Source organism: Columba livia, chromosome 1 (assembly GCF_036013475.1).
Source record: "Columba livia isolate bColLiv1 breed racing homer chromosome 1, bColLiv1.pat.W.v2, whole genome shotgun sequence".
Taxonomy (NCBI): domain Eukaryota; kingdom Metazoa; phylum Chordata; class Aves; order Columbiformes; family Columbidae; genus Columba; species Columba livia.
Window position 1 is genome coordinate 94,635,179 of NC_088602.1, and position 72,089 is coordinate 94,707,267.

The 72,089-nt window shown below is 44.6% G+C and overlaps 1 long non-coding RNA gene across 2 annotated transcripts; it reads right to left on the reverse strand.

The window, feature by feature from the left end:
* Positions 1 to 12,278: 12,278 nt before the first annotated feature.
* LOC110365491 (uncharacterized) lies at positions 12,279 to 45,005 on the reverse strand. Of its 2 annotated transcripts, XR_002425005.2 has the most exons (4): positions 43,356 to 45,005; positions 42,005 to 42,122; positions 14,201 to 14,333; positions 12,279 to 13,597 (listed from the first exon to the last, which is right to left on the reverse strand). It is a non-coding gene; the product is annotated as an uncharacterized LOC110365491 (long non-coding RNA). The 2 variants fall into 2 exon arrangements; XR_002425007.2 differs by lacking the exon at positions 42,005 to 42,122 and having other exon boundaries at positions 43,356 to 43,418.
* Positions 45,006 to 72,089: the final 27,084 nt, after the last annotated feature.

Genomic DNA, 72,089 nt, shown 5'->3' on the forward strand with positions numbered 1-72,089 from the left:
TTTTATTTGGAAAAAAATAGTAAGTAAAACAAGTTTCCATATGTTTACCATAAAAATAACCTAGACACCACCTTGGGGTGTATAAAAATACAGACTACAGATTGTATATTTTGGCATCAGTTAAAAAATGCCTTTGTAAACATGCCCTATTAAAATTTAACTGCAGCTTTTATCATTTACTCAAGTAGCATATGAAAGGGCTAGAACACATTTATCACAGAAGCAGTCATTTTATCAGGACTTAGTAACAGCAGTGATGTATTGTGCAATTTGTGGTGCATGCTTGGTTTACAATACATTACTGCTGAATACTATCAGTACACATCTGTAAAGTATCCTTTAAAGTGTATCCAGAAATATTAACACCTATAAAAAATGTTATAGGAGCACAGACTTTTCAGTCCTGTAGATAGGACTTAACACATGTGGTTTGTGTCCAGACTGCTGGCCGAGAGAGGGACATGCAGGCAGTGCTACAGCAGGAGGACAAGTTTCATTTATTATTTTTTTTTTCAGTGATTACCAAGATGAAATTAGGACAAATATCCTCAAATAGCTCTAGATTGAAATTTAGCATCACTTTTTTTGGACAGTATCAAAATACAGTATCAAAATAAATGTCGTAAGAGTTCATACAACTCGTAGAGCTGTCAGATCTCAGTCCTTCCCACTCAGTTTGGATTTTAATGAGCCAGAGATGCTTGAAAGACTTCATGTCTTCCTAAGAAGTAGCTTATATGACTCACCGAATTTAGCATTACCCCAGCGATTGCCTGGCTAGGCTTATATACCACCCATGGGCCAGTGGCAAACTCTTCGCATCCCTCAGTGCTGGTGGCAACCCGAGATCAAGTGGGAGCAGCAATGAGCTCACTTGAGCCCTGCATTTCTGCAAGACATTCCTTTAACAGACCAATTCTGAGCCTTTCAAAGTAGTCACTGTTTCTGCTACAAAGAGAGCAACAAAGGAAGGAGAGTTTAAATGAAAGAGTTGTATTGAACCATCACAGCTACTAAAGTAGAGCTGAGTAATTCCACAGTTAATTTACCGAAGTAGCAAAAACCATATGTGTACCATACATCATTGCTGCATCTCGGATTTGATGAGAATACGGATATTAAGGTTTGTGTATGAGCAAGGCGTTACAATGGCAGGAGGTGTGCACAACCATGTAGCGTGGGCAAGAAGTGATACAGCCCAGTGTTACTACAAACTATCATGTATTTGCATAGGAACTAGACACCATAGGGTAGAGACACTGACTGATTTCCTCCAGCTTTTCAGAGGTTACTCTGTTGTGTTAAAGAAAGGGGAGCTCCTATTTATTTTTACAATTGAAGGCCTTCTGTATCTTAGCTGTATTGACTGAAAGCTCCACACATGAAGATGTGAAATTACATGTAAAAACAAAAAATGTCTTTCTGGCTTTTCAAGTGTGAAAGCTGTAATCATTACAAAAGAGGAGAAAGCAGGAGGAAAGTTAAGAAGATCTGCAGGTGGACAGCACAATGCCTCCTTTGAGTTGAGGGGCAAAGACAGTTGCTCAATAAACACTCTGCTGTTTATTTTTTTGGAGCGTGTGTGAGATGGGAAATTCAAAGGATGAGATTCAGCACAGTTTAGTCTTAGTAAAACACGTATTCCAAGACCTGCACACATTGCCAAATGTTACAGTCCATTTCACAAGACTTGAATATATCACTTCTGTTGTTTCTGTTGCAGGAAAAATATCCTGAATGCAGAGTAGTGTTTGGTTTTGTAGCAATGTAGATACTGACAGTATATGGATTAGCTAATTATCTCAGTTTACATAAGGAAAAGTTTGTTTTGATGTAGGATGAAAATAACTGGAAAATACAAGTCAGGTATTTCATCTTTTCTTTCCCATGTGCCAGGCACACGTGCTAACAATATCCCACAGCCATTCATCACATGTTCTGTTTGCTGTGGCTTAACCCCATGGAAGAAGGTCACTCTTTGCGCCAAGCTGAGAATACGCATTGTACAAATTTGTGCACAACACATTGTCGTGCCCCAGCATAGTGCTTTTACTCTGGAAGTTTGGAGACTGAAAAAAGTGGACATTGTAGTCATGCCAGATTATTTTTTGAGGCAATTTATGTACAAATGAAAGGGCATATCCAGCAGGAGATGCTGATGAAAAGTGTTCAAGTGACAAAGAGCTGGTAGCGTTTCTCAGCTATCTGATTACAGGAGAGTTTCTACAGTCAGTACAATGTCACTGAATCGATACCAGTTCTGCCCTGCAAGGCCACTTTGGGGAAGGTTGTACACCCATGTCCAGAAACAGTATTTGTACTTTAACATCTGCTCTGCTTTATCAGTGCATTTTACAGCCAGTGCTGTTAACTGAATTACCTTGCTGTCGTGAGGTACCCCTTAAGGCCAAGTCCCTTGTCTTGCACACACAAAAAAACAACAAGGCCAGGCAGATGGAAGAGAAGGTGTGGGGTGAACATGACAGCCTGTGGCCAGGGTGAGGGCCACCGCCTCCAAAAGAAAATCTGAAATTAGTCTACTTAGTCTAAGAAGCACCTAATATAAAGCAGCAGCCTGGTCCGGTATACAAGAAACAAACCCAAGTGAGAGCCACAGTGTTGTTCCCTCATTTTCCAGGACTTTAAAGTCAAATGCAGGTAACACAGAGACCACCAGTGAGGGTACTTTGCTTGGTCACTTTTTTTCCCCATCAGCAGTGACAAGTGACTCAGGAATCAGGGACTGCTCCGGCCCAAGAAGACCTGGCCCCCAGGTCTTCCCGTGAGATTCTCTCCTTGTGTTCACTGTTGGTTGCCCATGCCCTGGCGAGCTGTGGCCTGAGCCAGTCCCTGCTGATGGGAAGCACACTGGCCAGGGGCTGTCCCAGGATGCAGCAGAAACGAGGCGACCCTGCTTTGCAGGGGTGGAGGGAACAGAATTAAGCTGCACAAGCAAAAGTCTTGCCCTCAGCACTGGAAAACAAGCAGTGGTCCATTTTTGTTTGCTGCTGTAGAGGTAACCTCCAGCGGTACTTAGACAGCCCAAACCTTGCTGTGGGGCTGGTCTGTTCTGCCTGTGCACCTCCCAGCACTACTTGTTTCGGTACCACCCTCAGGCATTATTAACATTTCCTCTTACACTGCTGTGCCAGAACACCAGCACCCTCAACAGGAGCAAGACATTTTGCTTTGGTTTGTTTTCTTTTTTTTTTTTATTTTCTTTCTCCTTTTATTTCTTTTATTTTCTAAAAGAGGCTGGGAAGCATTTTGGCATACTCTAACATGGGAGATACTCTAAGTTCAAGGAATGAATAACAGGTTCACAGGGAAAGGTGTTTTTCAGAATGAACACCACCTTCCCTGCAGGTTCTGGTGAGGCTGCCACCCTATAGCAAGCCATTTGGTCTCCCTGTGCTTCCCATAGCATTTATTCTCTGCTCCAGGGGGGGAGCTGCAGGGTCCCAGCCTTCATCTTTCCATCTAGGTCAGCATTTTGAAGGTCAGGAGTAACACAGTTTATAAATAGGTAACAGGAGAGGAGCAAATCACTTGTACCACAGATCACAGGGATCAAGCAACAACATCAGCCTAGAGAACCGACATTTCACCTTGAATTAATTCCTGCCAGAAATCCTGGGGAGCTCCCCGGTCACTGCATGTTGTGGGGCCTGGGAAGATGCAGTAACTGCTCATGCCACCAGAAAGCCCATTGTCTGGGCAGCATTTAAATGGCTGGAATGAATAATTGTTCAATTGTGGTGAGCTGAACAAGGAAAACACCCACAATGAGCAGCAAGAGCATTAAATGTACCATCTAATGGTTGTGTGGATGACCACAATTATTCTTCCATCTTTTCTGGAAACAAATTGTCTAGCAAAGCCACACAGCTACAGACTGGTTTGTTCTGAGAGTAGCACCAAGATATCACAAAAATAATTCACAGGGGATATTCCTTTCCTCTACCTAACTGCAATTGCCTGGTGTAGCACCGTACTTCAGGGAGGAGACTGCGGCATGTCACAACTTCAGCTGGCCCAAGTCAGCTGCAGAAGGTCAACAAGCAGCTCACCCTCTCAGTGGGTGGTGGGGCTTAGCATGGCAGCTGACATTTATCAATCCCAGCCACCAAATTGCATACAGGAGCTCTCAGCATCAGCGTCCTTCTGGTCCCTGGCACCAGGCAGCCCTAAAACGCCACATTGCTGCATCCTGGTGGCACTGGTTCAACCACCCAATGTGATTTCCTGCACGCAGCTTTCAAATCACTAACCGTGGAAATATTTTATCTCCAGTCGCAGGATTATATCACTGTGAATAGCATATCCTTCCTAATTAATAATTGTGATATTGCCAAGAAAGTTAGGAAAGCTTGGGTCCCTCTAATCATGTAGTCAGCCTGACATTTTCCCAAGTTTTCATAAGTCATAATTTAGCAAATAGCACCACTTCTGTTGCACTATTCAACAGTTTCTAGAATAATTTAGCGTGAAGTTCTTTATCTTACAACTTATTTGTTCTATTTCCATTCTAGGTTGGTCCAAAGATAACCTGTCAATAAACTGTGGAGGTATAATGTCAAAATTCCATTGAGTCAATATTGAAGAGGGAGGGGAAAATGAGTGTGCTGCAAAAACTAACTATGTCCTCAGATTAATTGATGATTTAATGTAGCCCAAAACTGTTTGAAAATTAGACTTGTCAGTTTGAAGAACAAACACAGAAGGTCTATGCTATGAAAAAGAGGCTAGGATGAGATTGCTTCATGTTTAATAAACTGTATGAGCCTTGCCACGCATTTTTGATATTTTGGCACTTCTTTCACTGTCCTGGAAAGATGGAAATGAGAATGTGTTGGTTTCTTTGGTTAGGTTAATTAAAAAAAATAAAAATAAAAATAAGGCGCCTATGAAAAAGTGAACTGAAGGAAACTAATTTGGCAAAAAGAAGTAAAAAATAAATAAATAAATGAAGAAACAAGGGGCACAGGAGATCCTGGCTGGAAATCTCTGACTCTCTACCTGACTTCAGGGCTCATAGCACAGTTTTTTCAGGTTTTATTTTCTGAAGGTGAGTCATATTTATATTTTCACCCAAAAAAAGGCAAATGGAAACAAGTATTAAACCCTCACAGTTCTTCACAAAATGGAAGTCTCGCTCCCTGCCAGCTCTAGGTTGCCATGTCAGAAACTCAACTACAACAGGCATCGGCATCCTCTCCTGATGGTGATGGGGCTCTCTGTTTAAGTGACACGCCAAAGCAAGTAGGAGCAGAAATTAGGACTCACATACACTAGGTTTGGGATCAATAGGGAAAAGTGGCCAGTGATGTAACAGCCTTTTAAATTACCCTGTAGCATGTCTGTAGCATTCCAGTATTGCTGTCAAAGCCACACAGATCCACAGCTCATGTAAATCAGTGCAGCGCTAGTGGTTTTGGTGGAACCACACTGGTTTACACCAGCTGAGGACCCAATTTGAGACGTGAAATCATTGCAAAAAAATGTGGAGGGAGTGGGTTGGGGGGGCTGAAGCTGTTCACAAGTTTAGTTTCGTTTTTGAAGGGTACATGTGACTGGTCATGGCGCACTAAATTGTAGACTAACTGCTTTGCCGAGCCCTGCCGTCATCATCACAGCCATGGGAAACAGCTACAACAAAACCCCCACCAAATGACAAGGTAGGTGAATGCTGGTGAAATGGAGGTGTTATGGAAATAGCTCAGCAGTCTGTGGCTTCTCTTATGGGAAAGCTGAATAAGTATGCTGGCCCACAAAAGATTGTCTGACCCCCTCTGCTTTCTGAAGTGTTTCCATACTAACAGCTCAGAGACTACTCTGGGATATGGCACAATATACCCTGCCTATTCAGAGGTGAATATCTTACGACAGATAATTGCGTGACTACTAGTTGATAGGAGATGTGCTTTGAAAAGACAATGAAGGTCCTTAAGCTCCTTCTGAATCCTCAGCCTTCTGGGCTCTTCTCAAACACTGGCACTGAGTGACGTTTACCCGCCTTCAAAATATTGCCCATTTCTCCTGTCAACTAGAACTGAACATCTTGGTCACAGTTATCTTAAGCACGGAGAATGTAATTCAAGAGAAAATGTTGTGACAAAAAGTGAAACTAGAATTTCTGAACTAGGAAGCTGCTATTTCTCTCAGGAGAGGCTGACATTTCACTGGTGCATGCTGTGTGAAAGCACAGCGAGGAGACGGCCTTCAGTTTCACCTTTTGTAAATCTCTATTTGTACCTTGCTGGCAACTGAACATCTCCTAAGGTTTGGCATATGGTATCACCTGAGGCACAAAATAAAAATATTGCACCCATCTGCACTCCTACCTGGTTTCACTAGCCAATTTCTATACTCACAAAAGCAGATCATTTTAATATTACATTAAAAAAAAATACTTAAAACTATGTTCAAAAAGTGTTTTCAGTTTGTACTTAATCAGAAGAAACTCTTCCAGAGAGAATCACATTAACTCTTGGGCTGTTATCCAAGATGTTGGTAGGATGAATGGGCCTTAACATGGAATTAAATGCAATTAATGCCTATGGCAAAGTCCCTTTACATTCCCATGAAATAAAGGAGAATTCATCCCTCATGTAATAAGGCTATTCAAGACCATTAACTGTGCAAGTTATTAATACTTTTGGTCCTGCAGCATCTGTCAGCTCTTCTAATGGTCCGGAATCCAAGCCAATTAGAGAATAAGACTGGAATGACTAGAGATAAACTTTCTGTGAAAGTCCCAGTTTCTCTCTGCTGTCACCTTACCGTCAGAAAGTGCTTAACTAGAGCAGGCACGCAGCCAAATCCTCAGGAAATTCCCCACCTCACAAGTTATCTATTTAATTCCAATGGCACTATTTTATAATGGCCCTTCCTGTTCCTTTCTCTTTGCTTCACAACCTCGCTGTGCTGAAAAAGCACCAGCTTGTTTTGTTTGGATTTAATGTCCTAGCAATTATTTTCTTACCTAAATCACTGGACAGCCCCTTAGCCTTTGAAAACTCTGGGTTATTTCTAGATGCGTAAGTCAACAACAACTTCTGGGCAAGGCTTATCTCATCAGCTATAAACTCTTTTCCTACCTGATTCTCTTGAGAACAAGACGTATTGGCTGCTCATAATTCACGTAAATGTTCAGTGTTTCATGACAAAGAGAAACATGCCAAATTATTTTTATCTTCTCTCCCGGAATAAATCCCTGCACAGTTCATTTCCAGGCATCCATCACTTCACACCAGAGGCAGGGTTTTGGTAATGAGGGGAGATCTAAGAAGAGAGGCCTCCGGAGCATTAACCTGCTCCGAGTGGGACAGAAGCAAAGCAGGACTGCATTCCACCTCAGAAGTCAAACCTTGCCACAGTGCCTTTAAAGAGAAAATTTACTAACACATGGTCGCACCGTCCACTTAATTAAAAAGGGCAGTAAGCAACGTTGTTGTCTGCACTGGGACAGATCTGTCTGGAAGTGCTAGATACCAAGGGCAGATAGGAAACATAGCACATGTTGATGAGAGATTTGGGAATAGTCTGAAGCAACTATTTAAAATACAATAAATTTTACCCCGTCTCCTCAAGAATGGCCATGAACTGAATTGCAATTTCACTTTGGCTTGTCTAGTGTTAATCATTCCTCATTGCATCAAATGATTCTTGGTCTGTAAATTATGTAAATTCATGTAAATAACGGAAACTCAGTCTGTGTTAACCAGCCCTTAGCAGTAAGTGATATATTGCTGTTCCAGCCCTCTGACATGAGTGTAATCCCTTAAATGCTTTAAGAAAGTGTCCCTATAAAGCCAAAAAGGTTTTCTCATTGCTGCAGAACCAATTTTCAGTATTTGGCATCAGTGTAGCGGACACTCCTTTTTATCTGGCTCATCTTTGTGTGGGGCATTTGCATGAATCAGGGAAATATAGTCAAAAAATATCACGTATTACATCTAAGATACCAGAGCAAGGACCAAGACTTGAAGCAGGTTAGCCTTATCATTGCTAAACCTTGAACCATCAGACAAGTGGAAAGGATTCATAACAAAATATTATTCAAATCACACCTTTTCATAGATACAGGTTGTGCCAAGAGTGTGCTTTTTGCCTATCAACCTTCTTATTAATATCCCTCAAAGAACTGGAGGCAAACTTGAATAACCTAACAACATGAAAGACAGCCTGAAAAAACAAGTTAATAAGCCAATCAAAGGGGAAATGTGTCTTTAGCTTGAACAAGTTGAATTTGAGTGGATAAAAGCTTGCAATAGTGTTAGATTACAGAGGGTAACACAATTCTGCCAAAATGCCATGAGATTTTAGCTCAGAGTTTTTGTAAAAAGGCATTTGCTCTTGATTGTTCCAAGTCCCCATGGAGAGAGACTGATCGACACAAGCGGTTAGGACGTCAAAATGCTTTTTTGAAGCTGAAATAAATGCACTGATTAGGAGGGGGGGGGACCTCCCCTCCTCTCTCAAGAAGTTATAATTAAAATAAAAGCAAGGCAAGAGACAAAAATGAGACTGAAATTTACCATAGGCTTTGCTGAGCTTTATTTGTACAATGTCATGAGCTGAACTGTGCTGATTTTGATAAAAAATTGTTCCTGCAACCTGCCACGTGATTAAAAACAGAGCTGCCTTGGGTACAACAGGCAACAGGCAACAAAAAATCAAGGCCTTGAGGACCCAAGGAGTGTCACTGGTTGTAGCTCAGATGTGAGACACTGATGAGTCCCCACAGGATCTTTCCCCTTGCAGAAATGCAACCCGGGGAGTGTGGGGTGGCCAAGGCTGGAGACGGTGATCCCACAGCCAGATGTGTGACTTGTCCAGCTCCTTTAAACCTGGGCAGTCCTGCAGGGACCAGGACCCAGACTTCCATGCACAGGGGCAACCAGAGACACCACAACCCCCCCACTTTCTGCCATCACACACCAAACTCCCAACCCTAGAGAGATCCAGGTCTATTTAGGGCTTGATTTTTTTTCTCCTACAGAGCCCAGAAATCCTTACTTTCAAGATAAATCTGGGGCATCAAGAGCTCCCAGGCTCCCTGCTGCATCGTGCTGAGCTGAAGCCAGCATCCGCTCCAACAGCCCATCGCCCTGCAAGTGCTGGCGACGGGTTTGCTCCAGAGCTACAGCTCCCCATCATCCTGGCAGCTACTTGTGAAATTGGCACTGTCCTTGGCCTCCCAGCTGCTGTTATTTATTTCAGTAGTAAACATTCTGTTTCAGTACTTTTTAAAAGTAAACTTCCAGTTTCTGGGAAGTAGGAATAAAATTAAATTAAATCAAAACTTTCACAAGATTGCCCATGTATCAGAAATCATGTTTGTTTACTATTTTTCATCAGTATCTCTGGAAAAAAAAACCAAAACATACAAGTCTTCTGTGCTGAGCTTGGAGAAATGGAAGTGGAGCTTGTAAAGTCGGTTGTTACACTTGAAAATTACAGCTCAAGTTTGAATTCCACTCTGAGTCACTCCACCTTCTTAAATATCTTAGATAACATTTATAAGAATGAAAATTCAAGCTTCACAGGCCTTTTAGATGTTTAGTGCATATTTTTAAAGCAGCACACATATATAAACATGGAATCTGTGTGAATTCATCCTACCATCTGTCAGAACTATTTTATCAAGCGTCCATAAGGAACTTTGAAGGTTCAGCACAAAGAAGAGTGAAGTTTATTTCCTGGGTGCATTCCCTGCTCCACAAATACAGAATTTGCCAAACCCATGGAAATTTGAAAGAAAGGGAGATGGCAAAAAGATTAAATGAGCATTTAACTGGGTTTTAAGACAACGAGAAGTTGTCCAGGGTACCAGAATGATGAGGTTCCAGCCCTGCAAGCATGGTTTGCCCTGGTGGACACAAGGCAGCGAGAGCAAAAAGACAACAGGGACCAGACTGGTGAGTGTTAAGGGGCATTGAGCCAGCTGGTTGTCCTGCTTTCAGTGGTCACATATGAAAATTGAGATTGGTAGGGATGCTTATTGTAGAAACAAAGTGCATGATCAAAAGAAAGGGATGGGCTGATGAAATTCACAAGGTGGGCAAGCTCATACTTGTGCTCAGCGTCCCCACTCAGAGGGCAGTCAGGGTCTTCCAGTCTGCCTTGTTAATCAGGAAAATTGGGAGAGTAATACTGACCTGGGCTTTTACTCACACACAGATTTACACACCCTTTGGCATAGGTGTCCCCACACTGGTAGGGACAGAGAAAGAGTGAAGATGCTCGTTCAAAGCAAGTGTAGTTCCCACACTGCCAGTGTGTGCCAGAGCAAACCTAAATTAGCTGTGGCCCTGACATACAGCAGTGCCATGGCTGGGATGGCTTGTGCACAAACAGCACTGTAAGCACATGGCAGATAGGGTCACCTACCAAGTCAGTGGTCCCCAAGCTGCATCACTTTTGCCTTGTTCTGCAGTAACTGTGGCACAGCTCAGATGAGCTGACAGCTGTTTTGCAGCTGGAATCATGCTTTAAAACTGCACCAGCCACTCTGCCAGTTGTAGGAATCCTCTACCCAGCCTTCCCCAGAAATGGAGAGAGACACAGACCTCAGTGAACTAGCATCTGTGCATGAGCTCCTCTGCTTACCCAGCTCTCTGCATCCACACAGGTTTTCATAAAGATATCACAGTTTATACCCCTCTGTCTCATGGAGTCAAGTTCAGACCTAATTTAAGCTCTGACAACTTGCAACACTGTAGTGTGATGACATCAGCTTTGGCCTTTTATCTTGCACATGAGACAGTCATATGGAGTCTCTAGTATCACCAGTTGAAAATACTGTCCTATGATCACTGCAATGTTGTCCTTTCTTTAAGAGGCGTGAATGGTCATACTTTCCCTCTCAAATGAGGAGTTGCAGCCTCATTTCTAAAACATTCTTCTAAAGAGAAGAGAACTGAACACTGTCACTGTGTGCTGGTCAGCCAGTGGGACTGCCCTTGCTAATTCTTCCTTCCACATTAATGTATCTAAACAGCATTTTATAGTCTGTGGACATTCAGTCGTATCAGTCCGTCAGTCCATTAGCCACACCAGGCAACCCATCAGTACAGGAAAAGCAACTCCCTAGCCCCAGTTCAACACATTAATTTCTCTCATATCTAATTTTTCTTTTTTTGTTATTCAACCCATAGAGTCAAAAAGGCCATGACACCTGGCAGAAAAAGCATGGGCCAGAAAAATGATAGCACAGCATTTTGACTCTCTCCAATAGTCAGGAATATGTTTTCGGAAGCATAAAAAGAGAAAAGGAAAATCAAATAAAGAAAATAAACAACTAGAGACTTAGAAGTGCAGGAAACAAGACAAGGAAGGGAACAACAACATCAGCATAGGGTTCAAACTGGAACACAAGAGGTTCCACTTAAATGTGAGAAGAAACTTCTTCTCAGTGAGGGTGACAGAGCACTGGAACAGGCTGCCCAGGGAGGTTGTGGAGTCTCCTACTCCGGAGACATTCAAATCCCACCTGGACGCCTTCCTGTGTAACCACATCTAGGTGTTCCTGCTCCGGTGGGGTTATTGAACTAGATGATCTCTTGAGGTCCCCTCCAATTCCTAACATTCTGTGATTCTGTGATAGGAGGACAATGAAGCCAAGCGAGTCTCAACCAAAGCCATGGGGGAGCAAGTCCCCAGCCAGCGGCGAGCCTGGAGGCAAACACCTCGAGGAAAGAAGCAGAGGGACGAGCAAAAGTCCCCAGCTCAGGGAATACCAGTGGGTGGGGAACCCACAAGAGATTTTTAAACACTGATTGTATTTTGTATTGAAGCATAAAAGCACAGTGAGTTAATGAGAATAGCTGGCTGGGACTCTCTCACAAATCAATTGTCCCCGGGGGAAAGAAAAAAGAACAAGACACCCCTCCACAAAGAAATGCAACAACAAGAGATCAAGATTTTTCCCACACTTAATGATGTTTTACACAACTACAATAAAGGGAGTGTGGTTGCTTTGTAACACCAAGACATGTACTTGAAAAGAGAATCTAGCTGTAATTGTAATAGAGCTCTAGCTTTTGTACTCCAGAAAACAAAACAAAACAAAACAAACAAAAAAAAACAACAGCCACAAATATAGGTACAGGAAGAGCTTTTAAGGAAACAATCTTTTAAAGAAAGAATGAGGAAAATCAAACAGAAGGGAAATGTTTTTTCAAGCACCGATGCAAACCCACTGAGAAGGCTGCTACAGAATTAACTTAGTTATTTACATTATTGTTGGGTTCAAATAGCTCGTAAGTCATCAGTGTGGTTATCCATAGTGAATTTTATTTGGTGAAATACATCAAATTTTATACAGAAAAAAAATCAGCCCTATATGGCTTGGTATCCACACCCAGCCTCCATGGGCAGACACACAGTAACAAAATACCTGCCTGCAGTGGATGGAGTTGAGAAGAGACTGCAACAACTGGAAGCAGCTCCAGGCTTCAGAAGTTTGTAGTAGTCCAAGCAAAGACTTAAATTTAGGACTCGAATGTTAATCACAGCTCTGAAAGCAACTATCTTTTTGAGTAAACCAGATTTTAGTTTTATAGGTGTTTAAGATATGATTCTGATTAATATAATAGCCTGAATTTCGCTAAAAATGGAGAGGGGTTGTTCCTTTCAGTTCCTGGCTCTGACACAGACTTTTTGTGTAATTAATATGTCAGAGACTTGCTTTGCTTTGCTAAAATGTTGATGTTTCTTTTGCCTGCTTAGCTCTTAACCTTTTTGCAAGTGCTTTCTCTATGTGACCCCCTTGTTACATTAGGTAGGGTAAATACACAGGCTTACTAACAACACAGAATCCTTACGATTAATGATAACTCATTAAATGCACTCCATACAAGTTCTGTATTGTTATTTAGACATTAAAACAATAACATAAACCAAAACACATTAAAAGGCAACATTTATTTTTGCTAAAATAAGCTATTAGTAATTAGCATTGAAAATGCAACGGCAGCACATCCCACCCTCGCAGGCCAACACAGAAACAAACGGGTGACCCTTGCTCTTCCAAAAAGCCCCATTTCCACCCCAGTCCGACATTTCCCCATGCCCTATGGTGGAGCATGAAGAGGATGAAGGAGGGAGGGAGCCCTCAGAGATGGCCCCAAGCAGCCCTCATGTCCGTGGAGGAAGAAACCAAAGCTCAGGCAAAGCTGCCCCACCACCTCTCCACATGCAGACACAAGGCATGGGGAGGAACCCAACAATATTCCAGGTCAGCTGAGGTATTCGGAGACAGGTGTCAACACTCCTCACATTTCAGGCTTCGGCATAGCCAAGAAGCAAACAGACAACTGTGGCTGATCTTGGAGCTTCTGTGTCCTATTTTTTAAAGCGTGGCGTCTTGCTGTGAGTGTAAGCTGCTGGGTTTGAGCTCCACTCTGTAATTGAATTTAATGGCAGAGCATCTTGCAGAGAGGAATTGCGTCTTATTTGCATTTGTTTCTCTTCTGTGAAAGGGATTAAGGGTGACTAGTTCAGAGGAATTCTTCCTGATAAGTCTCCTGGTGTTGCTTGATGGAAACAGAGAGCACTCCTGTTCTGCATAAGAGTTAGAAGGTTGTTCACCCTGTGGGAGAAGAGAATTTTTTCAAAACCACAAACAAACAAATAAAAAAACAAAACCACAACACCCTGACTTACTTAGTGCTAGATTTTCATGCCTTGCTCTCTTATGTCTATTTCTAAGACACCAGTAACAGACTGAGTCACAGCAGGCATGGGAAACTTTGCTCTTGGTTGCACAATGTCACTACTCCCCTGCATCGTGATCTTACCAAATTCAGAAGTACCATTAAACTTAGCCAACACTGAATATCTGAAAGACCATCTTATATCATGTAAACAAACAGCTTTTTGTCCCAGAAAAAGAGATCACTGTGTAAGATTATGCATCATCGTTACATAGTTCAGACATCACTGATCTGATGTGATAGAATTCCTGAACAAGAAGCAAAGTCCTAATAATACTGTTTAATTAAAAAAAAAAAAAAAGCCTGATTTTTACAAAGACCTCCACTGGTGGTGAAGTCTGGGATCCCATAGTCTCTCTCAGAAGTGGGCCATCAGACAGGTATTCAGGCTTGGATTACTTCCCATTCTTTCAAATGCATTTGCAGCAAGTGTAGCATGGCACTGTCTGATGGATACAAATCCCCTGGGCCTTACTTACACCTCGGTGCTCTTGGGTGCTGTGAAATTTGGCCAGGTTCATCCCTAGAGGACCTGTTTTTCAGAGGGATACCTTGATTTATCCCTTAGGGCATTTCTTTTCATTCAAGTGAGCTTCTTTTCTCCAGAGTAACCTGGGGGAAAGGAGAGAGGCGATGGCACTGATTTTCACCCCTGGTAATAAGGTGGCACTACCTTCCTGGAGGCAGGGCTGTGGTGCAGCCAGAGAAGAGCTGTAGCTTCCTCAAGCTTTACACAGCCCCATTGGCTGTGCAGAAGACCTGCTAAGGAAGTGTTACCCTGTGGGCATCCCAGCAAGCTCTCTCCACCTTGGGGGCTGGATTACAGCTCTTGAGTACAGCCAAATAAAGGTTGCTCCAGGTGCCAGCAGATTCCAGGCAATGAATTCAGCATGTACAGAAGGCTGTCTTCACCCACCAGCTGGAGGGGAACACAGCAGCCATTGAAAGTTATTATAAAGTGTGTAGTATTTACCCAGAAAGCCTTTATGGCCTTTTGCTCAAACACATGCACTATTTGGGCTCACATTAGTACACAGAGAGTTACAGGTCTCTTGAGGCATGTGCATAACTTAGCTTGCTCAGTCTTTTTCTTTCTAAAATACAGAAGCCCCCTGATCCACCTTCGGGACAAGTATCTGTAGTTTCAATTGAAAAGGCGAAGTGTGTTTTAGTCTCCAGCAGCAGCATCTAGCACTGCTGCTGAGTGGGGAGGGGTCTGGCTGCTCCCACTGGGTAAGCCTCAGGTCTGGACTTCAGAGGCTGATTGGCAACTGGGGAGGAAGATAAAGGAGCTGGAAGGGATATGCAGTGGGGGAAAGTGGTTGCAGAGTTACAGAGCTCTACCAGGTGTACTTCTGACCAGAATCCATTTATTCACATGTCTCTCATGATTACCTTCCTCTCTCTGAGGGTACACAACTCTGCACATTGGCCCTCCCTTTCCTGCATTCACCCTCATTCCAGAAGCTGCATCCTCACTCCTTCATCCCTCACCCTTGCTCCATTCCTGGCCCTCCCTCTGCATCCTGTCCTCCATCTCCTTCATCTGTCAGTGTCATAACACCCCATGCCTGGCTCTACTATGCCATTTGCCCAAAAGCTGGTTACTTCGCTTTGCCCTTTCCCATCTCTTTCTCCAGATCAGAAGTTTTCCATCTGTTTCCTGGTTTCTTTATACATCATATTTCAATCATTGTCTTCACACCCAGTTGCTGTACATATGGGTTTTAACCGCTTCAAGCTTGTTATCACTGACTGCTTTTGTTTTGCTGGGACCCTCTCTAAGCTCCTTCCTCCCTTTAATTCAATGGCACAGCTAAGACTCTTTCACACATGCCTCCAAACCCTACTCTTGCTGGTTCCTCTTTCCCAACATGAAGTCTACCCTGCCCACTATCAGCCCTTGCTCACATCTGACAACTCTTTTCTATACTACTGATGCTTTTGGTAGATGCAAAGACTCTGCTGACTTCACTATCAGTCTGTCCCACCCTCCAGCTGTCCTGACAGTTTCCTACCTAGGAGAACACAGCTTCTCTAACTTCTTATCACCTCCAGCTCACAGCTACACTCTTCCATCTGTCTCCAGTTCTCTTTCTCTCTCTACAGAGAAGTACATCTGTTTCCCATGACAGAAGATGGACAAGAATCCCACACACCCTTCTGCCACTTTTGGTTCTACTTCTTCTGTGATTACACCATGAGACAGAGTGCAAGGGAGATGAGCTTTATTGATGACTTATCTGCATGTGACCCCTCCCTTAAATTATGTGCTGATTTCCTTTGAAAACAGTCATACCTCTTCCAGCGTTTTTCTTTTAACTTTATAAATGCACTTCAGTCTTTCCATTACTGCTATTTTTTTAAACCTAGGTCCCTCTCCAACTCTTGATGGGTGTCTCTTTTTATTCCATCTCCAAGTCCATTGAATCACCATTTTCAGTGGTTCACCTCTCCCAATCTTATTCTAGACCTTTGTATCATTTGGGATTTAACCAGTATGACCACAGGCCCCTGTAGCTCGCTGAGATCTCTTGCTGTGTCCATCCCATACAGACTATCATCTCTTTAAAATATGTGGCCGCCTGCCCATGCAGGCAGCTAAAAATCTGCTCTGTGGGCTTTCAATTCCCCATGTCTGTGTTCAGACAGCATCTTTTTCTTTAGCCTTTATAAATAAAAACCTCCTTTACTTTCATACATCCAAATATGGCAGGAGAGATGGTTTTCCTCACCAGCACTCTCACCTTGGCACACCCTGGTGAGCTCCCCCTACCTTCTCTGCCATATCAAACCATCGGCAGCTTGTCACCACTTCACATGTCATCCCTCATTTACTGCTGAGCTTCCAGTCTATACTGTGTTTGGCCAGCAACATCCCTTTCACCTTCAGTTTGCCACATTACAAACAAGCATTTCTGGGTTTTCTCCTAAGTTCTCATTACTCTTCGGGGAAGATTTCTAGAAACAACAAAAAAACTCCCAGGAACTTCATTGCCCTCTTCAAACTCTTCTTAAAATCTTCTTCTTTGTCAGGAAGGCTACAATAAATAAATGCAGAAATTAATACAACAATAAATGCTTCTGACTGGCTGTCTCCTCTTGTTGCTTTATTGCCTTCTTACATCACTCCTTCACCCATTGGCTGCTGTCTTGCAGTTCTACCACACATTTTTTGGGAAAGACCTTCTCTCTCCAATATGTAGTTGTACAAGGCCTAATCCAGTGGTGTCCCAGTTTCTGACTGGTGTCATAGACACAATCTAACAACAAATACCCCTACGTCATGGCAGACCATATGGGAAAGTTAACCTTGATAGCAGGTGGCTGCAAGCTTTTTGCATTTGATTTCACCTTGGCACTCCCTAGGTTAGCACGGTGATGATATCAGTTCATTTCCTAGTAAGAAAATCTGATAAAAAGACACAGAAAGTAGCTCTCAAAACAGGTTTCATGGCAAAGGAAGAACGCCCATTTTCTAAGGCGGTCCCTTTGGTTTAAAAATACAATACCTGTGGGGCAGAAGGGGCACTGTTGTTCAAGGGATAAATAGAAAACTTCAGTTTTCAAAGCCATTGGACATGGTACTGTCTAGTAGAAAGCACATAAAGAAATACAGTAATATATCATATATAACCCTTTTCTGGTTTCAGCTTGAAACAGTCTACACTGGCTAGTAACTTAAAAATTTCGGAAAGTATGAATACCTCCCCTCCTCTTCAAAGAGTTGTACTAGCCCTGCATACCTCTACCTCTAAAAGAAAAAGAGCAAACATGTTTTGGAGAAGGACATAATTAATAAGAAAAAGCCCTCTGTATCTAGCAGACAGCTCATAGTAGTAGCAGCACTGGTGATGCTCAGAAGGGAGTGCTTTGTATTCTTGTTTACATATTGATTGTTTTGAAGCCTCTTTCAGTTCCAGGAATGGTAGACTATAAAAAATGATATATATTTGTGGTTTGGCACCCAAAGAGTGCTTCAACTCATGCATCATCGCTAGTTGCCAACATCTGTAAATTATTACATGTTGGTTTTGTTTGGGGATTTTTTTAAGCCTCAAACTGCAAAACTAACGTCACTCACTGGTTGCACCTACTGCCGAATAACAGGGTGGAATTTTGGTATGGGAATTTTGCCAATGTAGGTCAATGAGTTTACTAATAAGCATGATTTTTAATAATACTTCTCTGCTGCTGTGCTATAGAATAAATTTTAGCTAAATAAAACTCAGAAGGAAATTTCAGTTTCTTTTCAAAAGTGACTAGTGAACAAAGAACATTGAAATTTATTTTTAAAACACTCTTCTTCTGAAAATGTACCAGTACCATCATATAATGACATTTGGCTTTGTCAAAGGAGGAAAATAATCTGTGCAGATGATTTTGGAAACATATGTGTGAGCAGTGGGGAACAGTCTGTCAAAGCCTAGAGTCCTCATTCTTGCTGAAATACTTGGCAAATTATCTGTACATAGAAAACCTGATGCCAGAAGAGCTCACCGCATGCTTACACAAGCCCAGCAGATCTTGTGAATGACACACAGCGGCATGGATGTGTATACAAGGAACCATCTTTAACCAACATCTGCCCCAGAGACAAGTGAGAAAGAAAGCACCATCCTAAACAATTAAGCCACAGATGTCAGGCAGCAGTTAATACTTGCTCAAAATGCATCATGTGGCATCAAGTCATCAGGGACAAACACCATCGACTTCAGTAGTTGTAGTATCCCTTTTTTTCTTGCTTATAAGGGGCAAAGAGGTAGGCAAACAGGAGCATATGACATCAACTTTTCCACCCTTCTTTCTGGTCTAATTTCAAGACCACAACAGCAAACCCCACCACTGCATGGGTGCTTAATGGAAAAATGTTCCTTCATGAGACTCAGTGTTTGCTTGCAGAGAGAATAGGCATGCACATAACCCAGATGTATAGCCAGAATTTATCTTTTATTGAAGTAGAAACGAAGATACTGATTAATAAACTCAAGTTCAGTCCCTTTATCTTAAACTGTTGAAGTTCAGGCTGCTTTTTCTTCACTGCCATTTTAGCTTTCCCTCAAATTGAATCTGTCTGCAGCATAGGCACGATGTTAGTCTGGCATGCCCATGTGGTACGCTGAAGCAAAAGCACTATTGTATTATAAATTCATGCCCTGGTTGATTTTGTAACTGTTTTCCAGTACAAATTAATCCTAAACCATCAACAGGTCCATGGCAATGAAGGTTACTGTTGCTGTACCGCCTGCATGCAACATGCCTTTGGAAAACACCCACGCCACAACAAAAGGTCCACAGAAAATATTAGAAAGGCAAGCTTGAAAAACCCATGCTTTGTAAGCCACAGTGAAACAGTTGAATCTGCTGCGGGTGAAGACAGATCTGCTAGAAAGCAATGTGCCTGCGTGGCCATGACCTAGCCAACAGGAGCCATAAAAGCTCTAAACGTCAAGATGCAGGAATATTGATTAACCCAGACCAGCACAGTGGAGCAGTGGTCTTCACCACACTTGCTCTTCAAGTCACATTTTGTCCATCTAGTTTCAGCGTGGATTTCTGTTTTGCTCCCACATGCAAAATGAATCACAGGTCAACATGAACACAGTCACATGCCTTCAAATCTCACAATTCCTAATTGCTCTTATTTAGTGCTAGCACATTGATTTTGCATCATAAACTAAGCTACTTTTCCTAGCTCCTACTTGAGGTAAGGATTTTGTCTTACTCTACCAGTGTATATGTCCAGCTTTGCTGCACAGGGCTCTGACTGGCATGCAATGGTCCCCCCAACATCCCCCTGCAGTGGGGTTAGTACCCCTGTAACAGAGCTGGCCAAGGCGAACACGTGCAGCCTCTCAGCTGCCACAGGTCAACATCCAGCTTATTATTTCATACACAAGCATGAATGGATGAGTCATAAGCCCACATGCTTTTCTCCTACGGGAACAGTAACTTTTGGTAAAGGAGCAAACAACTTCCCAGACTGCTGCAGCTAGACTGAATGGAGCCCTTCACGTTTCAAGCATACTAGTAAGGAAACACACATTTACGCTGAAGTCCCATGTGAGATGGATCGAGAGCACAGTGTAACACAAAAACCATCTTCTTCTCTCTGAAGAGAAGGGAAAATGAAATAAAAAGCTCAGACCTGTTCTGAAATGATTGCCTGCTCTCACATGCATATATTTCTCAATGCACTTGCTCATCTTCTGCAGCCTTGGGTTGTCTTTCCCTTTGTGATCTGCGATCAGCTTTAAAAGTCACAGAAACTTTTTCCCTCTTAAAATTCCCCATCATTTAAATTCTCCCTCCCTCACATGATGTCTATAAACAGATGGTAAAATAAGCTTGTATGAGGCTGTCTACCATAAAATTACTGTTTGTTGCACAGCCAAAGCTTACCAGAGTATCCCCATGAAACATCACTTATCAGCTGAAATGCAGTGCTATGGGTCCAGCCTGTGTTTGTGTGGCAGAAGGGTTAGCTGATGTCTCAGCCACACTCTATGACATGGTACTAGGACTCTCAGTGAGTGCATGTGGTGATAGGTGACAACTCAGACCAAAGGGGAATGGGGCAGGCAACAGGAGGAACCCTGCATGGCCATGGGGTGGAAGAATGGTGTCGTGCCTGCCCTGTGCAATGGTGAGAGGTGCCTGGACAAAAGCTGGCTCTGCCTGCTGGCCCATCTACCCTGCTCAGGGGCTGCTGCCTCTGTCTTTCAGGCAAGGATGGGGGGGAAGGTGTCTCTGCGCATTATTGGAAAAGCCCATCTGAGACAGACAAGGAGAGCTGGGAAAACCTGATTTCCCTGCTGAGATAAATGGACAATCTTGAAGATGCAGTAACCAGAAAGAAGCAAATTAAGAGTCGAGCAAAACCAAACCAAACCAAACCAAACCTGAAGGAAAATGGTCCTATGCACATCTGATACACTATAAATCCTGTTCTTCAGTGAGGGGTGGGTATTTTGTAAGTCTGGCCTGTCTGTGAAGAACTTTCCCCAGACAGCTCTGGAGGCCAGGCTTGCTCACACGGTGTCCATCAAGAGGAAACCGCTTGGAAACTGGGTCACCGAGGTTTGAGCCTGAAGCCTGGCCATAAGGAAGGAGCCCAAAAGCATGTCACCGAGCTTTGCAGCATGCAGGCAGCCACTGACCTGGATCATGCGGTGGCGCCCACACAGTGACCTGACTCCCTGACACCTAACTGAGGGCTAAGCTGTAATTTACTCAAAGCTAGTGATTTTCTATCAGCTCCAGCAAGGCAAAGGTGTTGAACCCATGAGCTCACACGGCTTGGCGTCATCTAACTAAGGTGACAGCACCAAATCATTAAATTCATGGCACACAGCAGCACTGTCCTTTGGAGAGGGATGAGGTCAAGGCAGAGGTCCTGAGCATCACCATACTTTAAGGGGAGCACATGTGGGCAGCTGAAGAAGCATTCCTGTCTTCTGCTTCTTTTGGTTGCAGATGAGAAAGCATCTTTCCCTCAAAGAGTGCCTGCAAGCAAACTTTTGCTCCCTACCATCTCACTGCAGAGATGGTTACATTTTAGACCATCCTGCACTAGGACCAAGGCAGATACCAAGTCACAGGAAAGACTGAGCTGCTGAAATACAGCAAAGGTGACGGAGCAGGAGAATGCAATGAGAGGAGAATGAGCAGATGGGCAGAAAATAGGCTAGATGATCCTGGAAGGAAAGAAACCAGTGACTTTAGAGCTCTTCCTCTGCTTCTTGGCCAACAAGTGTGTTCCTGGGGTCAGGTAGGATAATCCTGCTCCTGGGTTCATTTCTGCCAAATGTGCCTGATCACATTCTCAAGTTCAGTGCACCTCCTTGAAGCAAGCAAAAAATAAATTCTCACATTTCCCCCGTGCTGCTTTTACACACACACTCCATTCCATGTTTCCCCAGGGGCATTTTCCACTGGATCTGTTCTGTTGCGAAGGCAACACATGACTGCCAAAAAAAAATCCAAAACAAGCAAACAAAATAGCCCAAACAGCATGGATGAAGTTCATGTAGTTCAGCTGTAGTGCACTGCAGTTCACTAACCGCTCTATCATTGAGCGTAATTACTGGTAAATTATTCAATCTGTTATCAAGGAAAATGCTTCAAACATGCAATTATCTATTGTTTATCTTGTGTTCTAGAAGTGTGTGGTCATGTCACATATGTCCTAACCTTTTATTTTATCTGCCCAGTTGTACATAGACACCAGTGTAAACAAATACTAGATACACACACCCACAAGTAATGTAATGGATTCAATCTACTTCTCATGCTTCTCTTTCATCTTCAAGAAAGAGAAGGGGAAAAAAAAACATGCTCCACCTTCGCTGCACTCACATGGTCCCATCACCACCAGCCTGCCCTGCTCTCATTCAAGTGGGGGTTTTCCCGAGCAGTGTGGTTCTAACATGTTTTTTGGCACAGATTTACTGAGCCTACAGAGTGACCTCAGTGACCAAATAGCATTTACATGCTCCAAGGGGTGAGTTTGTGACTGAGGAGGCTCGCAAGGGAATTATTAGTACAAACACACCACTAAACCAGGAGGTAAGAGGTGTGAATATATTGGACCTGAACGTGTGTGGCAATATGGCCTCAAAACAGAGAGCATGTACAGTGAGCAAAGTCGATAATCTGGGAGTTTACCACTATTGCCACGCATGTAATAAATGCAGTGTCCTCTGCTCCCACCACTGTGTTCTCCATGCTGGAGACCGGGATACCTGGCTGGGAGTAAAACCAGGGTTTTACTGCTGCAGGAGGCCAGAGCAGGTGGCATTAGAGCCTCATTGTGTTCAAGTTGTTTTTTCCCCTCCCTGCCTGCTTTGAGCTGTAAGCACCCTGAGAGTGGTGTCCTCTGAAGTAGCAGGCGTTGCTATCACCTGGGAGCGGCTCTCAAACACTCCACCATTTGAAATCACCACCTTGCTTGCAAAGGTTAATAGGACGGGCTGATTTCCAAGTGGGAAGCTTTTTCCATAAGTGGGTTAGCAAGAGGGCGGGGAGGAGACAGGCCCTTGGAAAAAACAAAAATTCACTTACCCAGCAGTTGTAACTGGGCAAGGTCACTCACAGTATGCAAGAGGTCAAGCCCAGCATAACAGATCCTTATTTAATATGGGCAAGTGGACCAGGCCACTCATCTCCAGTGAGGATCTGCTGCCCAGGCACGGTGCTGTTGGGCATCCTGCAGCATGGGAAGTCCAAGACAAGGACAGGTATTTATACCAAAGAGCAGAAACAGAAGCACCTGCCAAACAGGAACATGCAGTGGCAAATGCCAGGGCTCAGTTTTGTTGGATTTATGTCTGGTGTGAATTAAGCAACTCCATCCCATACCTTAATGCATTTCCCTCCCTCCAAGATATCTTTCCCTCCCCCTTTTATTCTTTCTCATTCAGCTGCATCAGGTTGCATGCACCAGAACATACGGACTGGGGAAGCACCGCCATGACCTCTCTGCAGGCCACTCGCAAGGGACAAACACAATGACAAAAAAACATCACTTCTTGGAAAACAAGAGCTGAAACTTTCCTCTTCTGACAGGGACTAGCTTGGCAGCTCATGCTATATATAAAATGAAACATAAAATGTCTTTCTCTCTCTTGACAAACACTACTGCACGTCTGCTCAGATCTATTTCAGGCATCAGTGCTTATTTGAAGCAAATCACAGCTCTGTGTAGGTGTGTCAGGGATGATTCAGCAGAGAAACATGCATAGCTGAAAGTGTACCATGCCTATGGAAAACAGAAATGTTGTATGCCCCTTTCTAGACAGATTACAGAAATCTCCCTTTTCATACTTATATTAACACACAAGGTGTTTCTGCTTGTTGCTGTAATGAGCTCGTCTTTTTGCTGGTGCAGAGGGTCACTCATGCAGCCTGTATTAAGCAGAAAATACCACAATACGGCATGAAAATACTGATGTCTATGTATGTTATATTACTTCCACTGAACAGCATCAAATTTTTCCACAGCTAAGAAGGGGGACAACAGCAGTTTGGTGATATATACATGATAGCTAATGTTTCCTTAAGTATATATACATATTTACATAAAGAACATGCAATAGTAGTAGGGAAATATACTTAAGTAATGCCTTTATACTAGGAAACCAATCTATGCATTTCATCAATCTGTTGGTTTTTTACAGCTTGATTATTAAACCAAATTAACTCCTACTGTTACACAGAGTTCTTGCATGAGACATATCATACACACCCACATACATACAAATATTTATTCTCAAGAAGACCTGACCTCTCTTAATGCACAAATATTCTATATTACTCCAATTTAGATGTAAATAGTTACATTTTAAAAGAAGAGCCTTGGGAGAAGATACTGAAAATAGCCATTATGTCCATGAAAAGATCTCATTCTCCAAAATGGAGTTATGTTTAAAAGTGTCCTGTTTATTTAAAGCTCAACTTCTAAAAATAAATTCTGCATTTCTCGTTCTGTTCAGCTAAATACTCAATTACTTAACATGGGCTTTGTTTCATTTTGGTTTTTGTTGTTGGTTTGGTTTGGGTTTTGTTTGTTGTTGTCATTTTTGCTGGGTTTTTTTGTTTGAGTTTTGTTTTTGTTTATTTTTTTTTTAAGTGTTGTAATGACAACCAAAGATTTAGCAGCCATTTTAACTGCTGAAGTTGACCTCATAGGAAGTGATCTTGGAGAAAGACAGGCTTTTAGCAGGGCAATGATTTAATGCTTTGAATTTACTGCAAGATAAATAAGCAAGAGTAATACTGTTTTCAAGTCTCTCTACTTTTGCCTATGTGAGGTCCCCACAAGGAGTATCATTAAAATAGATCGAGAAGCATGCAGCTGACTTGACACAGGGCACTGTAAGAGAAACATGCTCCCCCAGTTCAGTCCTCATTAGGAGATGCAGAGCGCTGATGCTTGCAGTTTTTGGATGGAGTTGCAAGAGAAAGTTGCTTTTGCCATTAATTTCATAGGGTCCAGATGTGAGGAGATTAGAAACAGCCTCCTTGCCACACTGGAGATCTGGCAGAAGCTTCCAGCTGACAAAAAGCCTAAAAGCACACAGTAATGCTTCCAGCATTTCAGCTCTAATACATCAGGAACTCCACCAAACAGCTCCACAGGTTTTCTGGTCAAATTGGCAGGCAAGCTATTGCTGTCTTATCTGCCAGATCCTCTTCTGGAGGATCAATAGTATGACATCCCTTTCCTGGGGTTATAAAAGGGATTCTCCTCTGACTTAGATGCTGACCTGCTGTATCTATTTGCCTGTGCGTAATAAAGACATAGCACCTTTGCTCAGAGGAATCACAGAACTAAGGGTCAAATATACACGTGCCAGTCTGGACTCAAGAGTCAAGTGTCCTAGAAGCAGAGAGTTATTGAAGCCCACCATATGGGTTATGCTTAAATGTGATGACAACCTCTCTGGGCAAATATTGTGAGGGTTTTTTCAGATCCACTTAAAAACCAAGATGGGCAAAACCAACCAAAAAACCCAACAAAAACACCTACCGTCAGCCTCACATTCAGGAAGGAAAATTGCTACCTTAAGGCAACAGCAGCAGCCCTAAAAATTATCTATTATTCATTAGTGTTGTTGATAAGATCACAACTGACCCTACCAGACCTCCCTTGGGCAGGTGGCACTGAAGCAGCCGTGGAACCTGGCCTGTGGCTGCGACACACACGTGTGCAGAAGATGGTGCATCAGAAGTGCCATGATCAGCTATGTCGCCACTGACAGAAGCAGCAGCAAGTGAGCACAAACCATCTCCAGGCCGCCCTTCCCCTCACTTAAAATTCCAGATTAATGAGCACTTCACACAGAAGGGAAAAAAATTAATTCTGACTCACAGGATTATTATTTTTTGTTTATAAGACACACCTACTAATTTTACATTGGATGCAGGCATACATCATGAACCACAGGCATGTGACAAACATTGGAAACACCAGTGTCGCACATAACACAACTTGATTAATTGATCATACATTTCCTTGGTGCGCTCAGGGACAGACTCTTAGCATGCTGTTAGACTGTTACTCAAAGCTGGAGAGAGACCACACGTGAAAGTTTTCTAGCAGCTCTTTATCTGATGCAGAATCTGCTGTGAAGCTGCAAGCAGGCGCTACCCTCAGCTAGGCCCTGCGAGCACCTCCTGCATCAGTGGATGTCCCAAAGTAGGCCTGAGTGGGCCTGAGGCTTCAGCAACTGCACAAATAAATCCCAGCTGACATTTTGTACCTGGCTTTTCATCTAGCAGGATCACAGAGCACTCTGCAAGCTGACTCAAGACTAGAGGAATCCCATAACACCCAGCCCCATACAATGGGCATGGCTGCCTCCTGTATCCGTACTTTCATAGAATCACAGAATGGTTTGGGTTGGAAGGGAAATTCAAAGCCCATCCAGTCCAACCCCGCTGCAATGAGCAGGGACATCTTCAACTAGATCAGGTTGCTCAGAGCCCTGTCCAGCCTGGCCTGGAATGTCTCCAGGGATGGGGCATCTACCACCTCTCTGGGCAAACTGCCAGTGTTTTACCACCCTCATTGTAAACAATTTCTTCCTCATGTCTGGTCTGAATCTCCCCTCTTCTAGTTTAAAACCATCACCCCTTGTCCTATCACAACAGGCCCTGCTAAAAAGTCTGTCTTCATCTTTCTTTTAGGCCCCTTTTAAGCACTGAAAGGCCACAATACGGTCTCCCCGGAGCTTTCTCTTCTCCAGGCTTTGCAGAGAAGAATCTTCCTTCCAATGCTCCAGCAGAGGAAAAGGACCCTCAAGTGGGTGTGAAGGTTTGTGCTGCCAGAGTGTAAATGCGAATCAGGCCTGACAGCCTTTAAACAGCACAGCTGGCCCGCGCAGCAGTGCAGAGCCAGAAGAGAAGGCAGTCCAACTGAAATAACAGGGATTTAGGCAACCAGAAAGTTTGGAAGCAACAATATGACCATTTGGACTGAGGCAAGGACTAATGCTAGCAGTTCTGCCAGCTCTAAGACACATTAAAAAATAGGCAATAATTTAAAAAGTCATGAACCACAGCTCAAAGTTTTCTAAAACTTAATACTGTTCAGTTAATTTGGTTTATTATCTCTGCAGGCATATTCTGGTCATCAGTTTGAGCTTTCTCCCACAAATACCAGGTCTAGAAACAGGCTGTGATGTGTTGAAGAGAGCAGAGGCTCCTATGCCATCAGTCACCCACTTGAGCTCCTGGCAAACACCACCTCGCTGTATGACCATGAGCATTGGCTCCCTGGCTGTAGGACACTTGTGCAAAGCTGCTCCCAGGCCCCTTTGCAGCCCCAACTCGCCCACATTCCCATCAGCAGCTGGAGGGCAGACTGCCACCTAGTGAAGTGCTCTTCTTCCTCCTCTTCCTCCTCCTCACAGCACCCCAAGCCTCCCGGCCCTGCCCCACTGCTGAGGGACCAGCTGTACCATCTCCCCATGACTGTCACTGCTCTGGCAGCAGCTTCCAAAGTTTTCTGCCATGAGCCAACTTCCAGGCTTGCATTGCTGCAGGGAGTCACTGCTGCTTGCCTGGGACCTCTTCATGGCTCAGCAATGGTCATTTTGGCTCTGTTTGCTCGGAGCACTGCTCTGTCTCCTTTGCACAAAGCAAAGGCAGATCCCAGGATGAAGGCCAGGGAAGTACACACAGCAGAGCAATTGAACCCCTTTAAAGTAGCATCCCTGTTGATTCAATTTGCATAGCATGGTTCTGAAAGGTAGAAATAAGATCACCGAAGTGAATGAGGAAAAACTAGCAGAGATGCACCACTGGTGTGGGGCAAGCTGAAGATGTTTAATGGATAGTGCTCAACAAGAGAAGCAACCCCAGCGCAAAGCAGAGATTTTGCATGGCTGAAGACTCTGGTTCCTGCTGAGACTGCTCCTCTAGTGTGGGCAGGCCTTGGGACTGCCTCATCCTTTGCACTGGCTTCCCTGTCAAGCCCAGAAAGCCCAAAGTGAGGAGGCAACACACCGGTGCCCTCAGTCTAGGCAGTGAGCTGCAGGCTCCTAGCTCTGAGCACATGAAGGGGCATGAGCTGCCTGACAAGGCCACATGTAATGTAACCGTTACATGCTTGATATGGATTCTTGATACTAATCACACTTTCCTATACTTGGAATAGATGGTGTTGGCCTGTTCTCCCCAAATCCAGATTCCTGGTGATCCAAAGATCTCCCTATTCCTTTTTTTTTTTTTTTTTTTCCCCAAACTCAGCGTAAAGGGAAAGGATCTCACTGTATTTTATTTCTGGAAGTCAGGGAGACTACTGAAGTCATCATTCACTGGGAAGAAACAACTTCAGCCAAATTATAGGTATCTCTCCTCTCCTGAGAGGCCTGAGTACAACACAGATGCAAAAAATGCCTCATTGAATACGTCCGAAAATAACAAACATTTCCTAACTAGTTATTCACCTTTGTCCGTTGTGTGGCATCATAACAGAGCAAATAATAGCTCACCAGGGGAAGTAAAAAAACCTCTGAACACCATCTAATACCGCGATTGGGTGTTATTCTTATGAAATATGCTGGCCAAGCAGAGAAAAGTGGCAGGGTGGAAGCTGCTCGGAAACCCAAACACAGCTAAAGCAACAGGTCCAGGCTCAGCCAACATTGCTCCTGTTGTTGAAAAATAGGTGTGACAGGTTGCACACTGCTTGGGCAATTACGGCCACTTAACCCTCATCTGCATTCCACATAATGCAGCCAAAGAATAAATATAATTACCTCCTTGTCTAGAGCTGTTCCTCAGGTTAACCTCCCACCAGCCAAGCAGACACCTCCCCAGTTAAAGAGATTAATATTTAAAAGCATTAAATGCTCAGCTAAATCCAGAGTTCAGATCTCCCTAGCAATTCCCCAGCAGACCCAGTTTTCTTGTGGAGGACCAGCAAATTATCCCATACCCCAAACATCTAAACAGCACCAGCAACCAAGAAAAATGTTGTCAAACCAAGAGCAAAGCAAGGTAAAATACATGACAGATATAAAATAATGATTCTTGCGAAGAAACTAACCTATGCGTTCTGTTCATTAAGAGAAAGCAAGTTTTCCAGTTCACTTGGGATGACTCTAACTCTTCCTAGTTCTAGACAAGACTGATGCATGGTAAGAGACCAGCTGGCAGCAGCTGTGATAGAGATTGGGCAAACAGATGGGAACTTTCCATCCCAAGTTTCTTGAGCTGATGTAAGTCAGTGCAAGACAACTAAAACTGGTGGAGGCTATGTCTATTTATATCACCTGAGGATCTGGTTGATGAATCACCATATTACTGTGGTTGGAAAATGCTGCCTCACTGGGAAAAACCCACTTTCAGTGACACAAAATCTGAATGGCAAGGGAAAGAGCTCTCTTCCAGCTCCAAAGCAAACTTACTGTATTTGAAATTAGGTGGGGTGATGTCCCTGCAACAATCAGAACTCATGCTAGTTCCTCAATGGCTGTTCAGCTCAATCAAGACTGTCAAAACATTTCTTTTTAGGGCTTTCCTCATGGTGTTTCTTGTCTTCTGAGATACCCTCTGCCTCTCCTTCCTCCAGGCTCTTATCTGTTTGCACATGTTCTGCCTCACGAGAGAATAACCATAACAAACCGTGATTTATGGCCAACTTGGAAAATGCGATGACGTCCAGGGTTCCATTTGAATTCCTTCATGTTTGCAAAGTTTAGATGCTGTCCTACGAGCTGCCAAAGCATTCAGAGCAGGAAGTCAGCAGAAGAAGAAAGATAAGGGGAGTGCTGTGGCTAGAACAAATCCCCTACCCATGTGTTTTGTTTTCTTGCCTTCTTATGCTTCAAAACTGAAGAAGAAAGGATCTTCCTCAGTTTCTTTTTCCCTTCTCTCTTTGTCCCAAAAAGACACCCTCAAGCAGAACTGATTGTGTTTTCTTAATGAAAATTAGGCCAAGGAAGGGGAAGCATCTGGGAGCACAGACAGTTGGCATACAATATAAAGTATATATTTTTAAGTGATCATTAAACTCATAAATGGCCTGGGAGCCTTGGTTACATCACAACTCCAACCAGGCTGAAAACTCCCATGAGCTGGGAACCACATTGCGAGGTGCAGCAGGGACCCCATTCTGGCTGAGGTGGCTGCTCGGTGCTGCCCCAGCCCAGGGGTCACCTTTGGCACCGGTACCTCTCACCCAAAACAGCAGAACCATTTTGCACAGCACCATCTGTGCAAACTGGCCTCCATGCTGGGGAATCAGCCCTGCACACATTTCCCCCTCTCCCCACAGGGACAGCTGACACACAGGGCTCCCGCACCCCACAGTTTCCCTGACTGCTGCTTCATCAGGCCAGAGATCCTCTGCCAGGAAAAAGGGGTCAACTCTCATGTACTCCAAGAGAGGGGAAGCAAAATGTCATATTTGTCACTATTTTGCACTGAAATACCAAAAGCTTCTGCTCTCTACTCACCAGTAATGTGGTCTGGGCCATTTTGCCAGCATGGGACAGCCAAGGGACTTTCGTTTCACCTTGCGGTTGGGGTTTTTTAGGGGCTGGGGGCCTTTTCTGAGGACACGATGTGTGAACACTGGGTCTTTTCCAAGTATAAACTACATTATGACTTGTTCTGAAGTAGTTAAGATATTCAGCGCACTCATATTGAAGCACCTAAATGTCCTGTGACCACACCTGATACCATTACAGAATCACAAACCCAAAACTTTCCACATCTATGCTGGTCTTGCAGCCTGCACCAAGGCCACCCAGCCTCGTGGGTATGCAAACCCAGTGATGCTACAGCCTCTGCCCCAGACACCAGGGTCAGAGCAGGGCAGCAAACCCAAGGGCAGAGATCCCCCAGGAGACCAAGATCATGTCAGGACAGTGCATTGCTTAGGCTAAAGGCACGTCTGCAGCAACAAGAAAAAACAATGGATCCCATAGGGAAGCATCTTGGGACTGAGGCTCAAGAACTTGCCTCGGGGAGCAGCACAGAGAAACATAGAAACATATTACTGGGTTGCACCCACTGCCATTTACACCTTTCTGCCCTTGCCTGGCCACTTGCCACTTTGCTCAGTGTAAAACAGGTTACTAGAGACATACAGATAGATGTAACTTGTTTCAAGAAGTTTTCCACAACCATTTCCATTCCAAGAGTTACTAATTACAGAGTACTTTTTGGCACAAACAAAATTTTCTTTGGAAATAAGTTTGTTTGCAGAGAGATGAAAAGCATCACAAACATGCACACAATTTGTGAATATGCATTCATACACATATTTCTAGTAATGCTCATACAGCTCTCCTTACAGCTCTCTTGCAGGTCTGATGAATCACACCCTACAAATAACAATACTCAAGCAATAGTCATGCTGAATAGCACATGACTAACCCACAAGCAGAAGTTTATTCACAAAGTGTATGCAAATAGAAAACACATCTGTGAGCAGCAGCCCATACTTCAGGATAATTTCCAAACAAGAAAAGGGGTTAAGTCTGTCACGTTGATTGCTTACAGAAAGTAGATCAGTCAGCCTTAGTCATTTGCATCTCTTTCTGGATTGCAAATCCTACTGGCACAGAATACAGCGGGCCCTTTCATTTGTTTTCCTACTCCTCGTCCTCCAGATGTTCAAGTCAGACTTGTTTTCTGCAGTGTTTTGGGTTTTTTATGACTTCTCAGCCAGATAATGAAACCTACTAAGGTCAATATTTCACAGTAGAATAACTATCCAAGCTCTGAAAACTCACAAACATGCTCAATTTATTATTTCCAGCTCTCAATCATATAAATACACTGAGCTTTTCCAAAGAAGAAGTTGCCCCGTGAACACTCTGCTTCAGCAGCAATGCAAAGTAAATATTGGGATTCAGCTGCAGAGTAAAACAACAAAGCAACTGGTTTGTCTTTCAGCAACACAAGTGGAGCAGCACTGTTCAACAGGCTCATGTTCAGTGAACTCCATGAAAAAGCCTGTGCCCAGACTTAAAAGAAATAAATTATAAACCCAAGAAATTTTTAATGGGTCAGAAGAAAAACAGAGCTATCTGCCCCCCACCCCCTTCAGTGAACAAGTCTGTCAATAACTTATTTGGTGTAATACTACCCTGAGGACTCCACAACTGGACACACAAATTTCAGAAACACTAGCTATAATTTAACTTCACCAAAAGCCAAACTCCCAAGAACCCCTTTCATCTGAGACTGGAATGGTAACACCTGCAGCACCGCAATAAGAGACTAATTTAGGCATCAGTTCATCTCATTACTGCTCTGCTGAACTCCTGACAAATACCTAGAAAGTGCAGTAGGATTTTTTTTTCTCAACAGGGGAGCAGGTGAGTGAGGAGCAGACACTAAATTTGTACTAGGGTGTGGGTAAAAGTGATAGACAGAGAGCTAGCAAGCTTTGAAGACTGAATGTGTCATCACTTCTTAGTAGACTTTAGGTTGCCTCTCATGACTGCTTAGGTGCTATCTTTTGTTTTATAGCTCATGCAATGTATTAAAATTATGTCATATAATGTCTGATTGGTACGCATGCAAGTGTTACTGTTGCATTACATCTTTTATGATGTTTTCTCAATGTTCAACGTAAGCATTGACTGAAGTACAGGCTGCCTTTGTGTATGCTAACTGAATTAAGTCCTAGGAGCAGACTTGCACTTTGCTCTGATTTAAATCTGCACTCAGGAAAACTAGTAGATAAAAGATGCCTCTAAACATGGCTGTGAATCCCATTAATTACTTTGCAGGAAGTTGCCTCTTTCCCTGGATTTAGGATGTTACCAGGAATAAAAAGAGAGACACTTTTTGTAAAAACAGTTGCTGTGAATACTGTGTATCTCTCTCATTACAAGTTCCTCAGTGTACAATTGAAGCCTCACAACTTGCCCATGTCGCAAATGAATAGCTATAAATTTCCTTTGATGCTGACTTTGTTAACAATCCTAAAACAGGATGGAATAAATAGTTCCTGCTACATCTTAGTCGGAGTTGCAGGGCCCCAGGTCTCCAGCTGCAAGAGGAGTGTGGAAAATCTGTATTCCTGATCCCTCACACTGCATTTCATTTCAGAGATCTGGGAGCAGTAGGTTAATGCCTGACAGCTACAGCGGCCAGCCGGGAGTTATTCTTCCTATAGGAAGCAGTGATAAAGACTACTTGCTTTCAGGACTTTGCATTTTGGGGGCTATGTCTTTCAAGCTGCCTTTCTTAGATTGTCATCTTACTTTGGCAAATATCATTGTCACCAACATACCATCATTCAAAGCACAGCAATACGCTGCCATGGCAGACCTGAGTCCACGCATGGTACAGGCTGGGCTCCCAGGAGGTTATAACCCCCATGCCTGTGAACAAAGGTGCCTGGTCCTCCTGGGGACCCCTGCACAGTGCTGCTGGGGCTGGTGGGCTCCACCACAACATGTAGATTACTCTGGCTTTTGGATTCACTGTGGTTTCCATTAGCCGACTTGCGAGTCTAAATTTTAGCATACCCTAAAAACATTATAGCTGGTGTCAGCAAGAACTGCTGCCTCATCCCACTGAACCTTTCCTAGTTGCATCTTTAAAAGTAAGCAATGGTGCCCAAGGGAAGCCTCTTTTTCCTCAAAGAAAGACTCACTTTTAATTACCAACTACTAAATAAAGCTGTTCACAGTCCTTTCAGCTACCAGCATGTGTACTTAATTAGATAATGCACCACATACCCATAAGTAACCTGGTAATGGACACATAAGGAGAGGGAGATGCCAAGTGTAGACATAGATGTATTCCTTTGGAAAGGGTACTACATACTTACACATGAGGTAAATGCTACCTTATGTAGCCCAAAAGTGGTAATAAAAGGACTGTTTATGTACTAAATGTTCTTGTTATAACAGGTTTATAAAAAAATCCACAAATTAGAAGTAAGAGGAACAGAGTTTTATTTTTTGCCTCTCCAAAAATGTAATTGTTGATACTTCTATTTCATTGACATAAGCAGCTTTCCCTACTTTTCTTAATTCCTGACTGATTTGAGTCTTTGGAAATTATTTTGGACTTGTATCATGGTGCCAGCTAGGCCTGATTATTTTATCATATTTCCTGCCCTTTTTCTTAACTAGATGTCAAAAAGCACTCCCTCTGGGTGAAGTCCCCATTTTCACCCTGATGTGAAAGTTTAGACAAGTTATGTCCTTCTTACCTGCCACTAATCACAGAATCACAGAATCATTTCAGTTGGAAGTGACCCTCAGGATCATTGAGTTGAACCATAACCTAACTCTGGCACTAAACCATGTCCCTAAGAACCTCATCTATATGCCTTTTAAACACCTCCGGGGATGGTGACTGCACCACTTCCCTGGGCAGCCTGTTCCAATGACTGACAACGCCTTCCAAGAATAATTTTTTCCTAATATCCAATCTGAACCTCCCCTGGTGCAACTTGAGGCCATTTCCTCTTGTCTTATCTCTTGCTACCAGAGAGAAGAGACCAACACCCTCCATGCTACAACCTCCTTTCAGGTAGTTGTAGACAGTGATAAGGTCTCCCCTCAGCCTCCTTTTCTCCAGGCTAAACAACCCCAGTTCCCTCCGGCGCTTCTCGTCAGACTCATGCTCCAGACCCCTCAACAGCTTCATCACCCCCCTCTGCACACCATATAGTACTTCAATATCCTTCTTATAATGAGGAGCCCAAAACTGAACACAGGATCTGAGGTGCCTGGGCAACCAGGAGAAAGTGGTACTGGGAAAAAAAAATAAATCTATCTATCTATCTATCTATCTATCTATCTATCTATCTATATCTATATTTATATATATATATATTTCTTCAGTTCTTTTGATTTGGGATGTATTGATATCTCAGTAAACACTGATTATAGGAAAATGACATGGTGAGTGTGATTCGGCAAGAATTAATTTGGGTTTCCCACACTGTCCATGGATAGGTCTACAAGGGAAGGATGGGTGAGCAACCACTCACTGCATGGGTTACCCTGAGGTTGCCCAGGAGCTCCTCTTCCCCTTGCAGAAAGTGGCAGGCAGCACACACGCATGGACACACATGTGCATCCACATGCAGAGGACAACTCTGCACCACCCAATCCAGCTGCATTGCAGCAGGTGCACCATGGGGACCAGCCTCAGCCATGGTGTCACAGCCTGGTGTCAGGTTTGCGAGCAGGGGGTGAAGGGTGGCCGTGGTGCAAGGCACATGGGTGCAGGGAAAGCAGCATGCATGGCATGCTCAGCCTGGGTTCGCAGACCAGTGGCATGCTGTTGCCACCGAGCATCAAGAAGATGCTGACCACTTGGAAAATGGCAAACCACCTCTCCTCACTGTTTTACTGCCTGTCAGTGTGGAGCTGAAAAGGCAATGGCCTCTGCAGTTGTGCAGGGGGTACAAGCCCTTCGTCACCAGGACTTGGCTGGTGCCACCTCAAGGGGATGGCAGCGGGAGGTTTGTGTGCCCAGGGGACCCAGCAGTTGTTGGTGTTTGCTCTAGGCCACCATAGGACTTCTTGACACAACTAGAACTTGTTTGCACCAGAAAGTCTTTGTCAGTGTAGCCAGCCAAGTATGGGTCCTCAAACAAAGCAGGTTATGCCTTAGACAACTAGTTATGCTCTGTATAGTTACTATGGCTAAACTTGCACCTCAGCTGGCTTTTCATGGCTGCCACTTCATTAAGAAAGAGAGCGACTTTTCTCCTTGTTCCTGATGGCTATGCCAGTGCAACTTATACTCACCAACCATAACTTAACAGTATGGTAAATGGTAAAGACATTCACAACTTCACCAACTGGGCAGAATGGGATTGGCATGCACCTAGATAATGGGGACACTGATCATGCAGCAGAATGACCTACAGCACTGGCATTCCCATGCCAGCTGCCTGGGCATGCCCATGGGCTCTTTTCCCTGGGCACAGTTCAACACGGAGCCTGCACAGCCACCACCCAGATGACGTCCCCACCCAGAGTCAGGGCTGCAACTGCACTGTCTGACCAGGACCTCCTGCAGTCCAGGGTAGTGCAACAGAGACGGGACAGAAAGTGCCTGCACACTGGAAAATACACCCAGGAAAGGTGAAATATGTTTTTGCAGCAGCACAAAACAAATGGCAGTGAACACCAAGACGGGTGCACTGCTGCTGGAAGGAGACTGGTGCCTCTGTTGTGGTAAAAGATGTTGCAATGTAAAACATGTCACAAGGAGACTTGAAATGTGCTTGTTCGTCTCTACTTCATATTACAGACTTGGGCTGGGGGTTGGAATTGGCTTTTTTTTTTTTTTTTTAATCAAAACAATTCTGAAAGTAAATTTCCTCAGATTCTTCACTTGGTGGATTGCTTGTGATGAAAATTGATACAAAAATAAATCACCACGCTGGATGCTACCTGAAAAAGCTGCTGTTGCCCATTTTCTGTGTTTTCTAGGAAATAATTGTCAGTTACTCATCTTAATTGTCTCATCTCTGCTTGTTTTTAAAAACTAAAAAGCCAGCTCTTACCTGAAGTTTTCCTAGAAGACTCAGAGCAGTGAAGGGAAAACAGTGCGGCTTCTGGCAGTACAGGTGCCAGCACAGCACAGTTTCACACAAGCATTGCTTGAACTGTGGTTCTGAGTGTTCCAGTACCTATTTCAAGCATGCCCATCCAGCCAGGGGTGGAGATGTATGATTAAACAGGAACAACTGAAGTCCATTGTGAAGGACGGGGAAGCGGTGATGTGTGCAGCTGCAGGGTGGACCTCTGTGGGGAAGGCAGTGGTCGCACAGCTGCCCAGCCACAGCCACCACCCAGAGCAGAGGCACGTAGGTGGTGAGAAGCTGATGCTGGGCTGTTCCTCCCAGGTAAAAAATACACACGTGTCCAGCTGTGAGCCTTCTGGACTCATCTTCTTGTAACAAGTCTTCCGTGTGTGTTTTAAAGGAGGAGAACATACATCTGAAGGCATGGACTTGGATGCAGTAAGATGCCAGACAGGTTCACCACAGGGCAGATTATTCTCATCAAATCTGTTATCTGATTTTCTAGATATCAAATTTGGGATAAACCTTTCTTCCCTGGGTTCCAAAAAGGCTGCAAGCCAAGGTATGAGTTTACCTGGAGAAGGAGAAGTTTGAATGGGCAAAACCCTGGCTAAGGGGATGGGGCCTCAGGCAGTGGGGAGAAGAGTTGGAGCAACAGAGGCTCCTTCCCCAGGACTGTTTCCAAGACTGACCTTAGTCAATATTTTTTCTCATAACCTTGGCTCAGAATGTCAGCATGCGCCAATAAAATTTGCTGATGACACAAAACTGGGAAGCAACATCAGTTTAAAGGGTTGGAACATTTTACAGGAGGACCTCGTGAACCAAAGTAACAGCAAAGGGAGGAAATTCAGTAGCACAAACAACAAGGTCATACACTTGGGAACTACTTATTTTTTGCTGTGAGCAAGGAACTCAACAGCTAGTAGCAACAGAGCTTTTTCTCTTGAGCAAAGGGCGGTTATGAACAATAACATGATGCAGCTGTGAAGAGGGAACTTCAGCCTTAAAATGCTTCCAAAGAGGTATCTCTATTAGGGATACCCCAGGAAGGCTCATACTAACGCCACTGTACAAGATTTTGGTTAGCTCTCATTTGCAATAGCAGGTACAATTCTTGCTTCCAGTTCCCAACACGAATTCCCAAGGAACACAAAATAGGGATGGAGAAGAGTTATCAGGATAATCAGAGGAAAAAAGGGCTGTATGACCAGAATACTTTTCATAAAAGCTTTGGCTTGGGAAACCAGCAGAACAAAAGCTCAGAAGAAACAGGGCTGCTGTCTGTAAGTGTGCTGGGCACAAACACTTGGGAAGAAGATCTGTTTAGGCACCAGGACAGTTTCATCATAAGAGCATATGGATACAGAGTAGCCATCAATATATTCAGACTGTAAATTAGATTATATGTTTAAATCATTGGGATAACCAGGTTTTGGAAAAGGCTTCCTATGGGGTCACAAATAGTCCACCTACTCTTAATGTGGAGTTTGATGAGTTAGAAAACAGAGTGTGTATCTGGACCAGGTGACTCAATAAGTCTTTTCTAATCACTTTTCCTACCCTTCCTCAGTGCTATCTATCAAAAATATAAGTGGTAAAACATGGGAGTTTTGAAGCTCCAACTTTTTCTCAAGTTTTGAAAGGTAGTTGAAGGCATTCATGAGTCTACATTCTATACTCTATAGCTCTATCCAACATGAGGGAACTGCACATCTTTTCAGGGCACATGTCTTTCTTTCACAGGGTTCTATTTAAAACATATAATCACAAAATCCATGAATTATGGTCATTTAACAACTGACAGTTCCTGCCCTGAAAGCTCTTTGTTTATAAGTCATCACCTATCTCTCTATTAGTGAATTTTCCAGTAACCCAGTGTATGTGGGGACTACCAAGAAATATATGACTAATGCCTCTGTGCTCATCTTTTCGTACTTCCCTAGTAAAGCATGAATGAGAAGTAGCCAGAGCATCTCCATCTGACCACTGTCCACCTCCTGGGCTCCTCTTTTCTGTCACAACAGGATGACCATGAGCCAGCACTGTGCCCTTGTGGCCAGGAAGGCCAATGGCATCCTGGGGTGTATTAGAAGGGGGGTGGTTAGTAGATCGAGAGAGGTCCTCCTTCCCCTCTACTCCGCCCTGGTGAGACCACATCTGGAATATTGTGCCCAGTTCTGGGCCCCTCAGTTCCAGAAGGACAGGGAACTGCTGGAGAGGGTCCAGCGTAGGGCAACAAAGATGATTAAGGGAGTGGAGCACCTCCCTTATGAAGAAAGGCTGAGGGAGCTGGGTCTCTTTAGTTTGGAGAAGAGGAGACTAAGGGGGGCCTCATTAATGTTTATAAATATATAAAGGGTGAGTGCCATGAGGATGGAGCCAGGCTCTTCTCGGTGGCCAACAATGATAGGACAAGGGGTAATGGGATCAAGCTGGAACACAAGAGGTTCCACTTAAATTTGAGAAAAAACTTCTTCTCAGTGAGCGTGACAGAGCACTGGAACAGGCTGCCCAGGGGGGTTGTGGAGTCTCCTTCTCTGGAGACATTCAAAACCCGCCTGGACATGTTCCTGTGCGACCTCACTTAGGCGTTCCTGCTCCAGCAGGGGGATTGGACTAGATGATCTTTTGAGGTCCCTTCCAATCCCAAACATACTGTGATACTGTGATACATTTTCTGCACACAGTTCTGCTTCCCTGCATCACGGCACAACCTGCCTCTCCACCTGTGGAGCCTTGCAAAAGTTAAACAGCAAGAGGGCAGCTGGTAGGTTTTGCACTGGCCAAGGGCTGTTTCTGCATGACCAGCTCAGCCACATGACTCTTGTATCCACCTAAGTCCCATTGACAGACCTACACTAGAAATGTGCCTCCTGTTACCTACACGCTACTCCCACGCAATCTCTTTCACCTTCCAGTCATCTCTAGTCATAGGTCTCATTTTTCTTTCCCTCTCCCAAGACATCCTCTCTTTCACCCCAGGCTGAGTCCAGTTCTGACCTGTCTTCTCAGAAGACTTTCCTACACCCATATCGCAGCCTCCAGGCCTGCTCTCCTTAGGCCAGCAGCTTGCCAACCTTTTGGCACTACAAGAGCTGCAACTTTTGAATGGGTACGTCAATGACTTCTTGAAATACATTATTATTCATGTTCTTCACTCAGCTTCCTTGGAAGCAAGCCCTTCCTTATCTCCACAGATCTTATTGCTCGAGATCATAACTGGGAACAATAAACAATTAACCAGCTCCCGGGGAATACCTTAGGTGCATTTTCACATCACACCTTACATCACATCCCAGCATGCCCGCACATGTTCATGGTTCCAAGTTCCAAGCTCAACCCCACACTTTCCCAAGAGATTTAGTTCAGATCCACTTTTTTGCTGTGACACAACAACACCACATGCAACCACCACTTTGCCGATTCTGTTGATTTTACACAAAAACCATTTCTATGTTATGCTGAAAGCCAGGGGTTATGTGAAAAAGTAGACAGAAGGATCCATCACTTTTCAGATATTAAACCAGTTTTTTTACTCGTTCCACTGCTCCACAGAGCAGTAACCACATCCTCACTGTTTTTCTCCCTCTGAAACAAGCCTCTGTCTTTCTGCCACTGAAGTGACGAGAAATTTGCCCCAGGTGAGACTAGCTAGGAAAGCAAGAGTGCACTGCAGTGACAGTGCCAACAGGAACAATGCCAGATGTGTGAAGTTGTCTCATCCTTTGTGATCCTCTGCACAGATGGCTTTTGTGCCAGGGAAACAACACTGTGCCTTTCCCTGAAATACCAGGCTGTGGAAAGGGCGGAGGGCAGGCTTTTCTTGACTGGTTCTTCATCTGGCCTGTGAAGGAGACTCATCTTATTAATGCTTTCCTTAAATACCATGCAGTGGCACTGAAAAAAACACCTTCTATTCCACACATAACTTCCTTCAAAGAAAGATGGTTTGTGGAAAAAGGAAATGGCTTTTCTTAGGTTCCCTAACATAGCTGGAAAACAGGTGAGGTTTTGGGCACACGGCCCTTTTTATAGCTTTTTTCTCCTATAATTGCTTTAGGATGTACAGCACACGTAAGGAAAAAAAAAAAAAAATTCAACAATATTAGCATGAATGTGAGTTTTCCAGCAGGGCCACCCTTTTCACTTCTGAGGCACTCTTCTGTTGAAATTAGGAACTGCTTAATTATAGCCTGCTTGAATGGTGCTGGTCACCTGAACTGTGCCAAGGGGAGAGAGGGCAGGCAGGCTGCCCCAGCAAAGGCTATAGGCATAAAGGGATGGTTTTCCCCATCCAACTGCCCCAGCCTCTTTATAGGCCTGCTAGGTTGAAATCTTCTTACTATGCAAACAAATGAGTTTAGAAACCTTCCAGAGGTTGTACCTAATGCAAGCAGCAAAATAGAATTAGTATTTTAGCTTTCTCCTTGACTATTTCCATCTGAAATATTCTGGCAACAAGTAAATCCATGAAATTAAGCAGAGGAAAGAAACACACTGAAACCCTTCAAAAACACTCTGGGAAAACAATGGCACTTGCAGTGACTTTCCTCCAGCACATCAAGGAGGAGAGAACAAAGGTCCAACTTGTCAGACATGTGAAGAATGGTGTTATTGTTCTTTTGTTTCCTACACATACCCACCCAAATAGAAACGAGCCCTTGTCCAAACAACACCAGGCTGCAGACACTCTGCCGATGTCTCAGCTGATGTGTCTCTGCCATGGCAGGCAGGAACGCAAAGTACTTTACTGGATTGCTTAACAAGCACTGAGCAAGCGGCTATAATCCCTGGCAAGTACGTAGGTTGGGGGTTTTTTTAAGCCAAATTTGCATATAGGTGTAAAGAAGCAGCTCTAACTTGTCTCCACATTTGAAACCTCGTTAGTTTTTCTCTTGATTCATTTGTTCAGTTACCTAGTTAGCATGCTGAAACTTGACCTCCAAGTGTGTTACAAGACCAGAGAGATGTACTGGTTTGATTAGCATCTGCATAAACAAAAAATTTCCAGTAAGAAGAATGATTTCTGCAAGATGATTGCAGCAGGAGCTGGTATGACGTCCATCGCACCAGTGACAGTTGTACCAACTTAGCTATAAATTACCACCAGCGAAGGCTCCTTTCCAGGTCTGGCCCCGATGGCTGCTTACTGAAGAAAGCTGTTGATCCTCTAGGAGTTTCCAGGAGAAGCATATCAAATGTATGATGACCAACAGAAACTGCTACTACTTTTGTGATGAATTAGGATAGGAGCTCTCTGCACACTGCCTGACACTCAGCGGTGTCCAAACTCAAGCTCACCAGGTGGGAAACTACAGCTGCAACACAAGCAAGCATGGATACCACCCTCGCTTCTTCATACTATAGCTGTGAATTTCAGCCTGATGTTTAAAGCCAGTAGAAAAGTAAAAGCAATTGAAAGCAGAAAAAAATAGCTACCTCGTAAGTAAATCCCTTCACTTTCTTTTGTGTTTTTGCCAATTTACTGTGAAACTCTTTGCACCAAAACAATTGAAAAATCTTTTAACAGAAAAATCAGGTTAGTGGGAGAAAGCATGGCAGTTTTGCTTTCATCATAGCTGGTCTTTGATTTCTGAGCCACTGAATTTCTTCTCTCTTCACACTGAAATAAAAAAGAAGTTACCAAAACTCAGGGACCCCTACATGCTTTCTTGCGCTATGAGTAAAGTTAACTGAAATTACCTTAATTTTGCCCAGGTTAGGGGAGGGCACATGGGCAGCTAATGCTTACCAACTAACTTGAGGTGGCAATTCATCTGACCCACTGGAGGCATCAAGTTCATCTGAGCTAATTGTCCCTTTACAGCCAACAGAAAGGAAGAGGAAAATCCAGAACAATTCACCTTACCCTAAGAGAGAAAGCAAAAACAGGCCAGTTGAGTCATGCCTAAAACACACCCATTTCTCCCGTTAACAGTAAAGAGAACCTTGGGTGATGTGCTGATGGAGACAGCCATAGCAAAAACATGTGAAGGTAGGTGAGTCAAATCCCACTCCTGTGTGAAAGACCTCAGCCTGGGGTGCCTGGTTCTCCTCCTGCCCCTGAGCTGGGTGTGACATGGAGACTGATCTCTTCCCTTCTTTCATTTCATAAAAAGCAGCCAAAAGGTCTTCGTTTCCCAAAGAAAGTGTTTCCCCCAACCTCCGGGAGTTGTGTGGAGAGGAGAGACATTTCCTGCTTTTGCTACACCTAGGCCATCATTGTTGCTTATCTCTGAAGAAGACTTGTTTTACTGTGGGGTTTGCTGAGGTGCTCTGGTGCCTGCCTGCTGGCACGAGGTGCTGGGGTCCTGGAGCACTGCTCTTGCCACCGGGGTTTTGGGTGCACATGCCAGCTCACACCTTCACCTCTCCAAATTGGCCACGGATCATTTGGTGCCATCGCTTGAGTCCATGGGCTTGGTCTTCTGTGCTTTCAGTGTCAATGTCTGATAGAGCAGGGCTATTACACCTAACTGCCATTGCAACTGCCATCATGCTTACCAGCAACCCTTATGCCCCAGATAAGTCAGCACAGATGCCGAGCATCCTCTGGCCCACACGGCCTGGAGGAGGGCAAGGCGATGGCCTTCCTTCCTCCCTTCTGCCACCCCCACTGCCTGCACCCAAGCTTGGTCATGGGGAGAAGGCCTCTGAGGGGCAGAAGGACCAGAGATGTCCGAGGTAGCACCTAGTGGCGTGGAGCTGTGCAGGATCCCCTGCAGCCTGGAGGCTGGTGGCCTGTGCCCAGCCCTCAGAGAGAGTAACCCAGGGAGGGTGCCCACACTCACCCAACACATGTCCCAGCTCTGCTTCGAGGGACCTGGCAGATGCTGGGTTTGGGGGACCAGTAGTACACACTTAGACTATTAATTAATATGCACAGTAGGGAAATGAACATTTCACATGTGCACAGAGGCATTCACTAAAAAACTGTGAAACTCTTCAATCAAATAGGTGGGATTTCAGCTATGAGAAAAGCAGAGGAAAGCAAAGGGATATCACCCCACAAGCAATCACACCATGACAAGAGTTCAGCACGCAAAAGTAAAAAAATAGCTGCGTAGTTCAGAAATACAAAAATAGTTTGGCTGTTCCCTTACCCTTTCCTTCCAGTCATCACGCCCCTGCAGCCCTGGGGTTTGTTTGTGCCAGTTGCTATGGGGAGCCAGTGCTGCCAAGCCCTGCTGGGGAAAAGCCGTTCTGCTAACGAACCAACGTCAGGGTAATGGCTCTGTAACATTAACTCAGGCATTCTCCCCCTCCCTTTGAACATCTGACTTAGTGTATCTTGATGCAACAGAGCATCACCCCATCTCCCCTCCTCACAAAGTATTTTCTGCTCATTTAGAAGTGCTGCAGTGGCTGGGGAGAAGGCACGTACGTATCCATGAACTGCTGGGGTAACGCCTGCAACAAACATTATCCTCCCCATGAAGTCACTGTCAACACCATGTTACCCCTCAGGAGAGGAAAACGTGCCCATGGCCACATTCAACCTTGGTACCCTGGGAAATACTCTGGACCAGATTCTGCTCCTCTGGGCTATGAGCATGCTGGTACCCTAAGCCCACGCAGCCAGCCCTGCCAGGGAAGGCAGGACAAGGGAACGGCACCTGTCCCCCTCCGCACCCCTTAGGCCAGGCTGGAGGTACAGTGCAGTGGCCAGGAAAACCCATGGGGAGCAGTGATGTGCCCATACCATAGGGCACGGTGTTTGGTGGTGAAGTGGTGGCACTTCCAGCGCTCATCACCCCTGTGGGAACACAAATGTTTCTGGCGTGTGCCTGATGACAGCTTTGACAAGTATTTGCAGGCAAGGGCTGGCAGCACCCGCTTTTACCACTCTGGCTCTACTCAGAGGCGACTTGTAGAAAGCATCAGCCTCCTCTCCATGCTCCACCACCTCTGCCCTGCACCCCCCCAAACATTTGGTGCCTCAGATCACCATGTTGTCCAGCTTACAGACCTGGCCGCCTGCACAGGTGGACACTACGCCTCTCTGGGTCTGCCACCTGGTGCCACTGGTCAGCAGGGGAGTACTTTATGGAGTGCCTGCAGTCCATCACCTCCTCATAAATGAATTTTGGCACCCCCTGTATTTGCAACTTTAAACATTCCTGTCTGCAATAAACCTGTCCTGCTCACCCCACAAGTGTCTGAGCACCGTATTTCCCTTTCCTGCAATGTTCAAATGTACTGTTCAGCACCTAGAGGTTTCACATTTTTATAACACCTTCTATGTTTGCAGCACTGTGCAGATATTCATTGCCATCTCCCAACACCCTGGAGAGGTCGGTGAGCAAATATTATTCTCTTGTCTTGGGTAGGAGGACTGAAATGAAGTGAAAGCAGCTTGTCTCGGCCCACATGGCTAAGCCTCCCCAGACAACCCAGGTAGCTCCCAAGCCGCCTTTTCCTTTGTGAGACCACTGTGTTTGCATGCAGTGCACAGACTTACACCTAGAGCCCATCCCTACAGCTAGCGGAGGCATTTTCTCTCCATGAGCTCAGCTGCCAGGGCAGACTATCATGCGAGCAGAGTACAAGTAAGAAATGTTTCTTTCTGTGGACTTGGGTTAGGGCTGCTTTTTCGCAGCCACGACACATGGTGTGGAAACACCCAGCTCTTGAGAGCAGCCCAGACCTTCTCAGCTGGCCAGGCTGCAAGTGCTGGAGCTCAGCTTTTTGAAAAGGCAAGTGTGAAAAATGCAAGAGCGCTTTCCAGAGCTCGTGGGTGGTTTAGCTGCCATGCAGGCGTGAACAGCGAGGCTGAGCAGCGGTGGCGGGAGAGGGGATTTATAACCTCCTCATCTCCAGTCTTGTGCTCCTCCAGCCCTTCTTCAAAGCACTGGGTGGATCTAGTCCAAAAAGCCAGGTCTTTGATTGCTGTTATACGGAATAGATGGGGTTTTGCACATAGAGTTGCCTGCCCATTTGAATCTTTAATTCTGTAAGATACCAGGTGACTCAATGAAAGGAGAAGAAAGCTGCAGTTGCTGTCCTGCCTATTCTTACACACATTTATTTCTCAGCTCTGTGATCCCAACACCGGAGCCTCAAACACCAAACACCACGTATCACCAGCCACTTTGCAGAGCTGTGCTGATAAGGAGGGCGGCCATCAAAGGAAAGCACAGCTTCAACAGCCACAAAAGGGATGACTCTGATTTTCCCTAATGGCTTACAGGTGGGGGAAAAAGCACAACTTTATTCTTTTTCTGTTGCGATCAGCATTTGTGCAAGCTGGCAAAAGACTAAGGCCTCTATTTCTGGCAAAGCCCCTTCCCGCTGGGCTGGCACAGGTGGGCAGAGCCCAGCTGGCACAAGATGTGCTGTCCGGCGGCACCGCAGCTCCAACGGCAACACTGCCAATGTTTTCCAGTCCTGTCAGGCTCTGAACTTTGAGCGGTTTACAGCTGGAAAGTCTGAATAAGCCAGACTTCAATGACTTTCTAGGGTTTTTTTTTTTCCCTTAATGAGAGTTTTGGCTCAACAAACTAACTTACACTGAGTTTATTTTCAATTCAAAAGCTTGGTTTAGATATATGTTCAAGGGACTTTTGTTTTTTTAACAATCACGCCCTTCCTCACGTCATCCCAATGTAGCACCCACCCCTGGGTCAGACAGAGGTTTTGGACATGTTCCTGCAGCATTGCCACAGCCCTGTCCATTAAAACAAAATGAAAGAAAGAGGCGGATGGACCCAAGTGCATTCGAAAGCTTTTCAGGAGCATTTCAGGCATTTTGGTGGTTCAGCAGAAATTGGTTAGCTTATCTACACCAGCTACAAATTTACCTGCACTGGAGTTTAGTGTTTCAGATTCCAGGGCATATTATCTAGGCCAGGGCACTGTTTCAAGTTATTAGTTTTATAGCCTGCTTGTAACTACAGAGAGCAATTTAAATAATTGCATCCTTTGCCACAAAGAGCTTGAAAACCTAGCTGGCTGAGCGAAAGGTGAATGGGGAGGTGTGACAACACTCCTGGAAAAGCGATTAGCTGGGGAAGTGGGCCAGAAGCAGCTGGGAGACACCCTTGGTGGAAAGCTGCTTGGTGATCTTCACTGAATGGGCAACTCACTTCCATTCCACTCCTCGCAGCCCTCCAAATACTTTCCCACTTGAAGCCTCAGCATTGGACCAGCACATCAAGGTTGCCATCCATGCAGAAATGCTTTTTGCACCTGTTTCTCCTTTAGGAAGTGTGCTCGGGGCTTGAAAAGGGGTGATGAGTGCTCAGGAAGGGCTCTGCTCATCCTGGGGAGGTAGAAGAGAGGGGCTTCCCCCACCAAGGATGTGACTCTGCAAGCATCAACCTCGCTATGCAAAACTGGACAAACGAGTAAAAGACAAAGATCTGAATGCAAGAAAAGTGGAAACTACGAGGTGGACATTAAAAAAATTGGGATAAATACTAGCTAAGGTGGCATGGGGGGCAGGCATCAGCCTGGGAAGCCCAGGAGAGCATCGATGCCCCTTCCCCTCCCCCTCTCCAGCAGGGAGCTGCTCCTGCTCCATACCATTCAGTACCCAAAAAGAGCACGGGGGCAGAGGGAGGCAGCCAGGCTATAGCCAGCTCCCACAAGCACCAGCCACCTGGGGAGCTGCTGAGTGGGGAGGGTACCAGCAAATCATCCACAGAGAGAAGCAGCAGGTGTTGCAGTTACCTGGCCAGCCAGGATGTCCCAGGACAGGAGAGCTTTCCTGCAGTGGCAGGGACAGGTGGGAGTCACCCACCTGGGCGAGGTCACCTGCATTACACCTCTGGGTGCTGCCAACACCACGACTCCCAAGAGAATAGCACTAGATCCATGCAGCAGAAATTATGAGGATTTATACTACAAATCCCTCTTCAGGGCAGCATTAGTCATTTGCTGTGGGTGTGATTCAAGACCAAAGTTAGCTGACCAAATTCCCTATATAGTCAAGAAAGAGACCAAGAAAGACAGGGGTGTGATCCAAAGTGCCTACATTACATGCTTGAAGTAAACCAGCATCAATATTGCCATTGTATACAGACCGCTATTTCAGTCTCTGGCTGTACTGAATTTTCTGTGGAATCTGTAAAAGTAAAACAATCTTTGAATATTTCATAAAAGTGGTTTTCCAATTTTTTTCTGCCACCAGCAGGAGGTATCACACATGTTGTGCTGATATGCACTCATCACCACCAAACAGCACCATTTTGGCTGTGCTTACCATGTGTACTTGAAGGTTTCATGAAGAACCAACCCAAAAAGCACCCTAGGAGCTGCATTTCTCTCCACTACCTGCCTCCAAAGCAGAGCTGGCAAGAAGTGCTACAGGGCAGATTGCAAAGAGGAGTTTTTCAAAGGCCTCAGGAATCCAATGCAAATACACTGAAGTGAAACAGAGTGAGGACAGAGAAAAAAAAAACACAAGAGCCCTGTAAGAGTTTGGGTCATGGTAAATCATGGGAACAAGGGAAACCCTGGGCAGGTACAGTCACTGCCCAGGTGAAGGGAGCAGGAGCCAGGGAGATAATAAGAGTCAGGATTAGTGAAACACAAATGACAGAATAACTGAACCAAAAATATATCTGCAGCAGCATGGGTCATTTACTGCCAGCTGTCAAGGAACTGTGTAAGAAAGAGTTACTATCTGCAGTTACCCATCATCTGAGGAGACAGAGAAAATGATGCAGCAATGCAACAGAGCTGGAAAAAAGTGAACATCATTAAAAGTTCATCCATCAGGGAGGAAGAGGCAGGCCAGCTAGCCTAACACTAATATTGGCAAAATAACAAGCTATTCAATTTCTAAGCACCTCTAAGGTTATAAAGAGCACAGCCAAAACTTTGCTGCCAGTTTTCTTATCAGATTTCCAAATTTGTTTCCTCCCTTAGCAATCATTTTGCCTTCACACTGTGCTTCAGGTGCTGGTTCTTCTCTCCACATCACCATTAAGTTCACTTCCACCTAACCAAATATGTTTGCATGTTTATATCAAACAGCTTATCCAGTGACACCATGATTTTCTATTTTTGAAACAACAAAACACGTTTATTTCCATTCATGCTTTCATGATTCAAAGTGATGCAATCTCCCCCTTAGCATCCATCAATTGTTCTTAAACAGTTCCCTGGGACTATTTGTTATTGGCAATTCAGTTTTGTTGGTCATATAAAGTGTGTGCCATTGTTTCCATTTCCTGACTGGAGGACAAGGCAAGCCATTTCAGAGCTAATATTAACACGGTGTTATTTTCTGTTTGCTTTTGCAAACACTTGTACCTGCAGCTTTGAAATAATAATTCTTTGAACCACTATGAGATACTATGGTTCAGTTGACCTAATGGTCATGAGAGGCACATGCAAATGGATGGCAAGAACAGTTGAGCAAATTTCCTTAATTATATCCACAATAATGAGTGGATTTTTGTTTTAACACTATTTACCCAGTGCTCCATTACAATTGTTGGTCTGTTTTCCTCTACTTGTGTTCTCTTTCTATCTTCAGCTTCATTTCATGGCCATTTCCTTTTCTTCCCTTAAGATGTCCTTCTCTATTGATTCTGCTACCTAGTGAGCCTTTCTCCTTCCCAAGTTTCTACCAATTCATTTACAGTGAAATTCAATGCATATCTATACTGTAACAAGCTCCAGTTATAGCTATTTTCTGGATTTTAGAGCATGGCAAGGTAGATGTATTAAAACAACAGACTGGTTTAAGCACAGTTTTCATACCTTTACTGTCACAGTTACATTGAAATAGTGTCTAGGGATATATTATCTCTTTATATCTTTCATTATTTCTCATTATAGCAAACTCTACACAAAGAAATACACAGTAGACCTAATGATAGACATCAGGAACTTGAGACAGCAATGCAAATCCCCGATCTCAGTAACATGATAGGCACTTAGAAGATGCAAATTTGCATTTTATTCCTTCAGGCAGGCAGCCGATGATTAGGGAGCCAGGCTAGAACTCACGAGCCCGTACCAAAATTTCCAGTTCAACCACAGCTTCCTGCATGCCCTTACTCCAGTCACTTAATTAATCCTGTAGATCTATTTAGAGTCGGCAGAAGGAGAATGCATGCTTCCCCTATCAGAGAGTGATTATTAAGGTAAAATCCCTTAACTGCTGAACGGAAGGAGAAGTTCTGAGGGCTCTGGCACCCTCTTGCTGGATTTTAAACACCGATTTCACTACTGCATCGGCAGGCACAGCCTAGACTGACAGGCTCAGGATCAGGCAGAGCCCCCTGTTGCAGGGCATACTCTGACACCCTGTTTTGCTTGGAGCTGCTGTGGATTTAGAGGCAACCTTGCTCCCCAGCTGTTTGCCATCATTTCAAAACCAGGGTGGCTGTGCCTGTGCAGACATCAAGTTTAAGGACTGCAGCCTGTAGAGCCGCAGCTTTAAAATTAACAGTTTAACGATTAGTTAAACTGTTGCACCATCTATGTTAATAATGTGCTCACTCATCCCTGAAACGGCACAGAGACATACCTCCCACCAAAGTTCAAGTTCTTGGCCACCGGCGCCCCTGCACCAACCACATCCCTGTAGCACAGGGGGGTGACACCCGTGTGGGGTACCTCCCTTGCACTTCGGTTGTGTTCACGTTTGGGTCAGCAAACTTGCAAGTCTCATTGACGCTGTTATTTCCTTTCAGTCACCAGGACCAACAGCAGGGAACGTCCATGAGGCTCCATGCTGGGCCATCTGCAAGAGAGAAACCCCATGACTCCATCAGTGAAGGTAAAGCTCATAATAAAAGACTGAGGAAGCTCTGGCTGCAGCTGGCAGGAGAATCAGGTCATCATTCCTTAAAAACAGGAGACATCCAAATGCATTTTTTTCTCAAACCACCACCTTTCTCACCACTTGCTTTTTAAAGTACTGTGGTTTCGCATTCCCGTTTCTAAAGTGACAGAAGTTGCAGGGTCAGGTGTCCCTGTTTTGGAACACCAGTTCTTTTCCTTAATACCCCCTCTGCACTGTCCTCACAGCTGAACTCAAATCACTGCAATGAAGCCATGTTCAAGATAAAGGAATCACTGCCACAGCACTGCTGTTGGCAGATGTGCATGCTGTCCTTCCAACCAGAACACTGGGGAGGGGGGAAGGGGTTCTGGTAGAAGCATTTTGGATACTTCCTTCTTAGGAAAGCTTTCCACTGGGTTTACACCATAAAAAAGAGGTGGTTGAGGTCATACTACTTGTCAATGCCCCATTTTAAGTGTGCACAAAGTCTCTAACAGGCACACACCACCCAAATGCCAAGGCAAACATTTGCAAATACGATTGCTGCATTTGCACTTTAGCAGACTATCTGGTTGTCTCAGGCAAGCAAAGGGTTCTGCAAACACCCAGAAGTGTTTGTAAACACCGTGCACACAACTAGCTATCATTTCGCCTTCTAATTAGCAGGCTAAGTGTGAACCTGGCTCTGAATTCAGCAATTATTTTGCTTTGCCTCTGATGCTGCGCTTTCAGCACTCAACCTTTTGCCCTGCACACCCCATCGCGCAGTGACAGCACCTCTTGGAAGTGCACACGGAGCTCTTGATTATGGCCATGGAAGTCATGTCCACCTCCCTATCACCCTACAGTGACACCAGAGGATTTTCAAGTGCATTTACAAAAAGGAGAGCAAAATGTAAAACCAATCAGCTTCAGCATGCTTACTGTTACAATGCAGCCTATTCACCAGCTGGTGCCCAACATAGGCACCTCTTAGAAAAGCAGACAGGGGCCAACTGAACCAGTCACCCTTCACTCCCCTGCTCCAAGAGCAGCTCTCTGCTCCCCTGTTTTACTCTCCTGCCAAATTCTTGTCTTGATTCCAAGCCACTTTCGCAACCAGCTTGATCCCACTACTTCTGCTTTCTTCTCCATTTCCCAACAGTTATGAAAGTGATGTAGACAAAGGGAGACCTACTCCCAGATCTTAGCTGTGCCCCTGCTTAATATGCAACAGCATCTGGATAAAATATGGAGAAAACTCGGGGTCAGATCACGTGCGAGCAGAATCCACAGTAGCTCCTGTGTAGGGCACTGCCCAACTCCTCAGGTCCCGTGAATGGTGCCCACCAGGCACCTCCTGACTGAGGCAGACACTGAACAGATGTTTTCCAGACCACAGCTTCAAACTTAGTCCTTAAATAGATCTGGGCTTGTCCTCGTACTTACCTCTCAACTTTACAGGCTGCTGCCAAAGCGATGCCCCTGCAGTTGAGAGCCTGAGTTGTAAACAAGGCAGATTTTCCATGGGAGTTTCCCAGAGGTCCAAGAAGTGGTGAGATAACCAACCCTTGATGGCTTTCAGCCCTGCCCATTACTCAAATGTGGTGCATTTCAAAGCATATTTCAAAGAAGGCTATTCTCCTGGAAAGGTACTAAGTTGCTAATTATTTGATGTTGGTCGCAGGGAGCCGGGTGAGTTCGCAATCCATTAATGACTGCAGAATCACTCAGCAGCAACACATCCAAGGGGGCCTGGGAGATATATGAGCTGTTTATGCAAACTCTTTTATTGTGAAAAGTGTTAAAGGCATCCTTTAAACTGCTCCTCCTTGGCAGGTTTTATTAGCCATTCATTTCTGTCACACAACAGGTCAAGCTACTGTAGATCTTGCAGCATTTTTTTTTTTTTTTAACAAGTCTTTATTTAAGTGTTGCCCCAGGATTGTTTTGAATCCCGTGTGTGCCCTGTGAGAGACTGTCTGGGTCGTCTTCCAAGTTGGCTTCCACAGCGAAGTGTGCAACTTAGCTGCTTTCACATCATGTGGCTGCCATTACTAAAGGACCACTGCCACACACTGGCAAACTTTGAAATATGTGTTTTCCTAAAGTCCCGCTGACGGTTTTTTCCATCCGTCATCTCTACTTCCCAAAGGATTTGTGTGGCAACAAAAATTTTTTTCTTAACCAGGTTTATCCCTCTGGCTGATTAAATCAGAGGTGCTGCAGAATCTGCTCCGCAGGTGACATCAAGATACATCATCACAAAAGCTGCTGGTGTGTCATTACAGGAGGACTGACAGGGCCATCAGGAGTAGAGGGCTGGCCATAGCGTGACAAACTGAGCACTTATACACAAATATTCTTCCAACAAATCAGCAGTTACCTGGAAAGTCATAATGGGAATGTTGCAACTGGGTTGGGGCTTGGCTCTGACTTTCCAAAGGTCAAGCAGCTGAGGGTCTTCTATGTCCTATCAGCTTCTGAGGGAGTCTAGGTGATGAATCACAAGGACAGACCAAGTTCAAGGGTAACTTGCTACAGAAATCTGCCGCAGGCTTTGAGTGCTGTCTCTGCAGAGCCATTCCTGGGAACATGATTAAACTTGTCTTAAAGAAAGAGACGCTAACACAGGTTGGCAAGAAAAACATCACTCAGGCTTCAGGTTCAGCTTGTGCTAACACTCCTTAGACATTAGAGAAGGCAAAAAGCTGCAGTGATTACTGGGACAGATGGATGGGGCTGTGGTTTGTCTTTGGCGTCTCAGCTCCATCATTTTGTTCTTCCTCCAGACAGACATGATCAGTGACATAGTGGCATAAAACACAGTCCTGAAAAGATAATTCTGCTCTCTCTTTTACTAGCTTGGGCAAATGGCTTACAGTCATGAATACAGAAGTCTGTTTTGATGGCTTTTGATACCCTGAGGTGTCCGATTTACATGCGACCATTTTGCTTTATCAGTTTTCTAGCCGAACTTTTTTTCTTCACTGAAACTAATGTTCACAACCTTTCATTTTGCTTGTAAGAGTTCCTTGGAGCTGCCTGCTGGGTAAAAGCTTGGTCAAAACCTAGTTGAAGTGAACAGGAACTGCAATGAACTTTCGATCCATATTGAAATATTGTCACTTTGATATCTACTTTAAAACACTTTCAGGTGTATTCTGTAGTAGCCTTGGAATTACTTTTCTTGTCCTCAGGTGATCTCTTTGAGGCTAAAGCTGCTTGCCATGCTTGGGAGATATTTCACTTGATTTTTAAAAGAATTTACAAGCTACAGTGCTTCCCCATTTGTCTGCAAACACTGATAAAACAGCACTGCTTTGAATGGTTCCCCACATCTGATTAAACTGCTTCTCAGGTGGAAAACATCTCTTCTTCTGTAGCAGTACATACACAACTGTTCAAGGCTGTTGCCGATGAAGAGGAAAGCTGATGGAAGAGCAGCTTCACAAGTTGTTATTATGCCCCAACAATTCCAGCCCAGCTGAGTCAGAGGTGGAAAAAGACCCCTCATGCCTGTAAGTCCTCCTGATGCAGTACAAGATATACCAAACTGTGAATGGAATGAGCTCCTAAATAGCTAGGAGATAATGTTTCTATTAATTGCTCCTAAAGCCTTGCAAAGGTGAAAGTTGGTGCTACCAGCATTGTTCCAGCCTTTCTTCTTTTGCATGTTTCTCACACCAAACCCTTGGGCCCTGCTGACGTGCAACTCACCTGCCACAACTTTCACAAGCACATCCCCAAAATTGATGCTGAGGCTGACAGATATGGTTTTTCAAGATAAATGGTCACATAAAACTTTTGCCTAATAACTGTGGTCAGTTATAGCTGCTGTGATTTTGCTGCTGTTGTTACAATATTTTTATGACAGCAAAAGCCTTAATATAGAAACAACTCTTCAAGCATACAGAAGATTTGCATTTGTATATCTTGTATTGCTCACTATGTCTGCAATATGTATTGGGAAGTAATTTTTGCCTGTGTGCTCTGCCTGCAACCAGAGGGCTGGCCAAGGCAGTTACTCCGGCAGAACTTTTACGTCTAAACGATGCCCAAAGCCCTCAGCTCCCATAATCACTTGGTGGAGTCAACAGAGCTCATGTGCCTGAACTCTGTGGGTGGGTGCTTCAGAAAACAGGAGCTGGTTGGAGGCTTCTTCTCCTCTCTGAATTCAGTAATTTCAAGTGCATACTCAACATTTTTCTACAGCATGTATAAAAGGCAAACGCTCCTGAAGACTGTAATTTTTCCTGCTTTTTTTTTGGGGGGGGGGGCAAAGATGGAGGTGGAAAGTAGTAGGTTTATCTTATCTGAAGTGTCCAGCCTTTGAGGTTTGTTGTCCCAGGTGTCAGACACTCACTGTAGCTCTTTCAAAGGGGAGGCTCCTGCATGCTTCTTTGCTACTTCTTGTTTGCACCATGATTTCTGCAAGTTCAGATTCCTTTTGTGCTGAGGGACTGCATTCCTTATTTCTTTTCAGAATAATTTTAGTTGAAAGATTTTATATAATTTTCTACCAGTTTGTGGTAATAGTTGTTTGTGTAACAGGTTGCTTAATAATTAAGTAGAGCTGCATAGTAATTTAAGTAGATAATATATTGAAAGTCCACTTCTCTTAGAAATCCCTTTAACCTAAAAAGCCAACAGATCAGCGTGCAGTTTGTCACAGAGCATCAACATGATGGGACCTGACTTCCTTCAGCAGCACAGACTGCATGTAGAGCAGTCGGGATGCCAATGACAGATGTGCACAAAGATCCAAAAAGCTTCAGCCCCCAAAACACTGTTAGACCAAGCCCGAGAAGCCTACACCTGTCACACAGGTCCTGGTCACAGAAATGCTTTCTTTCATGTGGCATCAGCACAGTTATCTTGGTAGCATCAGTTTCATGCTCAGCTTTATGAACTCCACTTACCACAGCGAAGTATGGCTGAACATGGCTCTTCTTGCTTGGTACTTGATGCACAGTGGGACAGAGTATGTACAGATCTCCAAAAAAGCCAGGGGTGTCAGCTTCCCTCAATAACCATGTCACATGGCAGGAATAATCTCCTGCTTGTTTTCACACGTGAAGAGCCGATCTCCTTGGTTCTTTTGCAGCAGGTACATTACTGATGCAGCCCAGCTTTGACTGGCTTGGTTTACTTGTGCAGCCCTTGGTGCAAGGGCCCTCTGGCCCTCGTGTCACCAGCCTGCCCAGCTGCACAGGGTGAGATGGGAGACAGCTGCATCCTAGCCAGCACCTGCAGTTTTCCCACATCCCATGTAGCAACCTGAAGCTGCTGACCTTGTTCCTTAACACCTTCGCCTCTCTCCCATTTTACTCCACTTTACTACGGGATTTCTTCACTCTGTCCTTGAAAGCATCTGAAATCATTTGTCACAGGAAAGTGCTGGAATAAGTGTTCTGACCTGGCATGTCCTATTGAAACATCATTGTTGAATTTAGCAGTCACTAAACCCTGCCTCATTTTTGTGCTCTGCCTCTGCTCTATGCTTATCTGCTGTGATCATTTCTAGTCCTTTCTGTAGTTTCATCCTTCTTACAGCATCCACTTGTTCTGCAAAGCTCAGAAATCTTCCTGTCTGTCTTTGAAGAAGACACTAAAATGCCAGGTAACAAATCATTATGTGCTATGCTAGGACCATTTCTGGCATTTCCTGAGGCATTTTTATGTCTGACTTTCAACTTACTGTATGGAAAGCTGTTTGAAGCAGAAAGCACGTTTGCCCTGGTTTCTCACCCTGGCCCCCAAGGCAGTACAAGCCCTTGTGTAACCGTGAGGGGCCATGCGTGGCGGGAACAGGATTTCTCATCTCCTCCTTTCATGGTGTGTGGCTCTCCATACCCCGCCCTCTCCATGGGTGCAGCCCAGCAGGCAGATGAGAACCTCGAACTTCATTGAAAGAGACTCCCTTTCTGCCTGAGGGACATGGTATTTCCACAAAACTCTGCTTTAAAAGGGGTTTGTTTCTCTAGTACTTTTGAAATTTTGATGTTTTACAATGAGATGTGGTTTCCTGGAGGGCAACATGACTGTGGGTCCACCTTTCATCCCGTTGTACCTTGGTGCAATGTTGAGGGAGCGTCCTGCTTTTATTATTCTGCTCTTCATAACTCATCTGCGAAAGAGAGCTCTGCACAGCCAAATGCGATAGAAAATATTTTCCTGGGAAAACAGAAGTATCCTCCAGGCCTTGTGCATATTTACAGTAGGCAGATGAAATGCATAAATTAAAAGGATAGGTAGAGGCTCTGAAGGGTTTATGATAGCCAGGGTACTCACACACTACACATTTATTAAGGATAGGGTTTTTTTTCCACAGGGAGCATTACTTCATGTCTGACTTTCACAGTTGTGGTAAGATACACGGTGGTGTCTTAATGTGGTGGGACTGCTGTGAAACTCCTCGCTTTGAGTGGTTCTCTGGTAGCAGACCTTGGCACTGGGAGATAGCACAGAGGAAATCCTGGGACAGACAGAGGTCTGAAAGAAGGCACAGATAAATGTCACAAGATTTAAGTGCTGTGAATAGGGAGTCTGTCTCCAAAAGAGTCACACGGGCCTTTATCTGACAGAGAGAGGGTTGAAGGTGGTGGTGTTTTTTGGGGTTTTCATCCTCTTTTGCCAGCACAAAGGTACTTTCTGCCTCCAGGCACCCCCAATGAGCACCTTGGAGGCTGATCAATAAATAAGTGATACCTGTCACTCCTGTCGCTCGCCCCTCATGGCAGCAGGCTGGTGAGAGCGTGCCGAGCAAGTGAGGTCCCAGCCCCAGGAACCAGCCGTGCTTCCACACGCCGCCCGCGGGCGAAATGGAAACCAGACGGGAACCTCTCCAGCCCCACTGGGCTCGCCTTCCACCTGGTCTGCAATTAATTAAGACTGAAGGGGAGGTTTTGAATAACCCCTTTGTGGAACAAAATACATGCAGTCAAAACCCAGCTGACAAACACAACAAAACTGACTTCATGGTTTCTTATAAGAAAACCATTAACGGATGGAGAAATGAAGAAACACTTTGTTCAAGTCACTGGTGTGAATGCAGCATATTCAGATTACAAAGCAGACTTGCCCTGCTGTAATAAATATCATATAGCTTTATCCATGGGCAACCAGGTATATAAAAGCCAGGAATAACACATTAGGTTTTGAGTTAGTGTACAGTACCCACTATTACATTTTCATGGAGTTCACCCGCAAAGAGTCAGCGCTTCGACACCAGCCGATGCCTCCAAGACGACAAGCACAGACCAGGCAGTCACCCGAAACCCACCACCACTGCTCTGGCTTCATTTCAGCTCTTCGTCCATGCCCCCCTCCCATGTCAGCGCCCAAGGGACTGCTGCCTGCTACAAGGTTGAATAAAGAAAGATCTCCTTTACCTGGATGGCATATCACCTTCTTTTCCACAGTGATGTACATCAGAGCCAGCTGAGGAGCAGTGGCAGGTTACTCAAACAGTCAGGCACAGAGAAGTAGGGAATAAATGTCACATTTGGGGAAAACATTCACCACATTCAGACTTTAGTTTGGGTGAAGTTTAATGCCGTGTGCTATATGGCAGGTCAGAGCAAAAGCCGTAACAGGCTCCTCTCTCTGTACTGGCTGTGAGAGTGGTATTCACCCTCAGTTTTACCATTAGCATTCAAAAGCATCTCAGAGGTGTCCAAGCCTGTCTGTTTCTTACCGTGGATGACCCTTACAAAGGCTTTGTGAGAAGGGAGTGTTGGTCCATGAAACACAGACCCAGCAGGTTCTGGTCTGGTCTCACGTCACATTCTTCCTTTGGCCATTAGGACCCGAAGCCCCAAAGTGAGCAAGCACTTCCTGTCTGCACCAACCCCTCAGCTCTGTCTGAAGGCTCCTATCCTAACCTGCAGATGAGAGACCTGGAGACAAGACTGTGAAACTCATCACTCTTTGAGGCCTAATTCTATTCCCTGATACATGGGAACCCAATCCTCTTCCTGAAAAAGGCAGCCACCACACCAAATCAGCATTTCAAGCACAAATCTGGATAATTTTTAGTAATACCACTGTTAACATCCAGAAACACAGTAATTTTTAAGCTTATATCATAGTCCTAAAATGAAATAAACTCCAGCTGGCACACCATATTTTCATTGGGTTCTCATAAAAATAGCACAGCACCTTATTGTCTCCATAGTTTGACAGCAGTTATAATTGACTGTCCACATTTGTCTCCATCATTCTGAGGGCTATCACACACCAAGCATGCCAGGTAGGAGAACAAATAATTGTTTTACTTCCAAAACATGAAAACAACTCACTGCAAGGCAAATGAGAAAATCGTATTTCTAAACCTTTGCCAGCCCTGAGAAACCTGAAAGATTCAACTAGCTGAGGTGGTAAGTGTGCCACTTCAGCAATGGTTTCTGTGGGCTCTATTCCAAGCCCCGTAACAAGCCCTCTTTACAGGCTTATGATCTGGAGTTATTGGCTAATTTTTGCCAGTTGTTACCCAATAATTTCAAGCATGAAGCTGGTCCTGCCTCTTCATGTTGTCCTGTCATGTTACGAGACTACCTGTTCTCTTCAGACCCATGACCAATGAGATGATTGAACCATTCTCTGGGTAAGCAAGACGTACTGAAAGTAGTCATGATCAAGTGCCATAAGCCTTCCAATCACAAGAAATTGGCTCAACATCTCAAACCTGACCCACTGAGACCAGGAGACCATGTCAGAACTGACATGGCCCTCAAGTTTGGTACTCACCCACCCACAGGGCTTCGCTGTCCTTTCTAGTGCATGCACAGAGCTCTTCCCTTCACATCTGGTAGGAGGTATCTCCTCTCTCCACCTCATTTCAAATATGTGACCCTAAGGGTTGTAGTTTACAAGCAGGTTCAGGTCAGGTCCTCCACTAGGTGTTGTAAGGACAAGGGTCTTTATGTGAGCTCCCTGGTCTTGAAACCAGCTGGGACTACTAATATCAGCTTTGCATTTTCAGTGCTAACCTCTCCTGGTGTCTACAACTCTTCTCTTGAGAGACCATGTCAGTTTGATGTAGAAAGATGGCCTGGACAGAACAGATTTGGCTCACTGTGGAGAACTGAAAGACTTGACTTTTCCCTCCTTAAAATCATGTACTAGTATTAATACATGGGTTTATTGAAGCCATTGCGACAGGCAGAGTTTTATTCAAAAGCTTTTTCTTTCTCTGTGTCATGTTCTTCCTCCACTGTTATTTTTTTAAACACAAGACCACACATTGATTTTGTCCAAAGTACTGCCAATAGCACATAAATATTGTTTACATTTCTATAAATGGAACAGTTTATTATAGCAATTTCTGAGTGATCATTGCTCTGCACAAGAATGTTTTCAATGTCAAAGCAGGAAGGCTGCTGAAATCCTGCTTAAAAGCATTTTCTATTGTCCATGGACTATAAAAATAAAAAGCTCATGTTTCTTAGCATTTTAATGATTTGATAGGGTACTGAAGCTTAGGTCTGAATGCACAGCAAAGTACAATGACTCTGCCCATTTGAAGCCCCACAAAAGCGTGGGGTTGTTAAAGAAAGAGGTCCTGAAACCTTCACACTAAAAGAGATGAACAAGGTAATAGAAGGGTCCAGCCACCCCTGCCAGGTCACTCCTTGGGCCTGGAGACCCTGCATCCTACAAAGCGCCCATCTAGGTCCAGCATTCATTCACTTGATGTTTCATCTTGGATTAATTTTAGAGGGCTATAACAAACTCCTTTGCAACCTCCATCAGTCTCCAAACTGCAGTGTCAAAACGCAACTAGGCAAGCGCTTGAGCCATCTGGATTTGCAGTTACCTATGCTGGGGTTTGGGGAGAGGGCTAGAGGCCTCCAGAGGTCCCTTCCAAGCCAACTCTTTCCATAGTTCCACCAAAACATCGCATTATTTCTATTGACTCAATTAACATTTGACCCTCATTTGAAGCGAGCTTCCATTATGCTGAAATATTTTCCTTTTTTTTTTTTTTATTTTCCAAATCTACCCTATAGAATTGCCTTTCAGCCCTACCTGTAAAAATACAGGAATACAACATTTGACAATGATTTAGTTTAACTGAACACTTGCTACCTTTTAACGGAGAACTACATGCAACTCTAAAAAAAGGAAGGGACTGAAGAAAACCCATAAGAAATCCTCTGTGTACAATTTCTGAGAAATACACTCATTATCTGGCTAGAAATATTAGCTGTCAACTAAATGTGACTTGGGTACATACAGGAAAAAACAACTCAGAACATATTCCTCCGAGTATCTAAAGATGAAATTTCCACACCTTTGAGAGCTGAATCATATTGTGCTTCCATTTACAAAGTTCCTATTCATTTCAGTACTCAAGTATGCTCAGAAAGTACATATTTAAAAAGAAAGGACCTTATTCTAGACAGGCAAACACCAGGATAAAACCCTATTGTTTTGAAATTTGCCAGCAGAGCAGAGTGGGGTGGACTGGAGACCATAATGAAAAAGCAACAGGGAACTTGAATCTTCTGCCACTGGTTTGGTTGGGTGTTTTGGTTTGTTTTTTTTAAGAGCCCCTGCAACAGAAATACATTCACAGGCATGTTATTTTGACAACTCTTGGTAAATTAAACACACTATACTCTTATTTCCACCTGGACAACACCGTAGATCACATGCTGGTTTCCTCCTGTTCATAATCTGCTCAATATTAAAGCAAATTCATCTCATACATACAAAAGTAAAGAATTAAATCTCTCCCACAAGGTGTTAAATGTGGATAAGTAATTTTTGGCTTTAGCAAAACTAATCTCACAGTGTTCTCACTGTTAGCATTCAGATTCCCTCTGAAGTGCTGATAGAAGAACCTCTTTTCACTCAACACTGTCTCCTGCTTTGCTCTGGCCTGGTTGGGTGGCAGAATAGGAATCCTATTTCTGGGGTTTGTTTCAGAACTACAGATATCGTAGCAAGAGGCTGCAAGAGATCAGAGGGCTGGAACAGCTCTACTATGAGGACAGGCTGACAGAGTTGGGGCTGTTCAGCCTGGAGAAGAGAAGGCTCCGGGAAGACCTTATTTTGGCCTTTCAGTGCTTAAAAAGGGCCTGTAAGAAAGATGGGGACAGACTTTTTAGCAGGGCCTGTTGTGATACGACAAGGGGAATAATTTTAAACTAAAGGAGGGGAGATTCAGGCCAGACATGGGGAAGAATTTTTTTACAGTGAGGGTGGTGAAACACTGGCCCAGGTTGCCCAGAGAGGTGGTAGATGCCCCATCCCTGGAGACATTCCAGGCCAGGCTGGATGGGGCTCTGAGCAACCTGATCTAGTTGAAGATGTTCCTGCTCATGGCAGGGGGGTTGGGCTAGATGAGCTTTGAAGGTGCCTTCCAACCCAAACTACTCTATGATTCTGTGAAAAGATTTTAGGCATAAATGCCATGGGACAGGTTGAGACAGGTACATGGTGGAATATAGGCAAGTGGAAAGGATCTCATTCCTGAAAAGCCTCCAAGCTTTTATCCTGTTATCTCTTCCTAAGGAAAGATATTACTTCCGGTTACCAGTGTCCCTGTGCCGTGCCTATAGTACTGTGATGATCACAAGATTATTTGTCACATTGCTATTAGAGCAGGGGGTGCTGGTACCAAGCAACTTGCAGAGCAGAGCTCAGGACCGTGGTGGCTCCAAGGCTTTGCTATGAGGATGTTCCCCTGTACCACATGCCACCTCTTCCTTGCGGGAAAGAGGGAGCAGAGTATGGGTTTCCTCTGCAAAACACTTGCAGGTCTCTGAATGGAGAATGCTTTCAGCCACTCTGAGCAGCAGCTGTTTAGCAGTCGGGTTTGAAACATGGTATTTTCCAGATTCAAGAAAATCTGGTTTTATAACATGCTCAGGGAGCAGGAATGACATGCACTGCATCCCCTGATCCCCAGAGCTTCCTCAGCAGATTAAACCAACAGCCCAGATAAATGTATATACTGTTCTATTCAGTTATTCATCTGCAACACAGATGAGAAGATTAATTAATTTACTAATCAGCAGTTTACATCCCATTACAATTTCTAAAAGATGCGGGAAGAAAATCTGCCTCTAGTTATGCAACTTTCTTGTCAGCTTATTACTGCCATCTAGCATTAAAACAGAAAGAAAATTGCCTTTTTACTGAATGTCAGTACAGCAAAGAGGAATCCCACGGCTCCCCATGGGCTCAAATGCCATCAGCAAACTCTGCCAGTTCAAGGTTGGGAATCAAGTCAGGTGACGTCCCGCGTTTGCCTCCATCCGATCACCTACACCAGGAGTAGGCTCAGCAGAGAAGCAGCAGAGCAGGAGGCAGTGCAGAAGAGCAGGACGTGGCAGAGAAGAGCAGGACATAATGCAGAAAAGCAGGACATGGTGCCACCCTGCTGTGGGACAGCTGACTTTACATTAGACTGCCATCAGATGCTACCAGCACCCTGTGAGCACGGGATGGCTGACGTCCCCCAAGCTGCCACCATGGCCAGACCAAAACAGGATGGCCAAGGCCCCCTGATTGCCAGGCCAAGCCTGATGCTCTATCACCCCTTAAGTACCCATCACATCTCAACTTTGGCTCACCTCACCATTAAGCAGCCAGCCCTCTGCCAGGACCTGCACTGTGTTTCTGAAAGCAGCCACAAAGACATCAGGTTTCTGCCATTTTCCAGGCAAATACTGTCTGAGTGCTGCATGTTGCACTTACACGTGCTCCATGCAAACTGAAACAAGAAAGAAAGGGGGCTGTTTAAATCAGCTGGCCCATAAGTAGAAAAAAGGACACTGCAAGGAGAAGCCCTGACTTACACAGTCCAGCTCTTCCCTTTTTCTCTGAAAGAAATGCCGTGATCCCAGAGAGCTGTGACGTCTCAAACTCTCAAACAGAAACTCTTGTCTGAAACTCTCAAACAACACTTAACAAGCACTTGGCTCAATTTTCTTCCATTTCACAAGAGGGAGAAAAAGTGTAGAATTTGTGCTAGTTTGACTGAAAATTAGTTAACTTTCTTCATGCTGTTAGAGACCTTTCTTTTTCATAGCTAGCACACTCATTATTTGGACTTTGTTTGAGAACAAGAGATAACAACCCAGCACAGAGTTAATATTTTTAATTGCTCTGATCTGAGAGCCAAGGATATTTTGAGTGCTCTGTCCACAGGTGTGAGGCAGCAAGGAAGGGGGGCCTCTCTCTCTCCATCTCTCCCTCTGTCTTGTCTCTTCTTCGCTCTTTTTGTTGGAGCAGGGGGAGTTTGGTTCGGGATGTTTAGTTCAGTCTTTACCAATTTGCAGAAGCCTTTGGGCCTTTCTGCCTTTTTTCCTTTTTCTCTCTTCAGGATCAGCTCTTTGGGACCAGGTGCTGCTGCCTGGGACTGGCTGCTCAGTGTGGATGGAGTTTGTGAGGAACTGCCTTGAGTATCTTTTATTTTATTTTATATTTCTATTACATATATATATTTACCAGTAGTGTATCGGTCTTTTGTTATTTTATTGAACTGTGTTTATCTCAATCCAAGTTTCCCCCTTCCCTTTCAATTCTCTCCCCTGTTGGGGGTGGGGAGGGGCACGAGTGAGCAGCTATGGTGGTTGTATTGCTAGCTTAGGTTAAACCATAACAAAGTTGCATTTTTTTCTCTCAAATCACAAAGTAACCTTTTAAAACCGGGTAGAATTATTTCCACATTTACTCTTAGTTTTGTATTATTCTTTACATTCTTAAAAAGATCTACATAAATTCTGCTAGCCTGCAAAATAAAGGTTCTTGTAATGGTCTCATTACCCACTTTAAACCCAAAAGCACCCTGCTGGTGGATCTGCTGTCTCTGTTTTCAGGCATAACGATGAACAAAACCAGTTATTAGCATTTCATTATTTATTCCACAAATATGAGACTCGATTCCCTTGAAGAGATAATAATATTTCCATTGCATGACAACCTTGACATAAAAGAAGATTGCTGTCTGTCAGAGGGAGTGAGATCTTTCTGGTCCCACGTCTGTGGGATAAAGCAACCGATCTATCTCATGTCATCTGATGTAAGCTGGAGATCTTGATGGCAGAGCCCTCAGTGGAGGGAGATAGACAAATCACAGCAGATGAACCATCCCATCCGGAAGTCAGTGTCTAAAATAGCTGGGATTAATCACACTCCGGAAGTTCCTGGCTCTCTCCATTGACTAGAGAGGGGTTTCCACATGAGGCATCATAGTAAACAACAGCCTTTTGTTGCGACAGCATGGTCCCTTCAAGACACTACCAAAACACCCGTTTACAGCAGTAAGTAGAGGATTTCAGTGTTGCTAGGGAAACTGTGGGGTTTTTGTCACAGCCGGTCCTGAAGGAGGGCTGGATGGCCGCACTTCTGCAGGAAGTCCTGCAGGGCTCCAGCTGAGTCAAAGAGTTTCTCATCAAGCAGTTCTCCTTATAACCCGATGGGCAAAGAGTCACTTTCCTCATCCTTTTATGGGTACAATCTGCATTTCCCATTCCGCTCACCCCTGGCCTTCCTTTCCAGGCAGGCTGTGTGGTGCTCGCACCACCCACAAGCTCGGAGGCAGCACCATCTTCCAGCCTGAGGGAAGTGAGAGAAATGCCAACCAGAAGAATCCCTCCACCGTTGAGCAGAGATGCTAATGGAAGAAAAGCAAGAGGCCTGCAAGAAACACTTACTCCATTCACACAGCCTGCACTTGCTGCCTTTTTCAGGCGTACAGGGAGACGGTTGTAATTAATCAGAGGATCCATTCAGGAATCCCTGCTACTTCTGGAGAGCAGACACCCCCCTCCAGCAAAGCAGTAGGAAAATTCCAGCAGGAGTAGAGTCACAGGTGGGATATTCCAGGTGCCTGAGCTCAGATGGCTTTGTCAGCTGCTTTGCAGAAGCTTATGATCTGTATTCAGGGGGAAAAAATGGCATATTCAAACAGAAACACCTGTTTCCCACAGGACTACAAAATCCCCAGGGCCCTTCTCCTCACAGGAGCTGTAGCTCATTAGCAGGGACAGCCAGCCTTGCAAGGAGCATTTGAAAACACATTAGCAGATGTAACAGCAGGCTGTTAAGATGTTTAGAAAACACATCTTGAAAGGTGCAGGTTATTTGAGATTGTTCATAGAGAAAAAAATACCTCTGCTCCTGAAGTGCTCCATGAGCTGCACTGACCGTGCCAAACACCATCCTCTGCCTCCTCCGGGTGCCCCATGCCACACTCTGTGGGGAAAACAAAGTGTCCAGCACACCACAGTGTGTGAGGAAGCCCAGACCAGGGCCCTTGGTAGCAGGGTCTGTGTGCAGAAACAGAGAGGAGAGAGAGGAGGGAAGGAGAGAGGAGGAGAGGGAGAAGGAGAGGGTGAAGGAGAGGGAGTGGGAGAAAAATCGTCTTCTAGGTTGACCAGAAAGCAACAAGTAACAGCACCTGCCCTGAACGCTCTTCTAAAAAAAAATTAAAAAAAAAAATAAAAAAAATTGTTTCTTTGCTTTGATTTTTAATGAAAGGTGTCACGGGCATGTTCGGTGGAGCTCAGACTGCACCACAACCAATGCAGCGGCACCTTAGAGGGATTCCCCTGGGGCAATTGTCAAATCTGATGGCAAAGAGCCCTTCCCAGGGATAGTGTTGGGGGACCTGTTTCCCCAGTTTGGCTCTGGCAGTTTAGTGCCTCACACGATGTGATGCATATGGGGCTTCTGCCAGGCTGGTGGGGAAGGTCACCCACCTCCGTCTCCTCCAGAAATCATGTCCACGCTGACCTCTCACCAGCCCACGGCACGTAACCCCAGTGCTAAGTCCCCATAGACAGCCCTTATCCCTTCTCAGCCTAAAGTCCCAAAGCTTCTCAACCCGCATCACGGTGGGGTTTCCAACTGCCTTGCCCCCAAGATAACAGGGTTTCCCTGGCACACCTCTGGCCAGCTCTGCTGCCCTCTCTCCACCACCCAGGTCTCCTCTCTGGCGACCCCACACAGCCCATCCCGCCCCCTTTCCATGCCTGCACCCCCTGGGGCTTCCACAGAGCCTTGCTAAGGAAAACACGAGGTAGCACAGACCCTTTCCTGGCGTGCCCCAGCATCAATCCCTCCTCACTGGGACACAGCATCTGCCTTGAATGCTGAAAACTCCTGTGGTTCAACACTGACCTGCAAATGGAGGTGCCCGCCACTCACCTTGCAGAGGAAAACCCTGAAAATGTCGTCTCTTTTGGGGGCAACCTAGGTAGTGAATTAAATATTCAGGGATTTTTTTTTTAATATTATGATTTTTGAGGAATGACACTACCGTATACTCCTGATCCCACTTCCCCAACAGGTTTATTTTCATCTTGAAATCATATTATCCTTTGGGGGATTGCTCACTCCCAGGAAGATTGTCATTAAAGGAAATAAATGTGCAGCAAGAGAGACCAGTTCCACCCTTAGAGGAACAGCATATGCAGTGCTTCATCAGCCTTTAAAAGCAATACATGTTCGAGGCAAACAAAAAGTAAGAGATTTTTTGGGTTTTTTTTGAGAGCTAGAAGCATTGAGCAACAATTAAGTCAGCCTGGCTAATGCTGATGCAGAAAGCATCCAAAAAGATATAAAATCAGAAAACAAATAGAATACTCGAAGTGTAAACACTTACACACCAGTAACCTGATTTGGTACAAGTCTCACTCAAAGTTTCCAGCAAATGCAAAATATTATGTGCATAAATTATCCAGTGTAAAACAACTATACTATTAGATATCACACATTGAAACATAACATTTGTAATGTGAAATATCAGGGAGCATCCCAGAACCGCATCTACTGAGAATGAGCTTTCATGCTGTATTCTCTGAGAGACATGGGAATTGTTTTCTGCTGGCCATTATTATGACAAACACTTTCTTTGTAAGGGAAAGTTTATTAAAGAAAGTTGCTAAGGCAAAGACAGGACACGGTGAACCAAACAGAGAAGCAGAACGGAAGAAAGGAAGAAATCCCCAGCTACACAATGAGCGACAGATGCCAAAGGCACCACTGGCCTCAGGAAGTCCATGCAAACCCGGCTCCCGCCACACCAGGAACTGACAGTGCCCAGGATAGAGCCTCAAAGAGCTGGGCTGTCCACACACACAAGGAGGCCACACACAAGCCACACGCAAGGAGGTCGGCAGCCAGCATGGGACACATTCGCGCTCCCTTTGTCATGTGTGTGGCACGGCACACACAGGGCTCCTCGGTCCCAGGCCACACGGTGAGCCCAGACCCAAGGAGAGCACAGGATTTGCCTAATAAGAAGTTGGAAGAAGAAGAGAAAAGAAAAAAAAAGAAGAAGATATAATGAAAAATCAAACACGTATACAAGACAATGTAGGCTTTAAATAAAAACGGGTTATAATTGAATAATAATTCTTTTCTATTCTAATTCCCATTCGAATTATGGGAATGACATGAAATTTTGCTATTTGTGTAAATCAAAAGAGGGTGTGAGAAGAAACAGCTTCTCAAGAAAGGGAAGCACTGACTGATTTTGCAGAAGGTGAGAGTTTATCTTTCAGCTGTAGCTTGATGACAAAGGAAATAGACGTAGTGGAAAGAATAAGAGCTGAATATCACACTGATTTGCATCTCTCTCTTCATACCTGCAAATAAGGAAAATATTACAATTTACCTCAACGCAGGCACTTCGGTTTAGATATAAGGTGAAAAAAAGGGCATGTTACATGTGTGTTTATGAGCTGCAGAAGTAGCATTCAGCGAGACACGGGAGAAGCAGCCACATTACAGACCAGCATCGGACGCCAATTCAGTCACCGTACTGGGAAACATGGAGCAAGAAATCACACCTGAGCCCTCACGCTTCCCTCAACAGCCAGAAGCTGCGCTCTTCCAGTCAGCGTTGTGTCCTGCACAACACTCTATGCAAAAAAAAATATTAAAAAATTAAAAAATCATAATTCTTTTCCTAAAGTTTGTCCAGCTGTGTACAGCATAAATTTTTCCAGGGACGCATTTGGTACAGAGGAATACTGTAGCCTCATTCACGTCATTTAAGGCATCTATTGCTTTCCTGTCCAAATAATATGTGTACAACTTTGAAACTGGTTAAAAGGAGCTAAATGGAAAAAAAAAAAATGAAGGAAGGAAAAACCCTCACTCCCCAAAACCCTGGGTGAAACTTTAGCAACCCATCTAAGACAAAGACATGCACATCTTTGTTCAAAGCCATTTGAACCTGGGCCCAGTGGGTTCTATGGATTACTGTAGCACCCAAATTTTTCCAAAAATGTTAGGCAAGTTTACCACGGCAATTAAGCTGTCTACCATCTGTAAAAGATTTGCCCAAGAGTTTTCCTAAAGTTTTTTCTCCCTGAAATACATTTAACTTAATTCTTTCAACATTTTGTCTATCATTCAAGTCCATATACATTAAGTATTGCAGAGCTGGCTAGATTTTTGAGGGCAACTTTTCTTTCTAAGGATTAGTTGTGTGCTGCTGCACTGAAATTTTATATAGAGAGTTAACACGCTGAATATGAATTATTTCTCGAGGAACACTGTGCCTATTCTCAGAAATGAAGAAGTAAAAACTTTACTAGGAATTTCAGCCAAGGAGCTAAGATTAACACCCTTTATTCTCCTCCCAAATGGTGAGTTATTTTCAGAACACTAGACCAGGCTCAAGCTTAATGTCTCCATCACACTGTATTAAAAGTGCCCTGCAAGTAAATACGTGCACTCAGACAGTGACAATGAAAGACATGGATCTGAATTCTCGAGCACATTGGAGAAAGTATTAAGTTTTCTCAGCAACATTTAGTGTACCTTGCGGTCTAAGTAAAACAGCGGTTAGGAAAGCTGAAGGGTATTCTTTATGTTACTCCTCTTTCTAGCTTGCATATAAAGTGGTTGTTCCCAACTGCCTAACACTGGTGGGCATTCTCACTTTTCACTATGGAAACTATTTTTATGTAACTCTCTAAATACAGATTGCTTGTGTGATGAATAATCAACCAGTCTACAACACGTTATTTTCTCTTTCTGAGAACTGATTTGTGCCTTCATTGCAGCTTTTGTTCTTCCATCATATACCCAAATACTGAGTCTCCTAAAATAAACTCTGAAAAAGTAATCTGTTAGTGATTAAAAGGCAGGAGGGTTGGGGGCATGACCTTTTCTTGTCACATGTGGCATCCCCTTCGGAAGCTGATTTTGACAAAGCTGGGAAAAAATATATGCTGCCGTGACTCTGCAGAAGCAGAAGATAAGGTCAGGTCTTAGAAGAACTGAGAATAAGGATCAGAGTTTTAAGAACCCTCAATAAATGACTGAGTAACTGAGATGAGTGGCAATTATGAAAAGAAATAGCTCAGTCCCTCACCTGGGTTCAGCATAGGGCGTTTGAAATCCTTGAGTGACAAGATTTACCTGTAAAATATAAAATGCTCCTTTGCTGTCAAAAGCACCTACTCAATTTTGGGACGGTGATTCTGTGTAGTTAAAAACCATCCATCAGCCCCAGTGATTTTAGAGCTTCACATTCATAGAACAACGTAACAATGTGATGCTCCTGGTTCCTTCTTTTGGTTTCTTACTTTATTTTTTCTGTTTCTGAATTTCATCTGAACAACAAAGCTCTTTGGACATGGTGTCCATTTCCTGTGAAAGTACTTACTCAAAAGCACAGAAAGGGTTAGTCACATATGAGTAGTGGTCCACATGACCGGTCCCACCACGCTCGCTGAGAACCCCGAGGCAGCAAAATGCCGTGCACAGTCCTGGAGCCAGGGCTGACACCCCAAGTGCCAAGCTGCAGCCCTCTCTGTCGGGCTCCTCACACGCCTTCCCTATGTCCCCCGGCCCCACATGGCATCACTCTGCACCTCACTGCAAACCACATCCCCTCCAGCTCCTGCTCCAGAGCTGCCACCTTCACTGTCCTCTGTGGCTGCAAGGTATCATAGAATCATGGAATGTCCTGAGTTGGAAGGGACCCACAAGGATCATCGAGTCCAACTCCTGTCCCTGTACAGGACAACCCCACAGTTCACACTGTGTGTCTGAGGGCATTGTCCAGTCTCTTCTTGAACACTGTCAGGTTTGGGGCTGTGACACCTCCCTGGGGAGCCTGTTCCAGTGCTCCACCACCCTCTGGGGGAAGAACCTTTTCCTAATGTCCAACCTAAACCTGCCCTGGCACATCTTCCTGACATTCCCTCAGATTCTGTCATTGATCGCTAAAGAGCGGAACAGGCTGAACCCTCCAAACCCTTCACCAACTCCATAGCTCTCCCCTGGACACTCTCCAGTAGCTTTATGTCCTTTTTATCCTGTGTTGCCCAGAACTGCACACAGTGCTCCAGGTGAGGCCGCACCAGTGTCCAGAGCAAAGCAGTGCCATCCTCCCGTGCCAGCCTGGGGGGCCTGGCTCCAGGCTGGCCTTGCTTGGCTGCTGTGGGCTGGCATGGTCATGACCCTGCTAGCCAAGCCTGATGGCTACCACGCTGGGGCAGCCAGGTTGCTCTCCTTTCAGAGCCATCACTCATCATGTCTCCTGCAGATTTACTGTCACTGAGGCAGCGTCTCTGAATTGGAGGTCATGTGCCACAGATGCATGGGATGGAAAGCATTGTTTGTTTGTTTGTTTGTTTTACAGGCTGCTTTTCAACACAGTGAAGAGAGAATCATAACTGATGTTTATATTTGGTTGGGATGCTGAAAACCACCCAAACAATACATCAAGCACTATTTTTATGAAGAAACACTGAAAAAGTTGGAATTGTTCAGCCTGGAGAAGGCTCCAGAGAGACCTTATTACAGCCTTCCTGTACTTAAAGGGAGCTTATAAAAAAGATGGGGACAGACTTTTTAGAAGAGCCTGTCATGACAGAACAAGGTGTAATGGTGTTAAACTAAAGGAGGGAGATTCAGACTAGACATGAGGAAGAAATTGTTTACAATGAGGGTGGTGAAACACTGGCCCAGGTTGCCCAGAGAGGTGGTAGATGCCCCATCCCTGGAGACATTCCAGGCCAGGCTGGACAGGGCTCTGAGCAGCCTGATCTAGTTGAAGATGCCCCTGCTCATGGCAGGGGGGTTGGACTAGATGAGCTTTGAAGGTCCCTTCCAACCCAAACTGTTCTAAGAATCTATGATTCAGCTAGGTCTCAGTACTTGCTGTGTCAAATACACATGCTTCCTGCTACGCCTGCCCTCTGCTGCTGTATTTACTCCCAGGGCTGTAGTACAAATTCTGGTGGAGGAAGATTTGACACACATTCCAAAGTGTTGCACTGATTTAAACTGGTGAAAGGTTTTGAAGTTTGCTCTTCTCTCTACACAGAAAGGCAAATTTACAAGAATAAAATGAGATGTTTCTCTATCCCACTTTACACACACTTTCAAAAAATATTGCTGCTATTCAAAATAGCATATGGTAGGCACTAAAAAAATAATAATAATCAGTGCGGAACAGATTTTTTTCCCTTAATTTTTGTAGCACCCATGGGCCCAGTGCTGCTCACACCAAATAGGACACACACAAAATACAGTAAAACCATCAGAGAGGCACCAGAGATGAAGTGGGGCAAGCACCCCTATTCTCCAGGCTTAGCGGCAGGGCTGAAAAAGACAAGACAGACAGAGCGGCTGTAAGGATTAGGAATAGTACAGGGAACCAAAGAAGGGGATGGGGATTGAGGTAGCCAGGAGTGTCATGAAGAAGAGGCCCATACCCCAAGGCAGGCAGAGCCATGCACGCTCCCACCCCCAGAGCCACCTCATTCCCACTGCCAGGTGTCTTTCCATCCTAGAAAGGAGCAAAGCGCACAAGGTGACACTTGCACTGCTGGTCACCCCCTTTCTGGGGTGAGGATGAAGGGCTGATGATGCCATCGTAACCTTTTCTGGGGTTGGGAGTCCACACCCTGGCCGGGATGCTCACCCCTCGCCCTGGCAGCACCCTCAAAGCTGGTGGCTGCTCACAAAGCTGCGGGGGCTACAGCATCCCTCTGCTGTGTGAGCGTCCTTCTTCTTGGCTCTGCCCTCTCCTCTCTAAACCACAGGGGTGCGGACTACAAAAGCCCAAGCAATTTCTCAGTAAGCCTCTCTAACAACCAAAAACTTCAGGGATAGTATTTCTGAGATAGTT